General features: G+C 50.9%; 3 protein-coding genes and 1 non-coding gene across 8 annotated transcripts; 3 read left to right on the top strand and 1 right to left on the bottom strand.

The window, feature by feature from the left end:
• Positions 1-14,532: 14,532 nt before the first annotated feature.
• Alas1 (5'-aminolevulinate synthase 1) lies at positions 14,533-28,088 on the top strand. Of its 2 annotated transcripts, none has more exons than XM_052719219.1 (11): positions 14,533-14,681; positions 15,516-15,731; positions 18,336-18,563; positions 20,384-20,533; positions 20,887-21,109; positions 21,965-22,149; positions 22,850-23,029; positions 23,586-23,750; positions 25,203-25,471; positions 26,125-26,287; positions 27,828-28,088. In XM_052719219.1, exons 2-11 carry the CDS (start codon positions 15,533-15,535, stop codon positions 27,986-27,988), a joined length of 1,923 nt encoding a protein of 640 aa, XP_052575179.1. In that variant the 5' UTR covers positions 14,533-14,681; positions 15,516-15,532; the 3' UTR covers positions 27,989-28,088. The 2 variants fall into 2 exon arrangements, with proteins under 2 accessions (XP_052575179.1, XP_052575169.1); XM_052719209.1 differs by having other exon boundaries at positions 14,534-14,681; positions 15,513-15,731.
• An 8,166-nt stretch (positions 28,089-36,254) lies between these two features.
• Positions 36,255-59,670, bottom strand: LOC128098259 (twinfilin-2). 3 transcript variants are annotated; one of them, XM_052719164.1, is made up of 9 exons: positions 58,630-59,670; positions 55,283-55,360; positions 50,126-50,304; positions 49,693-49,788; positions 49,193-49,297; positions 48,972-49,097; positions 47,885-48,035; positions 47,628-47,749; positions 37,831-41,158 (listed from the first exon to the last, which is right to left on the bottom strand). In XM_052719164.1, the coding sequence occupies exons 1-9, from the start codon at positions 58,652-58,654 to the stop codon at positions 38,063-38,065; spliced, it is 3,978 nt and encodes a 1,325-aa protein (XP_052575124.1). In that variant the 5' UTR covers positions 58,655-59,670; the 3' UTR covers positions 37,831-38,062. The 3 variants fall into 3 exon arrangements, with proteins under 3 accessions (XP_052575108.1, XP_052575124.1, XP_052575116.1); XM_052719156.1 differs by lacking the exon at positions 37,831-41,158 and adding an exon at positions 46,709-47,301 and having other exon boundaries at positions 58,630-58,817; XM_052719148.1 differs by lacking the exons at positions 47,628-47,749; positions 47,885-48,035; positions 48,972-49,097; ... (3 more) ...; positions 55,283-55,360; positions 58,630-59,670 and adding an exon at positions 41,983-47,133 and having other exon boundaries at positions 36,255-41,158.
• Positions 59,671-60,492: 822 nt separating this feature from the next.
• On the top strand, positions 60,493-60,565 carry Trnaa-agc (transfer RNA alanine (anticodon AGC)). Its single transcript has one exon. It is a non-coding gene; the product is annotated as a tRNA-Ala (tRNA).
• A 2,619-nt stretch (positions 60,566-63,184) lies between these two features.
• On the top strand, positions 63,185-68,206 carry Ppm1m (protein phosphatase, Mg2+/Mn2+ dependent 1M). Of its 2 annotated transcripts, none has more exons than XM_052719179.1 (10): positions 63,185-63,483; positions 64,332-64,455; positions 64,537-64,791; positions 65,214-65,326; positions 65,683-65,767; positions 65,866-65,984; positions 66,157-66,220; positions 66,436-66,543; positions 66,655-66,800; positions 67,080-68,206. In XM_052719179.1, the coding sequence occupies exons 1-10, from the start codon at positions 63,260-63,262 to the stop codon at positions 67,219-67,221; spliced, it is 1,380 nt and encodes a 459-aa protein (XP_052575139.1). In that variant the 5' UTR covers positions 63,185-63,259; the 3' UTR covers positions 67,222-68,206. The 2 variants fall into 2 exon arrangements, with proteins under 2 accessions (XP_052575139.1, XP_052575149.1); XM_052719189.1 differs by lacking the exon at positions 63,185-63,483 and adding an exon at positions 63,526-63,776.
• The last annotated feature ends 533 nt before the right edge of the window (positions 68,207-68,739 follow it).

Raw genomic sequence — 68,739 nt, 5'->3', positions numbered from 1 at the left:
ATTGCCGGGTCACAAGGCAGCTTCTCATGAAGGCTTTTTTTCCTTGTTTCCAGAGACCAATCCTCTGAGCTCAGATGACATTATTTACAGAGGCTTTAGATGGGTACCTGGAGGTCATCCCCGCAAGCCGGAGAGTCGCTCTTCCAGCCCTGTAGACAACCGAACAGCAGACCTGCCTCAGGGAGCCTCTCCCAGGCTTCAGGAATGGCTGGATTCACTTTGCTTCCAAGAATACCTTGCAGGGATCTTCATTAGCAATAGGCTTTGGGCAATGTGGTTGGAATAGAGACTTAGAGAACACCAGAGGAGCCAAAGGATTGGAGGTGTCCCTGTCACGAGAGCTAGAAGAGACTAGAACTGCCTCTTCCATTCACATTCCCACTGGCAGGTGGAGAAATTGAGACCCAGAAAGAAAGGGGCTGTTAGAGTCGCCCAACGTGATCATACTATCCCAGAGTCCACATTCTGGTCAGTTTATACTTTTTCAGGAGTGTTGAGGGCCATCAGGACAGCTCTGAGCAGCTCTGAGGAGGTAACGGGGGATGACAGACAAGCCTCATGATTCCCCTGGATTCATTGGGAGTGCAGGTGACAACATATCCCAGCAGCCCTTGGTAGGGGGTCAACAAAGTAGAGGTGAAGTAATGCAAGGCTACAATATGACCCTGTTGAACTCAGCCCACGAGTGTATGATGAAGTCCCAACCGTGGCACACTATGGCTATCAATCCTGACAATTGGTTATATTGTCACTTGTAACAATGTGACATTGTGGCTATCTAAAGCAGCTGGTATTTGTAGTGTTGTCCCTGTAACCAGGGGCTTCGGGAACATGGCCATTTGTGATAAGTGTTTGTGTCTGTGAGGACTTGTGGCCTGAGATTGTGTATGTATTCAGGAGCTGTCCAGTATTGGGCCTGTGGATGTAATCAGCAGGTTATCCTACAAGGAAATTGGCCATAAGATCTTTCACACCTGAATTGTTACTTTAGAGTTGGCCAGCAATTTTCTGCCTGCTAGGACACAGGCCGACTGTGGGAAACTGTTCTTGAAACACAGTTACCCAATATGAAGGGAATTATATAATACACCAACTTATCTGACCACAGAACACTTGAGAACAGCCTTCTAGTCCTAGGGGGAAATGCCAGCTCAGAGTGCTGAGTTTGTGTCCTTTGGCTCCCATACTGCACCTGGTGCTGGGTGACCACTCAGCTGCCCTTTGAAAAATGCCTCAGCTGTTCCATGGTGACCCCGCATAGCCATAGTCATCTTCTAATGAACTGGCCAGAAAAGGGTGTGGAAGAAGGGCCTAGAGAGAGTCCTGGGATCTGAGATGAAGATTTGCCACGTGAAAATAAATAATAAGTAAGTAAGTAAGTAAATAAATAAATAAATAAATAAAGGAAACAGGGTGGTGGTGAGGCAGGAGGATCTCTGTGAGTTGGAGGCCAGCCTGGTCTACAGGATAGTTCCAGGACAGCCAGGGCTACACAGAGAAACCATGAAAAAAAAATTAAAAAAAAAAAGATTCTACACATGTGCTGTGATCAGTCTCTATCCTAAGCCAGTTCCAAAGGGGTTCCACTGACTTCATATTCACAGTTTGCTGAACAGGCTGAGAATCAGAGCAGGCCTTCCCACGGTCAGTGTAGCAAAAGGTGCTGCTGTGGACACACTGGAGGGCTTGTATGACCTTATTATATATATGCCTGGGTGGCATGTGGTGGCAGGGTATCCAGACCTGGTCACTTACAGAGCCTACCAGGGCAGGCTCTCGAGGGTGTCCAAGCAACTGGGTGCCCTAAGATGATCTTAATGTTCCCCAGCCTCTCTTCAGGCTCCTTGCTGACCAGCCATCAGCTTCTAGCTTTCCACATCGACTTCTTTGCTGACACAATGTGCCCAAAGACTAACAGACTACCTCTTTTCTGGGGCCTAGGGACCCACGCCAAACTCATTCACACACAGTCCACATATAACCCTCATTCATGTATGTACTGCTATCATTCGTCAACAAGTACTCATTGCATATCCTGGGACGGGATGCGGGGACCAGCTTGTTGCCCTCCAAACCTCCAGGTCAGGTTAATGAAAGCACAGCTCAGCAGACCTCTCTGTGGGAAGCTAAGCAAAGAGGAACCTGGGGCTTAGTGGGCTTGTGGCAGTTAGCTGGGGGAAGCACAGAACTGGTGTCACAACCAGTCACTGCATCCAGCCCGATGGACTCTGGAGGTTAGGTAATATATGTGGTGTGGCAGTCCCCTCCTGCCAGCAGGGCCCCCCAGGCTGGGTCTAACGTAGTTACCCTGCTGGGCCCCAAGGCCTTCTCTGCCTGAAGTTGAACCCCAAGGCTACAGAACTGTTTTCTCACCCCACAGAACAAGACCCTCTCTTGACTGGACCCTGCAAGTCAAACCAAGTTGATGGAGTTACTGCTGTGGCATGCTAGAAGCTGAAAGGGCCTCAGCCCATTCCACGAGACCCTTTTCCTAACCTTCCCCCATTGTCTTGTCTTTTTTGAATAGCTTTTAACTCCTGAGGTGACCTCAGGCCTTCTCACCCTTTCCCTCCCCTGTCCTACCCCCCAGGGCTGTTGTCACCACCAGGGCTCTGAAAAGAACCTACAGGAATAGAATGGCCAGGGTGGGATCCCCTCCCTACAGTTTTCAGAAGGTCTCACAGAGATAGCTTCCGTGAGCAAGCTCTAACTGAGAGACCACAGCACAGTCCCTAGCAGGGTGGAGTTATTTTCTTGACAATTCATTTCCAAACAGATCATCACTGCAAACCACGCAAGGGTGTCTTCACAATGAGAAATTGTCATCCAGGAGCTGGTGAGGTGGCTTAATGGTTAAGAACACTTGCTGCTCTTTCAGAGGACCTGGATTTGGTTCCCAGAACCCACATGAAGGCTTACAACTATGGTTCCAGGGCATCTAACACCTTCTTCCAGCCTCCAAGGGCACCAGGCATACACAAGGTGCGTATACATGCGGGCAGGCATTCATCTATACACATAAGATAAAATAAACTAAAAAAAAGCATTGATCATCATTCTGGGAATGTAGCTCAGTTGATAGCCTGATTATCCTGTATAAGGCCTGAGTTCAATCCTGGCACTGCATAAATCAGCATTTAGGTAGAGGCAGGAAGACCAGGAGTTCAAGGTCATCTTTAGCTACCTAGGGAACTAGAGGCCAGCTTTGACTAGAAATCTTGTCTCAAAAAAAGAAAATTAGCATCCAAATGTTAACAGTAATAGGGTTTGTCTTGATAATATATGGTCATAGGGTCTCAATCACTGTTTCTTATAGTTTTTCATGCTATTATTGTGTGTGTGTGTGTGCATGATATAGGTGTGTAGACACATGTGTGAGAGTCAAAAGACAACATTGGGAGTTGGTTCTCTCCTTCCACCTTGACATGGGTTCTGAGGATCAGGTCATTAGGTTTTCATGGCAAGTGCTCTTACCCACTGAGCTGTGGGGCCCTCCCTCTACACTATTCCAGAAGTACTTGTGCCTGACATCTGTTCTCGGTGTGTGTGCCCAAGCCCCATGATCCCTTAGTGCCTGAAATTGCTCAGATCTACAAAACAGATATAGTAGAAAGGAGGAGCCGGGAGAAGGACTGAGGATAAGGGATGAAGGTAGAAGAACTGGGTAAAGAAGTGCCTCGCTATACCTCAGGAGCACCAGACTCCCGAACCGCTGAAGGCTTGGCGAACTAGAGCCTTCCGGCTCCCTCACTGCCCTCACCTCTATGGGTCCCGAAGGCTTCTGGGATGCAGATCCCAGGTCTGTCTTTCAAAGACCTTTGCTCCCTAGGGCTGCAGAGACATAGGCAAGGCCTTCCAGCTGTCGCTGCTCCTCTGTTGACCCCACTATCTCAAAGCCACAAGACAGTTGTGGAGCAATTGAGTGTTGGCATGCCACAACCCCCTGCTGCTCTTGCACAAGAATCTGTTAATTCAGTACCAGGAGTCCTAATACGGTTCTGGTCTTACTTCCCCCACCAGTGCCTGAGGGAACCCAGAGGGAACTTCTGGAAAGACAGAGCCCACAGTGAGCCCCTTGGCTAGCTGGTGAGTGGGTGAGCGGCAAGGGAGAGGCAGGTCTGGCTGGAATCTGACTTGAGCTCTCTGAGGCTTTAGACACGTCACTTTCCGAGCGCTCCATTTTCTCATCTGCAGCCAACAACTGACACTTCCTGCCTTCTGCCCCCAGGTATAGTTGCTCCAGAAAGGCGTTGTCCCTTCCACTGAGCCTTCACCCCAATCTTATGTAAAGAAAGTACCAGTCGGGGTTCTCCTGACAAATGGAACTGATGGGATGAGAATGATCCCAGTGATGGCAGAGACTGACAAGTATGAAATCTGTAGAAGAGTGGGTGGACTGGACACTCTGGTGAGATGTCTGCATCCCAGCTGTGACACAAGGCCTACTCCAGGAAGTCTATGTTTGCTCCGGAAGCCTTCAGCTGACTGATGGAGGCCCATCCTCCTTATCCAGAACAATCTCCTTCATTGGAAATCAGCTTTTCACAGGTGTTAGTCACAGTAACATCTAGACTAGCGTTTAAACAGTGAGCCCCCCGTGGCCAAGCTAAGGTCACATGTGACATTTGATCATCACAGAAGTATCACTCACTTTTTGTGTATGAGGAAAGTGAAACTCAGGGCCTGTCCTGACTGCTTGAGGCTGGAGGAAGGAATATAAGACAGGGACACTGGATAGGTGCTTGTAAGAATCAGGCTTAAAATACACATGCTGCCCGGGTGGTGGTGGCGCACGCCTTTAATCCCAGCACTTGGGAGGCAGAGGCAGATGGATCTCAGTGAGTTCGAGGCCAGCCTTGTCTACAAAGTGAGTTCCAGGACAGCCAGGACTGTTACACAGAGAAACCCTGTCTTGAAAGACCAAACACGCACATACTGAGCGGGATGAGACACACCTTTAATCCCAGCACTTGTAAGGCAGAGGCAGGCGGATCTCTGTGAGTTGAAGGCTAGCCTGGGCTACAGAGTGAGTTCCAGGACAGGCTTCAAAGCTACACAGAGAAACGCTGTCTGGAAAAACAAAAAGAAAGAACAGAAAAACTGGTCTTGAAGGCAGAGGCCAACAGTCAGCCATACTTCCTTCTTGCTGGCTGTATACAAGTTACCTATCCTGGGCTCTGTCCCATATAGGGACTAATTGTGGCACCATCCTGTACAGTTGCTTCAAAAGGAACCTGAAGTTGACAACAGCCACAGCATCTGGCCAAACACTTGAACATATTTGCTAACTGCATTTTTAGCAACTGTCCCCCAACTGTCCGCCCTGACCATACACACCCAGATCTGCTTCCCCCTGAGTCTCTAATCTCTCCCTCCCTCTCCCTGTCTCTCTCTCTCTCTCTCCCTATCTCTCTCTCTCTCTCTCTCTCTCTCTCTCTCTCTCTCTCTCTCTCTCTCTCTCTCTCTCTCTCTCTCTGTGTGTGTGTGTGTGTGTGTGTGTGTGTGTGTGTGTGTGTGTGTGTGTCTTTGAGACAGGGTCTCAGATAGCCCTGACTGGTCTGAACTCACAGAGTTCTGTCAACCTCTGTCTCCTGAGTGCCGGGATTAAAGGCATGCGCCACCACACTGCAGCCTTTGCTCACTCTCTTGGCTTCCCCTCCCTATAGTTCCAGGGTCCCTCTCTCTCGGCAGAAAGAATGCAGAGTAGGCCTTGAAATGCCTATGGGATCATAGACCAAGGCCCCTGTTGTGGGTGACAGTCACATTGCTTAGGCTAGAAAGACGAGGGGAAATGAGGGGACATGGGAAGGGAATGGAGGGGCTAGCCCCAGAGTCTGTCAAAGCCTTCAGTTCTAGCACAGGGCTGATGAAATGGCTCAGCAGGTAAGGGTGCTTGCCACCAAACCTGATGATCTGAGTTCAATCCCCAGAATCCACATGGTGGAAGGAGAGAACCGACTTCTTTCTGAAAGTCATCCTCTCATAGCCTCGATATGTGCGCTGTGGTATGTGTATGCCTCCCCCTAAGATAAAGAAATGTTTAAAAAAAAATCCCAGTACAACTGACAGCGTTTGCTATGAAGGTTGTCCACACAGAGACAAGATTCCTTTTTTTTTTTTTTTTGGTTTTTTGAGACAGGGTTTCTCTGTGTAGCTTTGCGCCTTTCCTGGAACTCACTTGGTAGCCCAGGCTGGCCTCGAACTCACAGAGATCCGCCTGGCTCTGCCTCCCGAGTGCTGGGATTAAAGGCGTGCGCCACTACCGCCCGGCAAAGATTTATTTGTTTATTATGTATACAGAAGAGGGCGCCAGATCTCATTACAGATGGTTGTGAGCCACCATGTGGGTGCTGGGAATTGAACTCAGGTCCTCTGGAAGAGCAGTCGGTGCTCTTAACCTCTGAGCCATCTCTCCAGCGCAAGATTCCTTTTATACAAAGATATTTAAAAGATAAGAATGCTGAGCTAGCAGTGAATCATGCTAAGGTCGGGGGGTGTGTGTATCTATGGTCTTTCTCCTTTGCCAGCTGTAATCTGCTGTTTTCTAGACATCCCACAAGAAATGCCCATTTATAGTGAAAGATGGGTCCTAACACCCTTGTGAAACTCTTGTCGCCCGCTCCTTTTACCTTACCAGGTTGTTGTCCTGCCCTAGGCACCTCTAGATCCACCCTATACTTACATTTATCAAAGGAGAGGACAGTTTCTGGTGTGATGCTGTACTCCTTGGAACTTAGAACTCGGCAGAGGCAGATGGATCTTGGTGAGTTCGAGACCAGCCTAATCTATATAGTGAGTTCTAGGCCAGCCAGGGCTACACAATGAGACCCTGTCTCAAAAAAAAAAAAGGAAGAAAGCCCAATGTAGTGGCACACATCTTTAATCCCAGCATTTGGGAGGTAGAGGCAGGCAGATCTCTGTGAGTTCAAGGCTAACCTGAAAGCTACACAGAAAGACCCTGTCTTGAAAACAAAAACAAAAACCAAGGGTGGGGGGGAGAAGAGGAGGAGGAAGAGAAGAAGGAGGAGGAGGAGAAGTAGTAGAGAAGAAGAAGAAGAAGAAGAAGAAGAAGAAGAAGAAGAAGAAGAAGAAGAAGTTAATAATAAAAAGAAGACGGCAAAGAAAGAAAAGCAGAGGTTTCTTAGCAACCATTTGGGAGGGACCTTTAAGAGCTTCCAAGTCATGTATGTGGCTTCTACTAAGAGGGTTAGACATTACTCCTAAGAGGTCCACATCCAGCTGGGGTGTCTCTTGTCTTTCCCTGAGGACTTCTTTTTCTACCAACTCTCTACTTAAAGCTATGTTAAAACAACAAAGAAAACAACATTAAACTTTCTCCCTAATCTAATTTTGCTTCACACTGGTTTGTAGGCGAAAGTTTCTGTCTTGCCTGGTCCTGCAGCCAGTCAGTCCCAAATAAATACACAGAGGCTTATATTAATTATAAAACTGTTTGGTCTGTTGCTCAGGCTTATAACTAACTAGCTCTTACGCCTAAATTAGCCCATAATTCTTGTCTATGTTTAATCACACAGCCTGGTACCTTTTCTCAGTCCAACATTTTCATCTTACTTCCTCTTCCTCTGGCTGAGGACCCCGGCCCTCCTTTCCTCTTCCCACAATTCTTCTAGTCTGGTTGCCCCACCTAGACTTCCTGCCTGGCTACTGGCCAATCATCGTTTTATTAAACCAATACGAGTGACAAATCTTTACAGTGTACAAGAGCATTATCCCACAGCACTGGCTCATCCTAAAATTCTTTTCTTCAGCAAAGTCAAGAGTCTCTCTTTAGGGAGTCGAGGTCTCTAAAAGAACTCAGGCTGCTGCAGGCAACGGCATGAGGCTGACTAACAGTGGAAATCTGGCTATAGCTGGTTATAATCTTCCTTCCGTGACATACATCTATCTTCTTCCTTTGTCTGACTGACTCAAGCTTCTCTGGTATCCTTCATGAGGCTTCCCAGACTTCACTGAATCCTTGGCTCCATTACTCTGTCTTAGTTTGCCTCTCCTTGACATCGGTCTTGGCTCTAACAAGAATTCACCTTCTACCTCCTCTCCCCCAGCATCCTGGCTCACACCAGGTCTTTTCCTGGAATCTGTCTCCCCAACAGCTCAGGAGGCCATCAGCTAAGGTGAGAAGAGAGATCGAAGATGGTCTGCGCCTGGACACTGAGGGGAAGGTGGTCAATAGGACAGAGGCTTGGCCCGAGGACCTGCCATCAGTGAAATGCCTTCACTTAAATCCCTGATTGATGTTGTCATAAATCATGACAGGAAGCAGCTTCACAAAAGAAGCCTACAAGGGGTTGGAGAAATGACTCATTAGATAAAGGCACTTACTGCCAAGTCAGAGGACAAATCACACACACACACACACACACACCCTATAGCAAGATCTTGTCTCAAGAAAACCAGCCATGGTGCTGTATCCCGGCACTTGGGAAGCAGAGGCAGAGGCAGGCAGATTTCTGTGACTTTGAGGTCAGCCTGGTCTACATAGCAAGTTCCAGGTCAGCCAAGGCTACATAGCAAAACCTTGTCTCAAAAAAAAAGAAATTACTTCTTTAATTGGTGAAAACATGAATCACTTTTTGGATTACTTTGAGGATAGTATGACCCCCTATATTTCTTTCAAGGATGATTTAGAAATGGAAACAATGTTAATAAAGTTGACAGTTTCTTTGGCTAACTGGCACCTCTACACCCTGACAAACAGAACTGATGTCATCTTGAAGTCATCTATTTTGACCTAGATTTGTTTGCAGTAGAGACATCGGTTTGTAATGTACTTTTTTTCCCCCCTGAGATAGGGTTTCTCTGTGTAACCCTGGCTGTCCTAGAACTCACTCTGTAGACCAGGATGGCCTAGAATTTACAGAGATCCGCCTGCCTCTGCTTCCCAAGTGCTGGGATTAAAGTCATACGCCGCCACCGCCCAGCTGTAAGTGATATTTTTATTAATTTACCGTGTGTTTGAATGCATGTGTGTGGAGATCAGAGGACAACTTGCAGGAGTTGGTTCTCTCCTACCATGTGGAGCCTAGGGATTGAGATTGTCAGGCTTGGCGGCAAGTAAGTGCCTTAACCCACTGAGCCATCTGGTTAGCCTGGCATTGCTTTTTAAGCAAAAACAAACAAACAAACCAAAAAGCATGTTATGTTGGTTCTCTGAAAATAAACTAAAAACAAAACATAAAAACAAAAACAAAACAATGAAAACAAAACATGACCCGAGCCAAGCAGATCTCTAGGCCATAATTGGTTGTGTGTGGCTGGAGGCCTAGGTTCTGGGGATCTCTGGGACCTTCTGGACATCTCCTGATCTCTAGAACGGGGTTGGAGGTGGGCTGTCATGTGAGAGCCCTAATGAAGACCTGCCTCTAGAGCATTAAAAGCCCTGTTCTGTTGTGGGATAGCCACCAGAGAGGACTGCTCAGACATGTGTTTAAGCCAATAGAAAGTCTCTGTTAGCTGGCCCACAACTACACTAGGTGTTTGGGATCCCAGTGTAACCCCGAGTCTTTCTCAGGGAGAGCTTTTAGGCACAAAAACCATATTCTTGGTTGACATACTTCAGTTAACAAGAACAGTAGCTAGAAGAGGAACTACAGAAGCCAAAAAGCAAGTTTAGTCCATTTAGAGATTTCCCCATAAGCATGGACTTTGATGGATTAGGCCTTTGTTTTAGTTTCCACAGGCGGTTCTCTCTGTGTGCTGAGTTTTACAGCCTGAATGGTACTTCAATCATGGCGTCAGTTATGCTAAGGCCTGGGGGCCCTGTTACAGCTTCCCTCCAGCCAGAGCCCCCAATCCTACCCTCAGCTTCGTGAACAGAAGTCGGGGCCTACACTGCTCCCCCTGCCCCAGGTTAACCAGCACCGGAAGTCATTCCAAAGGCAGGGACACGGCAAAGCAGGTACTCAATCTCTCTCCTCCGTCCCTACATCCCATCTCACACAGTGGCTCCTGAGCCCTGTCACTGTAAACCTGGAGTTCACGTTTCCAGCCCTCCAGGGCAGAGCTGGGCTGCCAGGAAGCCCTCACCTACTTGCACATGTGGGTACTAGTACAAGATGTCCCTCTGGTCCAAAGCTACAGCAGCAGGCAGCAGCAGCCTGGGCTGGAAGGCTTTCTTTTTTTTTTCTACGTTAGCTTTGCTTTCCTGAAATTGATCCAGGACAGTGAGCATGCTAGGCAGCACTGTCTGCTGCTACCAGGGTCTCCTTGAGGGGAAACTGAGTGGTCATCAGTAAGACTGGCTGGTGAGCTTGTCATGGAAGGGCGCTGCTGAAAACAGCTTGTGGGGCCCAGAGTAAGGAGTGGGGATTCTGGGGCAAGGGTTGACATTTTCCTTCTGCCTTGACTGTGGGCCGGGTGCTGTGTGCGGCAGTCCCTGACCGTGACAGTGACGCAGACTGGCTGAGAAAGAGTAAGGTCTCCGCGTCATTGCTAGAATGAGGGCTGACCTTGCTGGAACCCCACCGGTTTGGGCACCCATGCTCAGGGTCAGAGCAGCGGATAAGAGGAGTTTGTCCTGCAGCTCAAGAGGGATGGTGGGAGGACAAATGGGGGGGGGGGGGAGAGAGGGAAGGGAAGGATCCTTGGAGAAGGGAGGACTTGAGTGGAAGCAGCAACCCAGGAGAGGATGGCTGCTGGACCAGCACAGGGCTCACGTAGGCACAAACCAAGGCAGGTTGGGTCGCTCCGACTTCACGAAGATGGAAGCTGAGGACATGGAGGATCTGCTCAAGAAGTTGAATACAGAAGCACTAGGATCAGAATTCTTGGACTCAGCTTTGTCCTTCGAGATCTTAAACACAAACCATTGGAGTGGCATATCCCAACATGTGGCCCTAAGAGACCCAACACCCACAGCACCAGAAGGGTGGTCTATTTAAAATACAGATTCCTGGTTCAAAACATCAAGGAGCGTAGCCTAGAGACCTGCATTTTGGGCAGAACCTTGGTAGTGACTCTTTGGGTTCTGACACTGTGGCTCATTGAAAGCCTCTCTGGTCTAAGCTCCTGCCCCAGCTCCTGGCTGTTGTATACAAGTGACCAAGCTTTCAGGCTGACTCACACACCACGCTCCTCTCCCACAGGCCTGGGACTCTCCACTCCTGTTTTTACCCAGCATTCTCCTAGCACCACACAGACCCACCCTTCCAGCCAGCGCCTACTTCTCTTCAGGACGCCTTCCTGGTGGCAGGAGTCTCCCTCCTTCCTGTTGAAGTAATAGTTCCTCTACTTCGGATTGTTTACAACATCCTATTTCGCTTTCCTTGTGGGTGGGCCTCCTGGCCCCCTAACCCCCGCCCCTTCATTAAACAGGAAATTCCCAGAGAGCTGCCATGAGTTTAAACAATAAATAAGCCTCTGCAGATATGACTTCACCCTGACACTCCTGCCGATGACAAGTGGTGGGGCTGGGAAAGCTTTGCAGATGAGGAAATCAAGCCTTGGCTGTGAAGGCCAAAGCCAACTGAGATTCAGAGCTGAATTTAGAGCTCAGGTTTGCTCCATATTCAGTTTGCTCTGCTTCACCCCCAACAGCTTGCAAGACAGCCAGGCAGCAGGCATTGTGATCCCATTGCCCAGATAAGGAAAGGGAGGCCCAAAGCAAACACAATCACTCAGCACCAGGTCTTAGCTCTGAGTTCAAGTGCTGGCCTTCTCTCTTCTCTCTGACTGAGAGGTGCTATCCCTTAGCAAGATGGTAGCCAGGTCTCAGACAAGGAGACCAGAGCCCTCATCCCGGCATTCTCACAGTGCCACTCTGGGCTCAAGTGCCTCCTCTGCAGCCACAGACTCACCATGCCAGTCTTACAGCTAACTGGGGATTCAGAGGGAATCAGGAAGTACCTGGGCACACCTCCACCTTTATCATTCTGGACTTTGTTCTGCTTATTGATGTCCAGCTGAGAAAAAAGCAACCAGAATGGTTCTTTCTCCAGCTGCAGGAGGGCAGCTCTTGGCCTGGCACAAGTCCAACCTAACCCAGTCTGGGGCAAGCTGAGAAGGGTGTGGAATAAGGAGTCCAGGTTGGCGTTCCTGAGAGACTGCCAAGCCCTACCCCTCAGGTGAGGTCTCAGAAGCCTCAAAGGAGGCAGGACTCAGCTCTGAACTCTAGGTGAAGAACCAGCCTGCCTCCATCTTAGGCTTAAAAGCCATCTTTTAGCAAAGACAAACTAAATCCATTCTTGTTTATGATTAAACCTGTTTCTCAAGGATTGGGCTCTGCCCCACCTGTAACCTTACCAATAGATGGTTCTGCTCTGCCTATTCCAGGAAATGGCAACCATATCATTGGTTCAAAAAGTTATAACCATCCTGCAACTCTATTTGTAATCTAAGAAATAAAGCTTGCTTGAAGATCAGAGGACAGCCATAGAGTTAGACATAGAGGTCAGGCAGCGGTGGCACACACCTTTAATCCTAGCACTCGGGAGGCAGAGGCAGAGATCTATCTGGATTTCTGTGAGTTCAATGCCACACTGGACTACACCAGATTAATCCAGTTTAAAAAAAAAGAAACAGAGCCAAGCAGTGGTAGCATGCATCTTTAATTCCAGCACTTGGGATCACACACCTTTAATCCCAGCAGTAGGAAGGTTGAAACAGGAACCTCACCTGCCAGGGCCCCACAAGCTGTTTTCAGCAGCGCCCTTCCATGACAAGCTCACCAGCCAGTCTTACTGATGACCACTCAGTTTCCCCTCAAGGAGACCCTGGTAGCAGGAGACAGTGCTGCCTAGCATGCTCACTGTCCTGGATCAATTCCAGGAAAGCAAAGCTAACGTAGAAAAAAAAAAGAAAGCCTTCCAGCCCAGGCTGCTGCTGCCTGCTGCTGTAGCTTTGGACCAGAGGGACATCTTGTACTAGTACCCACATGTGCAAGTAGGTGAGGGCTTCCTGGCAGAGAAAGGAATATAAGGTGGGGGGAGACAGGAATTCACTCTCTTGCAGAGGCTCTGTCAGGCGGAGGAGTTGGTGAGGTAATAGGTGGTAGCTGTGGCTTGCTCTGTTTCTCTGATCTTCAACTTTTACCCTGATATCTGGCTCCAGATTTTTATTATAAGACCATTTAGGATTTTATTATAGGACCATTTAGGTCATGAGACACAACCCTTTGTTTCAAAAGTCTGTTATGACTACCTGTTGTTATAACCACCTTAGGACCACCTTGCAATCATGTCCTTGTTTCAGTAGGTCATTATGACTACTTGTTAGGCTTATGTTCTGCTCCTGTAACCCCACCTATTTTGTCTGCCAAATTCCCCATTTGGAAACCCCCTACCCCTGAGCTATAAAAACCTTGTCTTCCTCAAGTCCAATGCTGACCTCTCAAACCTCGATTTGAGGGGAGGCAGACCATGCACACGAATAAAAAAAAAAAGCTTGCTTTAATTAATTGCTTGCTTTAATTCATTTGGCCATGATGATTTGGGATTAACACAGGATGGAGGACTAAGCCATTCGATTGGTGTGCATCACGGCCAGTGAGGACTTTGGACAATGTTCAATGTAGAATAAAAACAAGAACTAGTTCAGTGTTGCCGCACATTATGTAACCCCAGCATTTGAGACAGAAGCAGGAGAATCTGGGAAAGTTTGAGGCCAGCCTGGTCCACAAAGCAAGACCACGACTCACGAAAACAACAACAACAACAAAAACCAGGGTCTGGATGTAGTTCAATTAGCAGAGTTTTTGCCACAAGACCCTGGGTTCAATCCTCGGTGCTATATACTCCAGGCATGGCGGCTCATACCTGTAATTCCAGTACTGGATGGGGAGGTGGGGCGGATGGGGAGGTGGGGCGGTGGAGGTGAGGGCGGGGTGGTAGACGCAGGAGTTCAAGGTCATCTTTGACTAACAATTTTGAGGCCAGCCATGGATGACTACAGGAGACCTTGTCTCAAAAACAAAAACAGTAACTTACAGCTGTTACACCCCGTATCTGTGTGTTATGTCACTCTCACATCTGGATGGCTAGAGCTGCGGAGCCATCCAGATGTGAGAGGATGCTATGGGCCCCATCTAGCCAGTTCCTCAGTTCCCTCTTCTCTTCAATTCAGACCAGAATGTGCCACCACTGGGCTCCCTTCTGCTGCTGCTGCTGCTTCAATCCAAGACACCTCAGCATATCCTCACCAGGGCCATCCATCCAGTAGGAAAGGCCTGTCATTGCCACAAACAAAACTAAGCCCCTAGTTGATCAGATTTTTAAGATCCGTAACGCCTTCCTCTAAGTCCAAGAAACCCTTTTACTAGCAGGTAGGTTCCTGCGTGGTTGGTTTCCGCCCAACACAGTGGGGCGCAGGGGTCTGACGCACAGGGCTGTTCGTGGAAGATGACAGAGGGCCGAAGGATCAGGTCCAAAAAGGGACTTGCCCGCCCACCGCCTTGCCCTTCTGATCCTGGAAGCGTAGGCCTAAGTCACAGCCCACCAGCTGGAGCAGAGCCCACAAGGAGAGACGCGCCAGCCTGTCCTGCGGACGACGGCGCGCATGCGCCCGACAGGCCGGGCCCACGGCGCATGCGCAGCGGTCACTCTGGCTCTATATTAGGGCCAAAGCGGTTGTGTCCCTAGGCTGCTATAGTGGGCAAGGGCATTGGTCCGTCCGCTTAGCGCCCTCCTCTCGAGTGCCCGTCGCTGCCCCGTCGAGAGCCCGCGCAGGTAAGAGCCCGCTCGGTGGTCGCGGGAGGCCGGCGCGCCCCGCCACCGCGGCCACACGCCACATCCCCCTCCGGCCCCCACCTTGGCTCTGCGTCCACCACCGCCGCCCTCTTCACCTCTTAAGCGACCCCAGAGGCCCCGTTCCGTCCCCTCCTGACATTCGGCATTTGACAGGCGGCTTCAGAATCCCCTTCCTACCCTTGCCATTCTCGAGCTTGCGACCCCGGGGAACCTCTGACTCACCGCTGACCTCCTTCCACCAGCCCGACTCTCTGGACTGGCTAGCCCTGCCCCTGTCCGAGTCAGCCCCGACCCTACCCTTCTTTCTGCCCCCTTTCCGGATTCCAGCTGTAGGGGCATGACCTTGTCTTGGGAACTCGGGGCTGGTCTAGACTCTTACCCCTTCACCGGGTTGGTAGGATCCCCATGGGCCCTCCCTACCTGGATAGGTGACAGTGACAGCTTCCCGAGCCTCGCTGTTGCCGCTGGATGTGTGCTACGGTGTCTTACCTACATTGGGCACCCTTCGAGGAGCCTCTGGCCTCCCACACCTATTCTGCTTTGTCCTTCGTCTCTTCCATCCCCTTGGTTATTAATCGCCCCTATTTACTTTGTGAAGTTGCTTTGCGCGGGGACGGGGGCGCGGGGGGGGGGGTGCTTTTACGTAGAGGTGGAGGATGAAGTTGGTGACCTGGGTTGAGTATGGCCACCACTCTTTCACTGAATCCTGTGCCGTGCTGTCTGTCCTTAGTTTTGTTTCTTTGTTTTTGTTTTGAGTGAGATGTATATCTGGGGCACCCTTGACATCACTCACCATGGGTTCTTCTACAGGAGCCAACACCTTTTCAGACATGGAGACTGTGGTTCGACGATGCCCATTCTTATCTCGAGTTCCTCAGGCCTTTCTGCAGAAGGCAGGAAAATCTCTCTTGTTCTATGCTCAAAACTGCCCCAAGATGATGGAAGTTGGAGCCAAGCCAGCCCCTCGAACCCTGTCCACTTCAGCAGTACACTGCCAGCAGATCAAAGAAACCCCTCCAGCCAATGAGAGTAAGTAGGGTCAGCAGTGAGGAGCACCTCCTTGGTGTTCGGGCCACTCTGAGGGGAGGAATCAGCACTGTGTAGGGGGGGGGGGTCATCTTGTGTAACTGTCCCTCTGACTCAAGGATTAGGATTTAAAAGTGAAACAATACAGGTTTCTGGATTGCTGGGTTCTAGTGTTTCCTCATTGTTTGGTACGAGCAGTCACTAGCAACCTTTTCCTCCATAAAGATTTGGCCTTTGACTCGAAAAGTAGTGATTTTAAAATCTGTTTAGTATTTTGAGGCAGGGTCTCACTTTGTATCATAGGCAAGCCTGGAACTCACTATGTAGCCTGGGCTGGCCACAGAGATCATGACCCTGCCTCTGCCTGCCCAGTGCTGACATCACAGACCTGAGCTACCGCTGTCAGGTTTTGTTTTTATTTTTTAAAAGATTTATTCATTTTGGCCGGGCGGTGGTGGCGCACGCCTTTAATCCCAGCACTCGGGAGGCAGAGCCAGGCGGATATCTGTGAGTTCGAGGCCAGCCTGGACTACCAAGTGAGTTCCAGGAAAGGCGCAAAGCTACACAGAGAAACCCTGTCTCAAAAAACCAAAAAAAAAAAAAAAAAAAAAAAAGATTTATTCATTTTGTTTGTTTTATGTGTATGAATGTTCGGCCACACCACATGCGTGCCTGGTGCCCAAGGAGGCCAGAAGAGGGGGTCCATCTTGTCACAGATGATTGTGAGCCACCTTCTCAGTGCTGGAAATTGACCCTGAGTCCTCTGGAAGAGCAACAAGTGCTCTTAACCACTGAGCCGTCTTTTTTTTTCCTTTTAAGCAAAAAAAGAAAAAAATTATTTTTGTAGAATGCATATACCATAAACCACTTTAGCTTTTAATTTTTTCCCAGATGTCCCTCCAACTTGTGGCAGTCCTCCTGCCTCAGCCTTTTAAGTGTTAGTATTATGAGCATGCACCACTACAGTGTCCATTTTAATCATTCAAGTGTGTGACGCTGTAGTATTACATACATTCATTTTGTTCTGCCACCATCCAGTTCCAGAACATTCTTCATCTTCCCAAACTAAATTAACTCCCATACTCCTTCCCCCAGTGCCTGGCAGCTGCCCCTCTACTGTCTGTTCAGCCTCACTGCTCTAGGTGTGTTATGTAAGTGAAGCTTGGTGTAAGTGATTGTAATGCATGGATCCGACCCAGACAGCTAAGTTTTAATGAGCAGACCAGCATGGTCTTGGTCAGGTTCTGTCAGGAGAGGGGCTTTTCAGAGTCCACCTAATCCTCGTGAGCCTTTCCCTCCCAGGCTTCCCTTGGGCATGATCCTGTAGGAAAGGAACACTTGTTATGTAAGTGGGCAGGACTTAGTCCTTTAGGAGTTCCTGTCCAGAGTTAGTTGTCTTTTCTCACAGTGTCAGTAGTGGCCATGTTTTGAGTTAGAAGGCTCCGTTGTCTAGACTTTCCATAACAGATCTGCATTACTTATAAAATTAATTTCAAAATAACATCTCTCGACATCCCTTTATGGAAAATGTTATGGAAACTGTATTGAGACACCTTATCCAAGTTGTAGAAAGAGCAGCCCTGACTCATGGGGTATTCTAAAATGATGAAGGAAGACTTTTCTAGAAGGCAGGTGATGAGCATGTTGCTCAAGGGATGGAGGAGTGACTGTAACCTAGAGCACAGAGCCAGTCAGTTGTGTTACGTCAGCAGCTTTCCTTGATGATTTTCCCCAGGAAAGTAGGTGAGCTGTGTGACGGTAACCTGGGTCTTTTCCAGGCACACCAAGAGTTGGAACCCGAGGGGACAGTGTGAAGGTCTAAGTGATAGCCATTTGTTTGTTTGTGTTTGTTTGTTTTGCAGAAGTATTTTTAAAACGGATTGAGCTTTATTAGGAATCTATTTAGAAAATATCAAGAGAAGGCTGCAGAGATGGCTCAGAGGTTAAGAGCACTGGCTGCTCTTCCAGAGGTCCTGAGTTCAATTCCCAGCAATCACATGGTGGCTCACAACCATCAATAATGAGATCTGGTGCCCTCTTCTGGCGTGCAGGCATACATGCAGACAGAACACTGTGTACATAATAAACGAATAAATAAATAAATCCTTTTAAAAAAATACGAAGAGAAAATAACTGTGTGACTGCTTCCAGATGCCTTAGAGAATATTACTCTCCTGAAATATGCTAAGTGTACATGAGGTAGAAATTACTGACAGTGATCTAAGTCAAGAGCTTTGGGGGCTAAGCGCACACATAATCCCAGCACTTAGGAGGCTAAGGCAGGAGGATTGCCAAGTCAAGCATCCTGGGCTGCATAGCAAGACCCTGTCTTAATAAATGAAAAAAGTATGTTGGATTGTCTGAAAGTATAAAATAGTGATATTGGGTTTATAAGGAGAACGCCTGTGAGTTTGAGAGGTAACTGGGATGGGCCAACAAACCCTTCAGAGGACCTCCGTTATGGTGAGGCAGGTGAGAACAGGTATTAGCAGAGTCTAGCAAAGGTAAGCTTGAGCATGGGTTATGGACTGGAGTGAGTATAAAGTTTGAGGTGAGAAGACTCAGTGACTTGGTCTGATGCCTCATTCTTTCCATTTCCTTCCACAGAAGAGAAAACTGCCAAAGCCGCAGTCCAGCAGGCTCCTGATGAATCCCAGCAGACTCCAGATGGCACACAGCTCCCGTCTGGACACCTGTCACCCGCTACAAGCCAGGGCTCTGGGAGCAAGTGCCCTTTCCTGGCCGCACAGCTGAGCCAGACAGGCAGCAGTGTCTTCCGCAAGGCCAGCCTGGAGCTTCAGGAGGATGTGCAGGAAATGCATGCTGTGAGGAAAGGTACCAGAAACAACTCTGGCCAGTGGAAAGGGAGCCTGCCATTTTGCTCCTGGAACCTCCAGTTTATATGTGAGCTATTACTAGGCCAGCAGAGGAATAATGGCAATACCTTCCTCTTTTAGTAACAAAGGGGAAGGAAGCTCCTCAAGCTAGACAGTCAGGACTGTATTGCAAAATGTGGGACTTGCTTTCTGGTGAGGTGTAGGAGGTAACCAGCTTCCCACGTCATGCTTACTTTCTGGAAATAACCTGTAGACTTGAACAGATGCCAGCTTTCCTTTGTCTCTTCAGTCCTTCCTCCCCTTTGGTAGGATAGAAGGTAGAATTACTGGTATTACTGCAGTAAGTGCTAGCCTGGGACTCCCAAGCTGTGTGTCCTACTGACAGTCATGGAAAGGCAACCTTAACTTCATCTGAGCTCCCAACAGCCTCTAAAGGCTTCAGCATGCTGAGCATGGCACACACCTTTAATTCCAGTACCTGGGAGGCAGAGGCAGGAGGGTCAATGTGAGTTTAAGGCCAGCCTGGTCTACATAGCCAGTTCCAGGATAGCCAGGCCTGCATAGAGAGACGCTATCTTTTTTTTTTTTTTTTTTTTTTTTTGGTTTTTTGAGACAGGGTTTCTCAGTGTAGCTTTGCGCCTTTCCTGGAACTCGCTCTGTAGCCCAGGCTGGCCTTGAACTCACAGAGATGCGCCTACCTCTGCCTCCCGAGTGCTGGGATTAAAGGTATGTGCCGCCGCCGCCGCCGCCGCCGCCGCCGCCGCCGCCACCACCACCGCCACCGCCACCACCCAGCTGAGAGATCCTATCTTAAAAAAAAAAAGGAAAGGAAGGAAGACAGGCTGCCTCAGCAAAAGTTACTTTCTATCCAAGAAGTATCAGGAGGGGAGTAGGCTGTGTAGATCCAGGAGACATCCGTCCAGTCAGCTGGGGAGCCTCAGGCTCTAATTCATGTCCGATAAAACTGGCTGGTAACTATGAAAACACAGTAGCACTGAAGCCAGGTAGTGCACTCCTGTAGCTCCAGCACTAGACTAGAGGCAGGAGGGTCTTGAGTTCAAGGTCAGCCTGGGCTACAACAAGACTTCATCTCAGAAAGCCAAAAAGAAGCCCAGGACCAAATGCCACTATAATAAGCACACTGAAGGAAGAGACATTCTGTATACTCCGTTAAAACTAAATTTGGTTATGATTGGCTTTTTTTTCATGAAGTAAGCAATAGGCTATTCTTTTTGTTTTTCATTTTGTTTTGAGACAGGGTCTCACTATGTAGCACAGTCTGGCCTCAGATTTACAGAGATCTGCCCGACTCTGCTTCCTGAGTGCTGGAACTAAAGCCATGTACCAAGATGCCCAGACAATAAGCTATTAAAAAAATTGATTTTAGCCGGGCGGTGGTGGCGCACGCCTTTAATCCCAGCACTTGGGAGGCAGAGCCAGGCGGATCTCTGTGAGTTCGAGGCCAGCCTGGGCTACCAAGTGAGTTCCAGGAAAAGGTGCAAAGCTACACAGAGAAACCCTGTCTTGAAAAACAAAAAAACAAAAAAAAAATTGATTTTAATGTTTTGCCTACATGTACGTCTGCACCAAAATATGCCTAGTTCTCAAGGAGGTCAGAAGAGGGCATCAGATCCCATAACTGTAGTACAGACAGCTGTGAGCTGCCATATGGATGCTGGGAATTGAACTCAGGTCCTCTTAGCTGATGCGCTATCTCCAGCTTTGTCCACCCACCCCATAAGCTATTTCTGACAGTGTGCCTAGAGGGTGTTGTGAACCAAGAGTAAAAGTCTATCTTTTACGCCTCTTTTGCGATAGAGGTTGCTCAAAGCTCAGTGACCCCCAGTGTGATCAACATGAAAGCTGATGGAGAGGACCCGAGCCAGCTTCTGAAGAACTTCCAGGATATCATGCGAAAGCAAAGGCCAGAACGAGTGTCTCATCTTCTTCAGGATAACTTGCCAAAATGTGAGTCTTCTTGTTTGTGAGTTAAATGTGTATCAGAGTAAATGTGAAGTTGCATAGTGAGGTGAGGCCTGGAGCCCTGTGGCCCTTGCTTGAGTACTGTTGGGCATAGTGCAGTGACTGCCACTGATCATTGACCTCTCTCTTCTGTTACCCATCGCCTATGTGCTGGACAGTGTGCCCGACACGTGACAAGTACAGTCTTGTTCACCCCTCACGGTACTAGGGCATCATTCTAGTCCTGAACCTAGTGCCATGAAATGGCCAAACTGAGATTTGAACTCAGGTCTCTCCTTCCCCAAACCCGGATAGTCTTCTTAAAAGGCTATACTGTCTTTTATTTGTTTCCATTTTAGCTGTTGCCACTTTTCAATATGATCGTTTCTTTGAGAAGAAAATTGATGAGAAAAAAAACGACCATACCTACCGAGTTTTTAAAACTGTGAACCGGAGAGCACAAATCTTCCCCATGGCAGATGACTACACGGATTCCCTCATCACCAAAAAGCAGGTGTCGGTCTGGTGCAGTAACGACTACCTGGGCATGAGTCGCCACCCGCGCGTGTGCGGGGCAGTCCTGTAAGTCCTTGTCAGCTTTCGGACACCACTAGCATTGTTGGGAAGACATAGACGGTTTATACAGCTAGACGTTTTTTGGAGAATGTTTAGTCACTGAAAGCGTGCCACGGTGATACACTACCGTTGTCTGTAGAGCCAGCTCTCTCCTTCCACCTTTACAGGAGTTCTGGGATTGAGCGCAGCTCACCAGGCTTTACAGCAAATCCCCTTTGCCTGCTGAACGAACCATCTCACTGGCACAATATTCTTAGCCTTTGACTTTTTTAGAGAATATTGTGAAGATATGGATAAGGCTATTTCAGTAGGACGTGTTTAAAAGGATGAAGGTCTCATCTTTGTCCTTCAGGGGGACCATCCTGAAGAAAGAGTTGTTCATCAAATTATCTAAGAGGCTTGCTACAGAGAGCCCCACGTGAGGTTGAGCAATAGCATACAGTGTGTATGTGTCCTAAAGTGTAACTGCTTTGCGGCCTTCTAGAGTGGGCTTTCTCTTAACGTATTACTGGGCAATGATTATTCTCAGAAAAAAGAAGCCTTAGTTTAAGTTACTCTGCTCCAGTGCTGGGGTTGTAGGAATGTAAGCCCCCTGGATTTTAAATGAGTTCTGGGGCTAGAGAGATGGCTCAGAGGTTAAGAGCACTGGCTGCTCTTCCAGAGGTCCTGAGTTCAATTCCCAGCAACGGCATGGTGGCTCACAGCCATCTACAATGAGATCTGGTGCCCTCTTCTGGCCTACAGGCATACACGCAGATAGAATACTATATAAATAATAAATAATAAACAAGTAAATCTTAAATAAATGAATGAGTTCTGGAGATCCGAACCCTGGAGTTACTGGTATTTTATTTTTAACAGGGAGACTGTGAAACAGCACGGGGCTGGAGCTGGTGGAACCAGGAATATTTCTGGCACCAGCAAGTTCCATGTGGACCTGGAGCAGGAGCTGGCCGACCTCCATGGCAAAGATGCAGCACTCTTGTTTTCCTCCTGCTTTGTAGCCAACGACTCCACCCTCTTCACCCTGGCTAAGATGATGCCAGGTAAGGAAGCCCAGTGGCAATGCCCTGGCACATTTGAGGGTTCTGCATGGTGACGAGAACATTGGCTACACAGAAGGCCCACTCCAGGTCAGCCTGGCAGCCCTGTCTCAGTGCACAGGTCGCTGGCTGCATGCTCGGGGTTCCAGCAGAACGTGATCGGTGATGACCGAAACACGGTCCTGACTCAAGTGTCCTTCGTACTCTGGGAAGTCCCTAAAGCACACGCTCCATTGCGTAGTCATAGCCTCGCTGAGTTTGAAATGAGGTACCCATTTTTTTTTTTTTTTTTTGAGACAGTTTTTGTTTTTGGACATAGTCTCACTGTATAACCCAGGCTGCCCTCAAACTCTTGGTTCTCCCACCTCAGAATGCTGGGCTTCTGAGTATGTGGCATTGTGGCTTTAAGGGTTGCTCTCCGTGGTTTTTGTGTTTTGTGTTTCATGGTGCTGGGATGGAGCCCAGAGTGTCAGTTCATGTGACTCTTGTGCTTAGCTGCTGAACTCCATCCTAGCAGCCATGGGGATCTCTGCCTCTGCATTTCCCCAGAAGAGAAGCCGTAGCTAGCTCTGTGTCAGGACAAATACTGGCTCCCCGGTGCTTTCCATAGTGAACATTTTCAAGGCATTGTCAGCAGGAAAAGGTCTGTTGTATCTGTCCAGGATGTTGCCTCTGCCACTAAGTAGCATTTTTCTCATGTCAGGCTGTGAAATTTACTCTGATTCTGGAAACCATGCCTCCATGATCCAAGGGATTCGCAACAGTCGAGTGCCAAAGTATATCTTCCGCCACAATGATGTCAATCATCTCAGAGAGCTGCTGCAAAGATCTGATCCCTCAGTCCCCAAGATTGTAGCATTTGAAACTGTTCATTCAATGGATGGTAAGCCTATGCTGAGACTAACCTGAAGCCTGAGATGCAGAACCAGACTTGAACTGTTTCAAAAGTATGGTGTGTGGGCCCTGGGGATATATGGCTGGTTGTCAAGCTTCTGCTTAACTGTGTATAAGGTCCTGCACTTCACTCCAGAAACAAACAAAAATGTAATGTTTCCTTTGGGTTTTGCATTTTTCCCCACTGGGATTCTGTAATTGGAAGGCATTATATGGATGGGGTAACTGGGTTTTCTGCTCTGACTGTTGCTAGACTCTGACCTCAAGGCCAACGGGAACTGGGGGAAGCTCATTTTCCCTCCAGTACTAAAAATGACCCCACAGAATGTAAGGTTTGCTGCACGGTAGTGGCGCACACCTTTAATCCCAGCACTCGGGAGGCAGAGACAGATGGAGCTGAATTCAAAGCCAGCCTGGTCTACAGATCAAGTTCCAGGGCAGCCAGAATTACACAGAGAAACCCTGTCTCAAAAAACCAAAAAAACAATGTAAGTGCTTTCCTTTGGCTTTAACCACGATTTCTAACATTTTCCTTGACTCTTTAGGAGCAGTATGCCCACTGGAAGAGCTGTGTGATGTGGCCCATGAGTTTGGAGCAATCACGTTTGTGGATGAGGTCCATGCGGTGGGGCTGTACGGGGCTCGAGGTGGAGGGATTGGTGATCGGGATGGAGTCATGGCAAAAATGGACATCATTTCTGGGACACTTGGTATGTGTGCTTTGTAAATTCGGCCCTTTTGCACTGAACTTAGGATATATAGCAAGGCCAATGCCTGGCTGGTCTGACTGGCACTGGGATAGGAAGCAGGTGGTAACATGTAAAGCCTGGCCTGTTTCTCTTTGGGGTGAATTTTGTTGTCATGGACAGGGTCTCAGTCTATAGCCCAGGCTGGCCTCAGGGCAGCCTTCCTGTTTCTGGTTCTCGGGTGCTGGGTTTGCAGGGGTGCTACCATTCCCATCTTGCAGTGAATTTTCTCATCCTGGTGAATGCTAGCGCAGCTTCGAAGCAGCCCTGGGGACATGGAGGGTCACAGACTCCCACAGCTAACTATGACAGAAATTACATTTCTTGCCATCTGAGCTCATTCCAGCCATACTTGTGGTTCTCACTACATGCTGTGAGGAAAGCCTTCATTCTGTGCTGCTGAATTCAAAAGGAGAGAGTGCTCCCATGCTTTTCTCTGAGGTGTGGGAAATGCTCTGCTCTGTGCCTAGCACAGGGAGTGAGCGGTCCAGCTGTCCCAGCCAGTCCTCTCCTCATGCTGGCACCCTGAAGTCTGGCCTGCAGTCCTGGCTGTGGAGCTCCCTACCTATGTGACCTTGGCTTAGGAGCTGACTTTTCCATACCTGTTGTTCTTTCCCCATGGATCTGATGGAAATAGCAATAGGCTCCACATCAGGATTCCTGTAGAGAAGACAAATGAGCTGTTTATAGATCATTACTATAGATGTTGCCTTTGCCTGTGAGAACCATTGAGAGGCTATAGAAATTTGAGAGGATTTTTTTTTTGTTTTTTTTTTTCTTTTTCCTTAAACATTCCGATTTTGTTAAGGGCAGTGAGAAACCCACGTAGCAATCAGTGAATGCCAAGTTAAAGCCTACACTTAGTCAAGGACCAGCAAGCAAAACCCAGCATCCTCCAGGCCTGTCAAGGGAGTGAGAGCGTCCCAGACCTGGAGATGCCAGAGGAAAGCCACCTATTCAAGTGCCCAATCCCAGTTTGTGGTGTAGGCTTGTTGGAGGTATGGTACAGTGAGGTGGGAAGTGCTAGGTGGAGAAATTTTCCACTATAGGAGTTTGAACCTACTTAATCCTCTTGTGGTTCAGCAAAAATGTTCACTTCGGAACAGAGAGTTAAGGCTCCTGAGAACCCTCTGGGGCTCTTAATCCTGAAATTTGAGATACAGATTATACAAGGGCGTTGGCCAGAATTGAAAAATAAGCCTGGCCCTGAGTCAGCCCTAACAGGTCTGAGTGTTTGTATTTATCCAGCAAATGCTGATTGTCAAGAGTCCCCCGTTTGCTTGAGTAGCATGTAAGGTCTCGGTACTGCAGCAGATGCCTTAGCCAGGTGACTGCTGCCCAGTCAGTGCCTGGAGGCTCTCTGGTGCCTCGGTGTACCTACTGCTGTTGCCAAGCTAACAGAGCTCCTCCTTCCAGGGAAGGCGTTCGGCTGTGTCGGAGGGTACATCGCCAGCACAAGTTTGCTCATCGACACCGTGCGCTCCTATGCTGCTGGCTTTATTTTTACCACCTCCCTGCCTCCCATGCTGCTGGCTGGAGCCCTGGAGTCTGTTCGGATCCTGAAGAGTGCTGAGGGCCGTGCCCTTCGCCGCCAGCACCAGCGCAATGTCAAGCTTATGAGACAGATGCTAATGGACGCTGGCCTCCCGGTCATCCACTGCCCCAGCCATATCATCCCTGTGCGGGTAATGGCCTGTCTATGATTGGACTCCACATGATGTGACAGTTCTGGTTCCAACTTCCTAAAGTTGGGCCTGGGCAGGGTAATTGCTAGGGCTGGGACCGCAGCCAGTGGCCCTCTGCCATGTCTGTCTTCAGCAGGCTGGAGCACAGCTTCCCTCTCCAGAGCACTAACCTTAATGGGGTAGACACAGAACGTGTGTCTGGAAAGCTTTAGAAGCCTAAGCACGGGCAGCTTTGAAGTGTGACTTTCCACTTAGTGAATTTCAAAGTAGATCTTGCATTCCTCTACAAATCATGTCTCTGTTGATGTCACTGTTAATGTAAGTAAATAGTATAACCAGAGCAGGGCAGTCCCTCCTGGGAACAGGGTTTGCTTGTGTGAAAAAAAAAAAAAAAAAAAAAAAAAAGCACCTCCTTGACCATGCATGGCCTGAGAGGACAGGCATGTGACATTTCAGTGTTGAGGTCCACCCTGCAGATGCCAGCTCCCTTAAATTACAGGTGTGCAGGCGGGGCTGCCTGTCTCCCCTAGGCTTGCACACCTAACTTCAGTTTGGCCCTGAGCCTAAGCCTCATTCCTGAACACATGTCTTGACTGTCTCTGCCATATTAGCACGTCTCACTCTGACCCTGCTCTTGCTGTGATGGAACTTAGGTCGCCGATGCTGCTAAAAACACAGAAATCTGTGACGAACTGATGAGCAGGCATAACATCTACGTCCAAGCCATCAACTACCCAACGGTGCCGCGTGGGGAGGAGCTCCTACGGATTGCCCCCACCCCGCACCACACACCGCAGATGATGAACTTCTTCCTCGGTGAGTCGTCGGTGCAGGGCTTCAGGGGAATCTCTACCTCACTGTACCGCACCTCTAGTGAGCCGCGTGAAGCCTGCACAAGGCTCTGGCATATTTATCCCAGTGCTTCAGGCGCACATTGGTTTCTTCCTGTCCCGAGTAGCTAAGCATGTCCTCAGCTGGCACATGACACAACTCTAAAATTAGACAGTAGTGACTCACTTGACAGTGTGCACGATCCTTGGGAAGCTCTCAGGAACCCTGCCCCACCCCGCATGCCCTCTCTCCATCATGTGGATGCAGGGGTGTGGCTGTTGAGGGGACTAGAGGCCTTTGACAGCACAAGTCTGCCCTGGCCTCTAGAATCCAGCTCATATTTCTTTGCACTCTCCCCTTCCTGACATCAGGTCCTTGAACTAACTCATTCTGGTGACTCTGGGCTGCTCCCCACCCGCCTTGTCCACTCCAAAGGTGGAGATTGAAGGGGCTTTTAGCTCTAGGTTATCATTGCCTCCCAAGTCGGCGTAACTTCCAAGGACAGACTTTCTGTTCAAGGTGCTCGGAGGACTTTTGTATGGTTTTGGTGCTGGGGTTGAACTCAGGGTCTTGGCGTGCTTGAGCAGGCACTCCACCCCTGAGAACCGCTTCCCCAGACCCCTGAGGTACTCAGGTTAGTGTACTAACATTGCAGCAGCTTCCTGAAGCTGGTTTGTGAAGAAAGACCCAACTCTGGATTGTGTTTTCTGTTTTTAGTCTTAGAACTGTGTCATTGAGATTAATTCACATACCATAAGTTTTACCTTCTTTTTTTTTTTTTTTTTTTTCTGAGATAGGGTTTCTCTGTGTAGCTTTGTGCCTTTCCTGGAACTCACTTTGTAGACCAGGCTAGCCTCGAACTCACAGAGATCCGCCTGCCTCTGTCTCCCAGTGCTGGGATTAAAGGCGTGTGCCACCACCACCCGGCTTAAATTTTACCTTCTTAAAATACAGTATTAAAGGTTTTTAGATACATTCACAGTGTTGAGAAGCCTTTACCTCTGCCTCTAGAACATTTTCATCACTCAAGGATGAAGCTACACACTCACTAGCATTTGCTTCCCTTCTACCCAGTCTCGCCCACCCCTGGCTGCTCCTTCTCTCTGGACATTGGGTGTAAGTGGGACCATGTGAATTATACATGGTCCTTTAGGCTGACTGCCCACAGCCAGTAGCCAGTGTTTAGAGTTTTGTTCATGTTGTAGCATTAATCAGTACTGCTTAGTTTATGTACTTACTTATTTCTAAGACAGAGTCTAGTTGTGTCTGCAGCCTGGGCTGGCCCCGAGCTCACAGATCTCCTCTCTCACTCCTGTGAGTGCCGGCTCTGTTCTTGTCATTGCCCTGTATTGGTCCATGTGTGGGTTTGCCTCATTGACGTATGCATCAGTGCATGAACACCGGAATGCTCCCACTGTTGAAGTCTTAGGAATGGGGCTGCTGTGAACACTGGGGTGCAGGTTTCTGTGTGGATTCTTTTGAGCAGAAGGTTCCTATGGTGCTCAAAAACTGTCTTTTCCCACAGAGAAGCTGCTGGTCACGTGGAAGCGAGTAGGGCTGGAACTGAAGCCACATTCGTCAGCAGAATGCAACTTCTGCAGGAGGCCCTTGCACTTTGAAGTGATGAGTGAAAGAGAAAAAGCCTATTTCTCAGGCATGAGCAAGATGGTGTCTGCCCAGGCCTGACTGTGACTCCAGTTACTCACCTAACCCCAGGCCATTACCATATCCAAATAGTAGCCAGAATTGTCTTTATATGTGAAATAAATTATATATTAAATCTTAATCTATAGTAAAATCATAGTCCAGAAAATAAATTCCTGTGTGCTAGGTGTTTCTGCTGCTGACTACTAGATGGAGAAATAACTGTCATCTGGCCTGTTCTGTAGCTGTATAAACTGATGTCTGCAGGGCCTTCTGCTCTGCTCGGATCTGACCAGCACGGGCCTAAGCCTGGAGGTAGACCAGATGGCACCCTAGTAACTGCAAGCAGTGATACCACCTGCTGCCGCTTTCCCTTGAAACTTCCTGCCTCAGACCTAGAAGGGGGTCAGTGTTCCCACAGCCCTGTCACAGCTCTGTCCTTCCTGCTTCCCTCAGCCACTGCCTCAACCTCACACTTCCCCTGAAAGTCAAGCCTGAGGGAGGGCCCATCTGTGCTTACCGAGTCTTGCAGCCTGCCAGCTCCCCACCCCTAGTGGTGTCCTTTGCAGAGAATGTGGGGGGCTTTGTGCCCCTCCTCCACCCTCTGCATTTGGGTTTGGGTCTTGCTGCTTCCTGCACATTCTGAAGTCCCCTCTCTTGTCACAAGTTTCTCCTGCTCTGCTGACCCCTTATCCCACAGACCTGCAGCAGGCCTCACCTATCTGAGCAATAGCCACGTCACCCAGGCTTGACCCCCCACAGCTGCAACCCTCTTTGTCCTGTCTTCTTTGCACAGCCCCTGCCACCCCTGTTCCCTGTGGGGGTTGCTTTCTGCTTGCCACATACTGCCCGTCTCGCCAACCCCAGCCACTGGCTCTGCTGCCTCTCATTAGATCCCTCAGTGGTGTCGAGTGGTCGGCCTCAGGTTTTTTACAGCTTTCCCATCCGAGTCTAAGCTGTGCCATTCACCGCTCTCAGTGGTGCTCCCCCTCAGCTGGGTGCTCCTATGACTGTAGATGGTCCTGCTTCACTCAGTGCTCCACCTCGCAGGGTGTGGAAAGCACCCTGTCCCCGCACCCCCACCCCTCCTTCTGCACATGGTCCTCACATCATTGGCTCAGATGATCCTCTCATCTGGAGTCAACTATGTTCTTTTTTTTTTTTTTTTCCTAAGATTTATTATATATACAGTGTTCTGCCTGAATGCCCGCAGGCCAGAAGAGAGAACCAGATGTCACCAGATCTCATTGTGAGCCAACATGTGGTTGCTGGGAATTGAACTCAGGACCTCTGGAAGAACAGCCAGTGCTCTTAACTGCTGAGCCATCTCTCCAGCCCCTATGTTCTCTTACATAACAGCAGCAAAACACATCTCAGGCCAGGCCACTACTGCCCTCATCCTCCTTGGCCTCCGCCCCAAAGGCAGTCGGAGAGGTCTTATAAAAACACAGACCCGGGCTGTGAATGAAGCTCAGTTGGCAGAGTGCTTTCCTAGTATACACAAAGCCCCTGGATTTGATCACCAACATCCCATAAATCGGGCATCACCAGTGTCACGTTCCTGTGATCCCAACACCGAGGAGGTAGAGCAGCTGCATAGCAAGTTCAAACCCAACCTGTCCCAAAAACCCAACACCCTGTTCCTCTTGTACAGAAACCTCCTGAGTCTTCTAATTGTAGTGAGAGTCCTAGACTCCGGTGCATGGATTGGGTTCCTGACAAACGCACCCCACTAATCATCCCACCCTTGCTTGTTCACTCTGCTTGTAGCTGGGCTTCACTTCTGTGGCCAAGTTCTCTCCACTCTAGGTCTTTTCTCTGCTTAGACTTTCCTGCTCTGGGTCACAGTAGAGTCACTCTTGACTCAAGACGAGGCTTTCATGCCAGGTGTAGTGACACAAGCCTTTGATCCCAGTACTCAGAGGCAGGGCAGACAGATCTCTGTGAGTTCGAGGGCAGCCTGGTCTACAGAGTGAGTTCCAGGACAGCCAGGACTACACAGAGAAACCCTCTCTCAAATTAGAAAAAAAAAAAAAAATCGAGCCGGGCGGTGGTGGCGCACGCCTTTAATCCCAGCACTCGGGAGGCAGAGCCAGGCGGATCTCTGTGAGTTCGAGGCCAGCCTGGTCTCCAAAGCGAGTTCCAGGAAAGGCGCAAAGCTACACAGAGAAACCCTGTCTCGAAAAACCAAAAAAAAAAAAAAAAAAAAAATCGGGTCTGGAGAGATGGCTCAGCATTTAAGAGCATCAGCTGCTCTTCCAGAGGCCCTGAGTTCAATTCCCAGAAACCACATGGTGGCTCACAACCATCTCTAGTAGAATCTGATGCCCTCTTCTGGCATAAATTCATACACGCAGATAGAGCACTCATATACATAAAATAAATAAATCTTGAAAAAAAATTTCTAAGGACACCTTCCCAGGCATGCTAGCCCAGGCACCCCCTCTGTTGCTAAAATTCCTTCCCTTGGAGAAATGTAAACAGCATCCAACCCCTCCTCCTACAGTCCCAATGACAAACCAAGGTGTCTGTTCACCGGAATTCACTATGGGGAAATAATGATTTCATCAGACTTCCTTACAGGGCAACTGTCTTAGTTAAGGTTTTTATTGCTGTGAAGAGACACCATGATGACCACGGCAACTCTTATAAAGAAAACATTTAATTGAGGTGACTCACAGTTCCAGAGGTTCAGTCCATTATCATGACGGGAGCATGAGGGTGTGCAGGCAGACATGGTGCTGGAGCGGAGAGTGCTCAATCTTGACCAGAAGGCAGCAGCAGGAAGTCGACTAACAGTCACACTGAGGGAAGCTTGAGTAAAAGAGACCTCAGAGCCCGCCCCCACAGTGACACACTTCCTCCAACAAGGCCACACCTCCTAATAGTGCCACTCCCTTTAGAGGCCATTTTCTTTCAAACCACCACAGCAATGGATGAAAGTTTATGGCCAGCCACACTGGGAGGACTCCACCCAGCAAGGATGACTATTCCAGGCCTGTGAAGATGGAGCCCCCTCCCCTCATCCTTCACCTCTATCCTTCAGCTCTTCCCAAAGACCCCCAGGCCATGTGCGATTAGGGCAGAATTACATACAACAAGTTAGGAGGTGTCTTAATTAGGGTTTCTATTTCTGTGAAGAAACACCATGACCATGGCAACTCTTATAAAGGAAAACATTTAACTGGGGTGGCTTACAGTTCAGAGGTTTAGTCCATTATCATCATGGTAGGAAACATGGTGGTATGCAGGCAGACATGGTGCTGGAGGAGGAGCTGAGAATCCTACATCTTTTTTTTAAACCTTTTTAAAAAAATTATTTACTTTTATTTCATTTGCATTGGTCTTTTGCCTGCATGTATGTCCGTGTGAGGGTGTCAGATCTTGGAGTTAGAGACAGCTGTGAGCTGCCATGTAGGTGCTGGGAATTTAACCCAGGTCCTCTGGAAGAGCATCTTAACCACTGAGCCATCTCTCCAGCCTCTGAGACTCCTACATCAGGCATCAGGAAGTGAACTGAGACATGGCGTGGCTTGAGCACATATGAGACCTCAAAGCTCACCCCCACAGTGACACACTTCTTCCAACAAGGCCACACCCACTCCAACAACGCCACTCCTCCTAATAGTGCCACTCCCTGTGAGCTTATGGGGGCCAATTACATTCAAACCACCACAGAAGGGGTGGCTGGATTCTTGGGTAAGGGTCTTATGAGACCCCTACACCTTTTCGAAGAGTCAACAAGCCCAGCTCTAATGCTCTCCGGCCAGCAAGTCCAGCTCAATTCCTGCAGATGGCAGCCATTTGACTCAGAGAACAGTCCTGTAAATAGCCTCTGGAACCTCCACACTTTTCTTGGCCTCCTGCCTTGGTGCCCTTCAACACCCTGGTCTCCACACATGGTTGCTCTCTCCCTGTTGCAATATTCCTTTCCCCACCCCCACCCCCGAGACAGGGTTTCTCTGTATAGCTCTGGCTGTCCTGGAACTCTCTAGGTCGACCAGGCTGACCTAGAACTCTGAGATCCACCTGCCTCTGTCTCCCGAGTGCTGGGATTAAAGGTATGTGTCACCACCGCCTGGCTGTAATATTGCTTTGAGGACAGGTGTCTTGTCTTCTCCATTCTGCCTCTCCAGGTCCAGCACAGAGCCTAATATTCAGTAGGTGCTGAGAAAATATGTATTGATTGAATGAAAGGGGGCCCTAGTGACGTCCCAATCACGTAGACAGAACAAGTGAGTGGAGGAAAGGCCAGGCATCTGGAAATGAAAATCCTGTCTGTCTCACAGCTGTAGATGGGACACCTGCATGTTCTCACTGGGCAAGGTTATGCTGAGACCTACAGGTCACGTCCTTTGTTTGACCGCATCGTGTGGAGCTTGGCTGCGGCATGGTCCCATCAGATAAAGGCGTCATACCCAGACAGACCACTGGGTATGAGGGAAGTCACATCACCTCAGAACCACAATATATTTCCTTCCTGACTTCCCAGCTTTGCTGCCTCACCAGCTTCCAGAGCTACCCATTGTCCCTCACATTCACACGCCTAGAACGCCCGCCACTACCTTTCCTTCAAGTGGAATTGTTTGCCTGTGGCAGGGGGAATGTCTGAATGCTTGGGAGGACCCACTCTTCCTTCAAAAGATGGAGCCAGCAGGGTTAACAAGGTCTGTGGGTCTGTTTTCCCTTCCTGCTTCTTGAGGTTATGAAAACACAGGATGGAATAGTCTGCAAGTAGCAGATGGGACATGTGACTGTCTAAAATTGACAATTAATAGCTTTTCTAAGCCAATCTAATGTGAAACTGTATGATGCCATGAAAGTTTTGTTGGCAAGGATGTTTAGATGCTTAGGACACAAAGTGAGTTGTTTGTTAAAATCTCAGTAGACCAAGCTCAGTAAAATGCATGTCTTGTGAGCATGAGGCCATGACTTGACCCCTGACCCACTTAAAAATGCCACTCTTGATGGTGCATTCCCAGAATCCCAGTGCTGCGGAAGCAGAGACAGGAGGACCCGTGAGGCTCCCTGGCCAGTCAGTCTAGCTTAATTGGTGAGCTTCAGGCCAAGAAGAGACTCTGATTCAAAGGAGGCCAACAGCATTCCTGCAGACAACACCTGGGGTTGTCCACTAGCCTCTGTGCACACCCCCATGTATACCCACACATGCCCACATACACAACATACAAGCGTGTATAAAAACTCCTAGTATGCAGACTTTCCTCAGGTTCACCTTTTCCTCCTGTCAGCCTTTCCTGTCTTGTGCCTGTTGTTCAACTTGTTTGGTCCTCACTGCTCCCCAACATGAGGAGGCAACGCAAAGGCCCACAGATTCTCTCACAGAGAACTTCCCATACCTCCAATGACCACCTTGAGACCTTGTCAGTGACCTGGGCAGGGACTCTTGGCCAGGAGTGTCATTCTCTGGGAGGAAAGAGAAATGCTGTAGCCCTATCAGTTGATGGTTCCAAGCATCCATCCCCATACCCAACAATGACAGCTGAGGCTGTATAAAACACATCATCAACACAATAGCTCTGGCCAATCTCTTCAGAGATGAGCAAACTTCCAATAGGATGGTTGCCTGCCCAAGACAACCCAAACGGCTAGAATGTAGTCCCTGGTAACCTGACCAGCGTCCTAACTCTTTTCCCGATGTGGCTGAGTCAATAACAGTGTGGAGGAGAGGGCCAGAAGCCATCCAGAAACTCTGCTTTTAACCACAGAGCAGCAGAGTTGGTCCCACCTAACCTCACTTGGTGGAGCTCTGCTCAAAGCTTCCTGTGAGGTGAGTGGGCAATTGAGTAGACACACATTCTACCCGGAACTGCCGGAGAGCAGCCTTGCTGTCCTGGGAGATAAACTGGCCAAACATTAGCCCTAGGCTGGAGCCTGCTTCCTACTTTTGCTTTGGGCTGTGGTTGAAACAATCAGAGCCACTCAACGGGGACTTTCCCAGGCTTTCAGGCTGCAGAGGAAAGCTCTTGTTTTGTTTTCTTTTCCCTCAGGCCACCCAGGACAGAGCCTGCATGGGACTCCGTAGGTCAGGGAGTGTCCTGTCTTTCGTTTGAGTTAGCTAAGAGGGGACATCACGGCAGAAGGCCCTATGCTTGAGTCAGAAAGAAGTTGTAGCTCAATGGTAAAGTACCAACATCTACAAGGCCTTGAGTTCAGACACCAGTAACACACACACACACACACACACACACACACACACACACACACACACACACACACATGCACACTCACACGCACACGTAAAAGAGGAAGATGGCCTGTACTTCCTTCATGGCTATGCCTGGAGATGCCCGGGAAAGGAACAGAGCAGCTGACAAACAGGTTGCAAAATCAGCAGTTCATCTGTGGCTAGCTCCAATACTCTCCCCCACCCCCAAGTAGGAGGCTCTGAGTGGCCTTTGGCCTGAGCCTGCCAAACTGGCTCAGTTCTCCTCCACCCCTCCAGACCCCAGCTCTGTGAGGCTGTGTGTTTTCTGCTGCTTCTCAAAGACTGTGTTTGGGTGTGGTGCTGAAGACAGCAGTCTCAGGATCGGGTTCCTGAAGGTTCCAGGTACGACACTACCCACAAGCTCAATGGACTTGTTGAGTACGGACCCTATCCACCGATACCAACTGTGTTCTGAAGTCTACACTGTACCTAAAAAATTAGAAACACAGATCTGGGAGTGATGGTCTACACCTTTAATCCCAGGACTCAGGAAGCAGAGGCAGGGGATATCCGTGAGTTAGAGGCCAGTCTGGTCTACAGAGTGAGTTCTAGTACAGCCAGGACTATGTAGTGAGATCCTGTCTGAAAAAGACAGATAGGAAGGAAAAAAAGAAAGAAAGAAAGAAAGAAAGAAAGAAAGAAAGAAAGAAAGAAAGAAAGAGAGGGGGAGGGACGGAGGGAGGGAGGAAGGAAGGGAGAGAGAGGGGGAGGGAAGGAGGGAGGGAGGGAGGAAGGAAGGAAGGAAGGCAGGCAGGCAATGAGACAGCCCAGTGGGTAAGGCTCCCACAATAAACAAATACACAGTAAAAACGTTTAGGGGCAGTAAGAAGACCCATCTGGTTAAGGCCCTTGTCTCTGTTGACACAAAAACACAGCTCTGGACTTGAAGAGGATTAGAGAGTTTATTCTGGAGCCAAATGCCAGTGACCATGGCCTGGGAACACAGATTTAGGTTACTTCAAATTCCATGTTCCAAAGTGGTAGCAGTTTGATGACGTTCTTATAGTAACAGAACAGAGAAAATCACAAGTAGAAACCAGGCATAATGGCCCACACCTTTAATCCCAGCACTTGGGAGGCAGAGGCAGGTGGATCTCTGTTGCGTATGGAGTGTGGGTTCACACACCTTAAGGAAGAGATCTTTTGCCTTTCCAGCTGCAAGGGGATCAGTCTCTCCGGACTGACTGACTCACTTGTAGCTTAGCAAAGGGCTTTTCTTATTGTTCTCCAATTTACACCTTTAGCAAGTTAATTTTGTATCCCAAAACCTCTTATCTAAGCTCCCCAAGGGGACAATGCCAAATGCAAATTGCCAGTTAAGGACTATCACAGCTTCCCCGGCTTGTTCCCCAACCAAGCTTTGCATAGGCTTTGCACCTTTAGACAAGATTCACATAGAAGGTACTGGAGACAAAAGGTAACAATCACAAAAGACAGATCAAAGCTAGGTGCGTTATAACACCCCAGAATCAAACCAGCTGCAGCTCTGCAGGAACTCCCAACAGATCTCTGTGAGTTGGAGACTAGCCTGGTCTACAGAGTGAATTCCAGGGCAGCCAGGGCTACACAGAGAAACCCTGTCTCAGGGAAAACAACAACAACAACAACAAAATCCCACAAAAACACTGCAAGTCGGGGCACCTTTCAAATACACTGGTTGAAACATTAAGTAGGTAGTTCAAGCAAAGTAGAGGGCGGGTGAACCTCAACTATAGACCTCAGTTGCTATCTGATAACATTCTTAGCCTTTTGGTTGGTGGGGGGAAAAAAAAACCTATGTTTTTGTTAAGTGAACACATTTATCTGTTCGGTTAGACAGAGAGACAGGTAAGGAATGGCCAGTCAGAAGGCTAAGGTAAGTTATAATTTATTAGAATTGTAGCTCAAGATAAATTGTAATTAGTTTCTGGGCCCGCAACAGTCCAACCTCCACACCATGACTGACGTTTTAATCAGCCTCTCAGAAGGCTCAGTGGGAGGTGCAGCTTCTTTCCTGGAACTGACTTACATCTCAAAAAAAAAAAAAAAAAAAAAAAAAAAAAAACAACCCAAAAAACTGAGTATAGTCTCTGGACCGCGCATGGTGAAAGGAGAGAACTGACTCCTTTGTCCTCTGACCTCCACAAGCCCGTCATGGCCCTCGCACACACACCCACATTCATATGAAATAAATGCAAATTTATTTAAAATTAAAAAAATAAATTCTGAGCAGGGTAGCACACACCTTTAATCCCAGCACTTGGGAGGCAGAAGCAAGAGGATCTCTGTGGGTCCCAGGCCAGCCTGGTCTACACAGAGTTCCAGGTTAGCCAGGGCTAGGTAGTGAGACCCTGCCTGGCTTTAAAAAAAGAAAGAGCTGGGCAGTGGTGGTGCATGCCTTTAATCCCAGTGCTCGTAAGGCAGAGGCAGGCATATAGAGCTCTGAGTTCAAGGCCAGCCTGGTCTACAAAGTAAGTTCGAGGCTAGCTGGGGCTGCACAGAGAAACCCCGTCTTGAAAAAAAAGAAAGGAAGAAAGAAACATATGTACATAGTCATCTTGATCAGATGTGACTAGGCCTCAGCCTGAATGTAAGCAGGTCTGAGAGACAAGCGCACGGAAGAGGACCCCTTCCCTTTGTAGCCAGGCGGTAGCTCACCAGGTGTCTTTTGATGTCTGTACAGTGTGACCTGGCATGACCCTCTAGATGCAAGTGGGAAGGGGCGGATTATGAGTTCATCTTAATAGGTGTGTTCAATCTGTGGCGCAAAGACTGATGGACCCATGGACAGCTGTGATGCAGCCTGACACAAAACCGTCCGCTGAATCTTTTTGTTAGGTTGTTGTTGGTTTTTGTTTTTTTTTTGGTCGTGATTTGTTCTGTGTTTTAACTCATCGCACAGATCTCAAATGTGACAATGTAGGTGACAATGTTTGTCATGATGTCCAAAGGGTGGACACAGGGCTGGGAAGATAGCTTGTTTGCAAGCATGGTGACCTGAATTTGATCCCCCAAACCCACGTGACAAGGCTAGGTGTGGTGAGTGCCTTTAGAATCCTGGGGCTGGGAAGCTGGAGGAGGTGAATAGTTGGGGGCTCTCTGGCCGGCCAACATAGACTAATTGGTGAGTTCTGGGTCAATGAGAGACTGTCTCAAAAACCAAACGTATAGCACTAGAAGAATGATGTGTGAGGTTGACCTCTGGCCTCCAAATGCACATGTACAAGTGTACACACACACACACACACACACACACACACACACACACACACCCCGAGGTTGAATACACCTTTGATCTTCTGTGGCTCTCAGCTCCTTGCTGCTGCCGCTGCTGGCACTGGTGGGGCTCTAATCAAGGCTGGCCTTCTTTCTCCAGCTTAGGCATGGCCACCCGAGCGTGCAATCATCCCTCTTTTCCTACACACCTAGTAGTGAGCACATCCCTGCTTGGGAGTTTTCTCAGGACCTTGCTGAGGGCAAGACAGACAGAGAGGTGCTGACACAGGCCAGCACAGAGGGCAGGGCATTCAGAGAATAGCTTTAAAAAAATAAAATAAAATGAAGTCAGACCAGGTCCTATTTTCTGGGAAGGATCAAGTCCACATTTGGTGATTCTCTTCAGACCCTCCTGGAAGATGCCTGCGAAGAAAACTGCCCTTCACAACCAACCTTTGTTCTGTGGGTCCCATTTTTAATCTATCTTCTCTCTCTTTACTCTGCGGAGATATGGAGAATTTTCCCATCTCTTCCCCCACCCACACCGCCCAGGAGCCCAGGGGTGGTGGTTTGGCAGCATGTATTGAACACCTGCTGGATACTCGTGGAGTAAAGCAGAAGGACAGAGCAAGGCAGGCGGAGCACCCCGGGTGGCCAGGCGTGAAGGTGCCGCTGTTCCCATTTGTTGCTCCGGGCTATTCTGCTGTGGGTCCCCGGCAGAAGTTCCGGTTATAGAAGTGGCGGTTGTCTCTAGTCAGGGCTGTGCTCAGTTGGGCCCAGAAGCTGCCCTGCCCGTTGGGCTGCTGGGGCCAGAAGAGCACACTCTGGCGGCAGAGGCGCTGGCGCAGGCGCACGTAGCGGGAGCGGTGGGCATCGGGGCGCAGGATCACCAACACCACCACATCCTTGCGGTCCTCCAGCAGACGCTGTTGAGCCAGCAGGAAGCTGGTGCGCAGGAGGCCACTGACCCTGTCCGTGTGGGCCAGCACAAACAGCGTCTTGCGGCTGCCATAGATGGAGGCCCAGAGATTCTCGAAGAGCGTCTGGCCCGGCAGCCAATCGCGGTCCTCCAGGCACAGGCGCAGTGCTCGACGCCCGCGCCGCTCCTCCAGCCGCACCCGCAGCTCGTTATACACCCAGTCGGCAACCGCGCTCTGCGCCTTATCGAACACTACGAAGGCATCGTAGGGCAGGGCTTGGGCGCCGCGCCGACCCCGGGCCAGCAAAGGTATCCATGCCAGGCACAGGTGGAAACAGTACCAGACGTCCCAGCCGCAGAGATGCTGCAGTAATGGCACCGCCATGCCCACAGCCACAGCCAACAGGGAAAGGCCAAAGCAGTCCCAGGAGAGGACCTCATCCAGGCACAGCCGCAGGTCCTGCGCGAAGATGCTACGGCCCTGCAGCTGGCTGGGACTGCCACACCTCACCTGGTTGGGCAGGCCGGGCACCTTAGTCTGCACCTCCAGCAGGAAGTCCACAAAGGCCGCCCCACAGGCACAGTGCAGAGGGTTGCTTCTCACGTCCAGCATTGTCAGGTTCGGCACTATGGGCCCAAACCAGGAGCGATCCACTGTCTTGAGGTAGTTGTCGCTGAGGTTGACCTCTTTCAGCTCCACAGCCAGAACAAAGAAGGCTGGGGCCACAGAGATAATACTGTTGCTACTCACATCCAGCTTCTGGAGCAGGGTGCCATTAGGCAAGGTGCCGTTGGTCAGGGCCTTTAACTGATTTCCTGCCAGGTCCAGGACTTTCAGGTTGGGCAGGAAGGTGAGACTGCTCCAGTTAAAGAAAGACAGGTAATTGTCGCGGAGATTCAGAATCCTCAGGCTCTTGGGGAGGTTGTCGAGGTACTGGGGCAGGAGGATATGCAGGCGATTCTGAGACAGGTCCAGCTGGTTCAGGCAACGCAGATCCTGGAAGAATTGGAGGTAAAGGTTCCCCTCACCCCACATGAGGCCTACAGCATTGCCACTGAAGTCCAGGGACCTCAGTGAGTTACTGCGAAGATGTGAGGACACACGGCTGTGAATGTCATTGTGTGCCAGGCTAAGGTACTGCAGCCTGGACAGACGGGACACAAAACTAAAGTTGTGGCCGATACCCTGCATGCTGAAGGGCTGGTTGTTGTAGCTCAGGTCCAGGGCCTGCAATTGTGGGAGTTCAGTGAACGAGTGCCCGTGGTACAAGTCCAGCTTGTTATGGGAGAGGTCTAGCACCTGCAGATTGGTCAGCAGCAGGAACTGAGAGCCATTGACAGCCTGTGCAATACTGTTGTGGCTCAGGCTTAGGCACTGGAGGTGGGAGAGGTTGATGAACATCTCTGGCTTGACTACCACCAGATTGTTCCGAGAGAGATCCAAGGTAAACTTGAGGTTCCTGCACCTGACCATGAAGTTCTTAGAGGCAGGGGTGCTCAGTAGAGTTGGGGCAGGAACCCCAGACCACAGACTCTCCTGCTCCGCACCATCTGCTTCTTCAGGGGGGGCTGCTGACATTACCAAAGACTCACTGATGCGGTTCTCTGACAGGTCCACAAAACGAAGGTTTGGGAAGGTACCGAAGATGCTGAGCTGGGCCTGGTTGATGAAGTTCATCTGAAGATGCAGAGTGTGGAGGTGGGACAGATTGGTGAGCGGCCTGAGTGTGTTCTTGTTGAGCAATCGGAAGAAGATGCCGTTCAAGTTCAGCTCTTGCAGTGACACCAGACTCTCGAAGGACTTTGTCAGGTGGCGCTTGGCAAATGATATCTTCTTGCAGTAATTGAAGGACAGGTCCAGCTTTCGAAGTCTTGTCAAGTTCTGGAAGGCCATAGTTTGGGTAATGCTGTCATAGAGAAAGTTCTCACTCAGGTCCAGCACCGAGAGGTTGACGAGGCCTTGGAACCAGGAGGAGTTCAGCGTGTGGAGAGAACTGTCCTTCAGCACCAGGCCTTCAAGGTGGCTCAGATGATGGAAGGTCTCAGGGTGCAGCTGGAGGGACTCTTGTCCACATTCTGTACAGGGGTTGAAGGCATGGTCACAGCGGCGACAGTTCCCACCCACATCAAGTACTCGCAGGGAGGTCAGATTGGCGAGGTCTTCAGGTGCCAGCTTGACAATGTGGTTATAGGACACCAGTAGGTACTCCAGGCTGGGGGGCAGTTGGCGGGGCACCTTCTCGAGTTTGTTATACTTGAGTGACAAATGGGTGAGATTGCTCAGGCCCAGGAGAGCACCTGGGGCCACCTCCACTGACTCATTGCAGGGATTCTTGTAGTAGCAGTTCCCATCCATGAAGAGAAAGCGCAGGTTGTGCAGGCCGGCGAGGCTGGTAGAATCCAGTACCAGGATGCTGGTGTGGCTCAGGCTCAGGTTCGTTAGGGAGCTGGGCAGTGGGGGTACAGTGGTGATGCCATTGTAGCTCAGATTCAGCTCTTCCAGTGTACGCACAACCACGAAGGTGTTGCGCTCAATGGTCATGTGGCAGGGGAAGTGCATGGGGCTGAGGCCAGCGGGTGGGCAGTTCCATTTGAGGTTCAGGTGCCGCAGGTTGGACAGGTGGATGAAGTCGGAATTATGCAGGTGGTGGATGCGGTTGGAGATCAAGGAAAGGCTGGTGACATTGGAACGGGCAGCTGCTGCAGAGAAGCGAGGCACAGACTTCAGGAATAGCCAGTTGCAGTCTACCAGGCCACGAGGCTTCAGCTCACAGGGCAGGAAGGCAGGCAGGGTGCCCAGAGCCAGAACCCCGGCCAGCACTGCAGCTTGCACCAGGAGAGACAAGGGGTGAAGGGTCCTGTGACAGAGAACCTGTGAGAGCCAGGACTGGGTGAGTGTCTAGTGTTATCCTGTCCTCCCTCTCCTACCCTCTCTTCCTCACTGGGGCGTTCTTCAGGGCTTCCAAATCCTCTCCAAGTGCCCCACCCTCCAGCCTCCTTCCGGCCCGCTCAGAACCGCTCCTTGGTTTTAGGCTCAGCCTCTGACTGACTCAGGGCTAGGGCACAGAACCAGGATTGGGCCTGAAATCCAGACCCCAGACTTGGAGCTTTTCGCTGGGAACACAACCCACAGCAGGGCCAGGACAGACCCCAGTGGGGCCCACTGGGCCTCTCGCACTTTCTCTTCCTCTCCTCTGGGGCCTCGGCTCTTTCTCCTGAACGCAGCAGCTGCCGGGACTCTGTTCCTCCAGCCTCCCTGAAGCTGTGCTCCACTCACTTCCTGGCCTCTCCTTGGACAAAGTGTGGGAAGCTCTGAAGCCCCCTGAGGTGTAGCCGGCTCCTCGCCGGTACAAACTGGCTTTTTTAGCCTCCATCCGCTTCCCCAGTCTGACCTGAGAACCCTCAACCTGCTGAGAATCAGCAGGCCCAGAGGGAGCAGCGGGCAGCGGGTCTTCGGCATGCAGGTCAGCAGCCACCGCTGACTGAGGTCCCAGGCTTCAGCCTCCCTACCCACCTAGCAGGTTCATCCCTCCCTGCTCAGAGAACGACTTTGGCTCCAATTTCCTTAGGGGTCCATGAACATCCTGAGGGCACCGAGTGGACTGTCCTTTCCACTGTGACCATTCTAACATCATCCCCCTCCCATGATACCCACCCCGGGGGGGGGGGGGGGCGCGCTAAGAACTGCGGTCCTACCATGTTGGGGAATGGAGTCTTCTCTAGAGGCTCCGTCTGACAAGCTGGGCGGCAGAGAAGGATGTTCCACCAGGGTCCCTTAGAGAACTGAGGAAGTGACACTTTCACTGCAGCCTGATAGATACTTTATCCCTACCCGGGGAGGGCAGGTGGTACCATGAGTCACAGGTCATTTGCATAGTCAGATGGCAGGCAGGCAGGCCTTTTCACCCCTTCCTCTTTCCATTCTCTTCCTCACCCCACAGTCAGCCATGAGGGCCTCACATCTGTCCCCTGGGAGGTATGGGAAGGAACCAAAGCCCAGAGTCCTGCCCAAGGTCAATGAGAAACCAGGGTCTAAAGTAGCCTGGCAGAGCTAAGCCGAGCATTGACACCCACGTGGAGGGTGTCACCTCACCCTCATGCCTCAGTGTTTGCTCCGTGGGTACGCCCAGGGCAGGCTCCCCAACCTGCTCCTTCCCCAGAACTCTGGGGAGCCTCTGCGAGCCAGAGGCTGGAGCCAAAATCTGCCTTCACCACTGCAGCAGCCTCGACATCTCTCCTGCTCTGCATTCCCAGTTCCCCCAGTAGCCCATCAGACCCCAGTGGCTGGTCCAACTGGAACTCTGGGTAATCTTGCTGTTGTGCGACACGATTCCTGGGGAGATGTGTGCAGATGTGTACTCACCCGAGGAAGGCAACCAATGACAGACCAAAGCTGAGGACATCACCCAAGTCCAAGTTGGCTAGCCAGTGAGCTTTACTGGAGTTACGGGCACAAGTATGAGTGAGGGCTCACTTAGAGGAGCAGACATGACACAGAGACAGTTGCACCACCAAGAGCCCACCCCAGCATGGATTCCACAAAGGCTGGACACCTGCAGCTTCATGGCACAACTTGGTGGCAGCTCAAAATGTTGGAGAGGTAATTTTCTAGGCAACTCAGTTGGTCGGAGCCTTTTCCAGGCAGCTCAACTGGCTTCTGCTTCTTCCAGGCAGCACTCCGCCCACCCCACCCCCCACCCCCGCTGGTCTGAGAGTGCCTCTCAGCAGTCTTCACTGTCATACAAGCTTGGGGAGGGAGGGCCTGATCACTTTCAGGGACTTCCTGAAGCTTTTCAGTTTTTACTTCCTGAGTTTTAAGGAGCTTCCCTGAAGGATGGGACGGTCCGCCTCCCTGCACATCTATCGGCCTGCCTGAGCTGACATCATCGCTAACATCACCCTGGTTCTGCTCTCTCTCGTCTCCTGCGGCCTATTCACTGTAGCTGTAAGTTTCTAGGGTCCTGCCTGGCCCCCTGCAGTCCAGAACAATCTCACTAAAGGTCCTGCAGCCACTTGGACCCAAGTAAACACATAGAGGCTTATATTATTTACAAACTGTATGGGCTATGGCAAGCTTCTTGCTAGCTAGCTCTTATAACTTAACCCATTTCTATTTTCTGTAAGTTGCCACGTGGCCGTGGCTTACTGTGGCTTACTGGTACTTTCACATCTTGCTTCTCCTGGCGGTGCTGGTGTCTCCCTCAACTCCACCTTTCTCTTTCTGTCTCTCTCCTTGGATTTCCCGCCTGCCTCTAAGCTGCCTTGCCATAGGCCAAAGCAGCTTATTTATTAACCGATGGGAACAACATATATTCACAGCGTACAGAAAGATATCCCCCAGCAATTCACATTGAGCCCCTGGAAAGGCCTTGTGTATACGTGTGTGTGTGTGTGTGTGTGTGTGTGTGTGTGTGTGTGTGTGTATGCACCTGTATGTGTTACCTGCACCACTTGCAAGCCTAGTGTCTGAGGAGGTCAGAAGAGCATGTCAGATCTCCTGCAACTGGTGCTACACACAGCTGTGAGCTGCCATGTGGGTGCTGGGAACTGAACCTAGGTCATCTGGAAAAGCAACCAATGCTCTTAACTGCTGAGCCATCTCTCCATCCCTTCTGTTCAAAACTTCCATTCTGGGCCCCTCCTCTACCCAGATCCCTCCATAACTGTCTGAAGCCCTAGTCACTGTCCAAACAGTAGCCCAGGTACTATGCTCCCTGTCATTCCATTTCTCCCGATCTGCTGACAGCCACCCTGGCTTCTTGTTGTTTGGATGTATCTGTGCATTTTCTAGCTTCGAGGCCTTTGAACATACTCTTCCCTCTGCCTGGACACTCTCTTCCCCAGATTCCCCACATGGTCCATTTTATTTTCTGCCTTTACACACTGCTCATATCATCCTCTCTTTCCATGGGGCCGGCCTTCCCTGACCTTCTCATGAACCTCTCAGCTCAGCTACACACCCATTCTTCCGGCACCACGAGGGTGATGCAGGAGAATGAGAGTTCAAGGCCTGCCTGGGCTACATAGTGAAACCCTGATTCAAAAGAAATACGGACATAAGTAACCCTGCCAGCCCAGGTCTGGCTCGCCTGAGCACTGTGGCCTGCTCGTTCTCTCTTTGCAAAACCTTTTTCAAATGCTGCCACACCATGCCACCCACCCTTCATGCTCTGCTGGGTACCGCCTTACTCTCCTGTTGGAATGTTGACTTCTTGAGGGTAAGAACTTCCATCTGTGTCTGTGGCATTGCTCAGTATCTGCTGAAGCTGTGTCCTGCCCACAGCACTCAGCCTTGGTAGTCAGGGTATCTTTGAGTGAAGTTGGAATAAATGAATGAATGAATGAGAGAATGAATGATGGGCCATTCTCCCGAAAGGAGCGGGGTTCTACATCAGTTTCCTGGCTCTGCCCAGACCCTCATCAGAGTGGATCTCATAGCAGGCAGGGTCCGCGGTGCCAATGGTCTGGCTGCCTTGGCAGCTTGAGCGCCATCTGTGTTATATTCTTGCCTGCCTGAGAACCAACCGGTATGTGGCCCGAGTCTCCTGTGGCTCCTTGCCAGGGTCCCAGCTTTCCTATCCATAATCCTAGGGGCTTTAAGAGGGGTTCAAAAGGGCCCCTGCAATGGGACAATGCCCTGATCCAGGAGAAAGGACAGTGTCCACTTAGCAGCTGCATGTTTCTCCAGCCCTCCTCTCCTGGACCAGGAGGTGTCTACCCATTCTTCAGAGGCATAGACTGACCCCTGGCTTCTGCTGAGTATCAAACTTGGGCACTTTCCCAGAGGCCAAGTGACTCCTCATGGACCACAGAGTCAGGTGCCCACTTCCACTCACCACTCTGCATTCCTTGGGGATAGGAAAGCAGGCCTGAAGAGGGGCACAGGGATGCTGACAACATGGTCAAGGACACACAGGACTGGAGACTCCAAGATACAGGTCTCTAGAATACCCACTATAGCCTTGGTGCTGTGAAAACCCAACCAGAGAGCCCTCACCCAGGCTGGTACGATCAACAGTGCCTTCTTAGGATCCAAATGCAGTGGCACACACCTTTAATCCAGGCACTCAAGAGGCAAGAGGCAGGTGGATCTCTGTGATTTATGAGGCCAGCCTGGTTTACATAACAAAGCTCCAGGCTAGCCTGGGCTACATAGTAAAATTCTGTCTCAAAAAACAAACAGTGTAGCCGGGCCGTGGTGGCACTCGCCTTTAATCCCAGCACTTAGGATCTCCGAGTTCAAGGCCAGTCTGGTCTACAGAGCTAGTTCCCGGACATCTAGGGCTGTTACACAGAGAAACCCTGTCTTGAAAAACCAAAAACCAAAAATGAACAGTGCCTTCTTAGGAATCCATCTCCTCATTCCCCCAATCCTACATTATTGTAGGGGAAGTGTGGACAGGAAGCTAAGAGTGAGTGTCTGTTATAAAGCACTGGGGACTGTGGATGTAGCTTAGCTGCCACACTGCTTGCTTAGCATTCACAAGGCCTTGGGTTTGATCTCCGATACCCCATAAGCCAGGCAGTGGTGCATGCCTCTAGAGGTTCAAGATCAGCCTCAGCTACAGAGCCCACTGGAGGCCAGCCTGGGGTACATGAGATTCTGTCTCAAAAATCCACCCAACACAGGCAGTGGTGGCACACGCCTTTAATCCCAGCACTCGGGAGGCAGAGGCAGGTGGATCTCTGTGAGTTTGAGGCCAGCCTGGTCTACAGAGTGAGTTCCCAGACAGGCTCCAAAGCTACACAGAGAAACCCTGTCTTGAAAAACAAAAACAAAACAATAACAACAACAAAATCCACCCAACAAATGAATGAAACAGAGACAGAGGCAGTATGGTGAAGCATGCTGGTAACGCCAGCATCAGGGAGGCTAAGGCAGGATGATTGTCTCAGTCACTACACAAGGCCCTGTCACAAAACACAACACTAAAATGTAAAGATGGAAACGTGTGACTGCAGACGGGGGCACAGGGCCATGGAAGCAGAGAAGCAGGATCTGGGTCTTCAAATTCGGAGCTAAGAACACAGCCAACCCTGCCAAAGGCCAGCTGTCTGTACCATGGTGTCAGCCTTGTCCGGCCTCCAGATCTGTACAAATAAATGTGCAAGGTTTTCTTTTCCTTTTTTAAACAGAGTTTTGCTCAGATTGGGCTCAAACTACCTCTTTTTTAAGCCACCGAGTTTGTGGTAACTTGTCACAGCACCCACAGGAAACAGAGACACCCAGATGTCCATAAACTCGTGGAAGTGTGTGGGCCTCATGGGCAGGGCTTCTTCCCTCACTCTCAAAGCATCTCCCATACATCTGAGGCCAGGAGCGCTTGGGTTTCACCCTAGCAGGCCAGCAAAGCCCCTTCTGAACAGGGAAAAAGACAGCTATGCAAACAAAGGCACCCAATTCACAGAGTCAGGCTCAGTATTGATTTAAAAATATTTTATTCTTTAGAAAATACAGCGTTCAACCGTCCCTTCCTGTGACATCTGGCCCCTGCCAACCGTCCCCACCCTCTGTGGCCAAAGGCTTCTGGACTGAGCTGGGACCACAGCATCAGATCTGGAGGCTAGGTTCATGCCAGGCCCCCCACGCAGACCCCTTGAAAGAGCCAGGTAGGGTTCCCCAGCCACCCTGTGCACACAGATGAGAGAAAAGGACAGCTCCAGGGCAGGGTCACAAAGTGCTGCTGGTCCAATGGCCCTTGAAAGTAGCAAACGTGTTCAGCCACCTGCCCTCCTGTCCCACAGGAACCGATTCCTTAGAGCCCAGGCTAGGGAGGAAGGAGGTGCAGGAGCGGTAGGGCAGCAAGCCGGCAGTCCACATGCCCGGCCTGTTTCCAGTCCAGACACCTAGCTGTCATCTCCATTCTCGCCGGGGCCCCGGATGAGGCGCTTATGGCCCCGCTTGCCGCCAGGGCCTTTGGGCTTGGCGAATGCCTGCTTGAAGGCATGCTGCTTGGGATGTACCTCATCGTAGAGGAAGTCGGCTGTCAGCTCTGCCCCATCACCAATCTCAATCTGCATGGATCAAGACAGAAGCCATCACTACGCTGAGGCTCCAACACATACCACTCTTGGTACGCCTCACTCACAGAGTCACCCCTGACATCTATCTTCTCTTAGGTCACCACGGGATATGTAACACAGGGCCGCTACCCTGCTGGCCAGAGTCACCTTCTCCCAGTCACCCAAGACCTAAGGAAAGGAGGCTGGGCTTGTGTGTGTCTTGGGCTGTCCCACATCTTCGGCTCCCCACCCATCCAATACTGCAGCAATGAATCCCACATGGACTTAGGACTCCAGGGTCTCACACGGAGAGTGGGGTGATGGGGAACAGGCTATACCTTCTTAGCTATCTCCAGCTGGAAGTCTTGCTCTACAGAGTCGAGGAGGCGGCTCTTGCAGCTGGAGTAGAGCATGCGCTCCTTAATGCTGCACTTGTACCCCGGCATGGAGTAGATGAACACTGTGGAGGACGAGGAGGTGAGCCCACGCAGGCTGGGGCACCTGCACACCTCCCCCCCACAGCAGGACCAAGCAGTGGCTTGTCATCGCTGCTCCTGGCCAGCACAGAATTGAGGTCCCTGTCATTGCTACTCACCCACAGATTCAAGGGAGTCACCCTCATGGGTATGCTTGTACAGGAAGAAGTGGTAGCGGGCAGCATCTCGGGGAACCCGTGAGGGCAGCTGGGTCACATTTGTGGGCTCTGTGTGTACCAGCTCAATGGTCTCCCGTTCCAGGTCCAGCTTCTGAGGAGGAGAAGGGGCGGTGTGAGGGCACCACTGTACCCACTAAGAAACAGGGCTGGAGTGTTTGGGGGGTCCTTCTCCCTCGGGTCCCCTTCCCAAGGCTGGACCTCAGGCTGCAGGAGTTATTCTAAAGAGACCTTCCAGGCCTGGCCCTAACTCTGCCCCTTTGAAGGTTCAGCTAAGGATGTAGCCCCCCCCAACCCAGATCCCCATTTGGGGTGGTGTGGAGGACTGTGACCTCAACAAGACATTGCAATGGTTCCATCCTCAGAGGCAAAGCCCCAGGAAAGTGGAAGGGAGAGCCAGCCTGTGTGGTCAGAGGATGCAGAAGAGCTGTGCCTGGGAAAGAGGTAGTCAAGGGAGTTACAGAGGAACTGTCTACAGGGTGTCTGTTGTGGCCAGGGCTTGGGGGCAGGGAGAGGAGAGGAAAACAGTATGCTCTTTAAAAAAAGAAACAAGGAAAAAAAAAAAAAGGCAGAGGCAGGTGGATCCCTGTGAGTTCAAGGCCAACTTGGTCTACAAATTGAGTTCCAGGACAGGCACCAAAGCCACACAGAGAAACCCTAACTATCTCAAAACAACAACAACAACAACAACAACAAAAGAAACAGTCTTGTGCAGATTAGGTTGATCTCCAACTCCCTATGTGGCCAAGGATGATGACCTTGAGCTCTGATGCTCCTGCCTCTCTCTGCCTCCTGAGGGCTGAGATTCCAGGTGTGTGCCATCACACCCAGTTCTATGTGCTGCTGCCGAGGATCAAATCCCAGTGTATGGCAGGCAAGCGCTCTACCAGCTGAGCTACACCCCCAGTCCAGGAACCGCTCAGGAGATGGGGATCGGGCTCTGTGCCCATTTGCAAACATAACCAGGAGTAGGGGAAGCCCACGGTGCCTGGCCGTGTGTCGTGGACACGTGGCACGCCTGTGCACCCACCAGCTGGATGTAGTTGACGGTCCTCTGCTTGAGTTGCTGGAGGGCCCGCTGGGCCTCAGGCTGCAGGGGGAAGGCCAGGCCCTGCAGGGTCTGGTGCTTGCTTTCCACGCTGATCTCGGTCTTCACCTGGGGATGGGGCGACCATGAAGGAAGCAAGCCTTACTACCCAGCTGCAGCCTACCGAGTTCAGCGACTCCCAGCACACACCCCTGCACACCCACCTCGTTGATTCGGATCTGCTGGAGCTCTCTCTCTGCGGAAGTAAGTGGGGCAGGTGCCGCACAGGATGACAGGTGTTTCTGGTACCCAGCCAAAGTGAGGTCGTCCTGTGGGGCAGGCTCAGAGGTAGAAATGGATACCCCAGGCAGGCAGGCAGGCAGAAGCCCACTGTGTATCTCAGCTTGTGGCTCCCGGACTCCCCATCCCTCCATTTCTTTTGTTTGAGACAGCATCTTATGTAGCGCCAAAGCCAGCCTCAAACTCACTACACAGTCAACAATGATCTTGAACTTCTGATCCCCCTGTCTCCACTTCCTAAGAGCTGGGAATCAAACCCAGGATTTCATGCATGCTAGGCAAACACTGTGTCACTGTGTCAACTATGGTGAGTCCCGGTCCCCAGTCCTATTTTTCACCCTGAGCCTGGCACTGAGTTGCTGTGACCCTCACATAATGCCTCACCCTCTGGTCCCCATCCTGCATTCTGCCTTGGGTAACTAACCTTTACTGTCCCGAAGAGCTCATCCTTGATGTGGCCGCCTCCAAACTCCTTCTTCACTGTGGCTCGCGTGGCCGCATACAACATCTTCAGCCGCACCTGAGATGGGGCAAACTGTGAGGCCCCCGTGGGCCAAGCTGCCAACTGGAGCCAACTGGAGCCCCAGAAGAGGGAGGCAGGGCACGGAATCAGGTCATCTCACTGTTCCCACATACCCAGCAGGGGGCGCAGCAGGGCTGTATCAGGCAGCTTTCGCCAGCAGGGGGCGCCTCCACCCAGCTCAAACAGCCCTGAGTCAGGCTGACAGGCTGATCGAACAGACAGGGTTTGGGGCAGACATTCCTTCCGTTAGCCTCCTTGGGCCAATCTCTCATCTGTTCTCCCCTCTTCCCACTGGCCCCAAGCAGGGAGATGGGCCGTGGTGCCCAGGACTCACAGGTGAATTATCAGGTGACCAGGCCAGGAAGAGCCACTCGAAACCCTGGGCATTCTGCGAGTCAAGGCGGAAGAGTAGGTAGCAGGGCTCCTGGGCGTCTAGCAGCGGCAGCACAGCCCTGTCGTAGTCCTGGTCCCAGCGTCCCACTGGCTCCTGCGAGGCACCGAGCACGAGCTGCTCTGGGGGCAGAGGCCGGGTGAGCCGAAGTGGCACATCCTACCTCCCCTCTGCCGGTGGACCTCTGTCCTCTGGACGTAGCTTTCTGAACGATCTCAGACCTACTTGGCCACTTCACCCCACTCTCCCAGGAGCCCTCAAATCCCCAAAGTATGAAGTTGGTTTCTGAGTGATGAATAGGAGTGAATGACCGAGGTCACGTGTGCCAGCTGCAGGTGGCTTCCTCTGCACACACCCCACACTTGCAAACGCTTGTATTCATGTACACTGATGCATTTGTGCACACACAAACACACACACACAAAGGAACACAGCTGTGTGCCCACTGCCAGCCACAGTGTGGTCCCCTCAAGGCACTCCTACACTGGGGCTGCCCAGCGCATGCTTAACTGTGCATGACTTCTTGCTCTCAGCTCCCTCAGCCCCTGGCTCTGATACGCCCCTCAGGACAAAGTGGTAGGGGAGAGGTTACCACCCCTGGCTTCAACCCTCTCCCTCAGTAGCAGCCAACTATTTTTTTTTAAGGCAGGGTTTTACGACGCAGCCCCATTTGACCCTGAACTCATGATCCTCCTGCAGCGGTCATCAGCCTCTTGAAGGCTTGGGATTATATGTGTGCATCACCACGCCCGGCTTCTGCTTGTGGTTGTGTTTGATACGAAGTCCTGCTATACAGCCTACACTAGCCTCAAACTTCCAATCCTCCTGCCTCAGCTTTCCAAGTGCTGGGATTGCAGGAGTGTCTCACCCAGATTAGCTAACAACTAACTTATTTTTATTTATTATTATTATTATTATTATTATTATTATTATTATTATTGTATATGCATGGCATATATGAGTATGGGTGTGTGCCTCTCACAGTGTGAATGCAGAAGTCAGAAGACAACTTTCAGGACTCAGTCCACTGCAAGTTCCAGGGACTGAACTCAGGTTGTTGAGCTTGCACACTAAATTTTTACCCACTGAGCCATCTTGCTGGCCACCTGGACCTGACCGGCCTACCATCTCTCTCGCCAAGTAGGTCATCCAACCACAGTTTCAGGCTGAGACCTCCTTGGAACACCATACATGTACTTGGTCACACAGGCCAACCCAGAGGAAGAACTGGGCAAAATCGTGATCATAGCTGGTCCACGGTTGATCGGAGCTGGTCCCAGCCAGCACGTCACCAGATCCCACCAGGTCTTTTTGATAGGGTCAAGAATCCAGCTGCCTAAGAATCCAACATGCGAGGCCACCAGTCTAACCGCCTCTGCAGGCCCTGGCCTCTTTCCCTGACCACCCAGAACTCAGATGGGAATCAGGGTTGAAAGTTAGCAGCTAAAGCTGGGCGGTGGCGGCACATGCCTTTAATCCCAGCACTTGGGAGACAAAGGCAGGCGGATCTCTGTGAGTTCCAGGACAGAGAAAAACAAAAAACAAATAAAACAACCAAAAACCAAACCAAAACAAAAAAAAAAAACCAAAACAAAACAAAAAGAAAGTTAGCAGCTATAGGCTGGTGAGGTTGGGGAAGGGGACCAAACACAGTATTGTTTACTTTATTGTTCATATTTTTTTAAGGTTTTACTTATTTTATGAGTGTTTTGCATAGACTTATGTATGTGCATCATGTGTGTGCCTGGTACCCACGGATGCTGTGGATATCGCTCTGTGTAAACAAAATGCTGATTGGCTAGTAGCCAGGCAGGAAGTATAGGTGGGACGAGAAGAGAGGAGAATTCTGGGAAGTGGAAGGCTAAGGCAGGGAGACGCTGCCAGCCACTGCCATGAAAAGCGAGATGTAAGCTACCGGTAAGCCACGAGCCACATGGCAACTTACAGATTAATAGAAATGGGTTAATTTAAGACAGAAGAACTAGATAACAAGAAGCCTGCCACGGCCACATAGTTTATAAGCAATTTAAGTTTCTGTGTGTTTACTCGGTTGGGTCTGAGCGGCTGCAGGACTGGCGGGTCAGAGAGATTTGTCCTGACCGTGGGCCAGGCAGGCCTGGAGAAGACTTCAGCTACACACGGAAGTCAGAAGAAGGTGCTTGATCCCCTGAACTGAACCGACAGAGGGTTGTGAGCCACCATGTCGAAGCTGGGCTGAATCTGGGTCATGAATGCTCCTGACTGCTGGACCATCTCTTCAGCCACTTGTTCTCATTTGTAAGCCAGAATGTGTGAACAGGTGAGGTAACTCAGAGGTAAAGGTACTTACCACCAAGCCTCCTGATGACCTGAGTTCAAACCCAGGGATACACACAGGCACGCACCCATGCACACTAAATATAAATTTACAAATAAACCAGAATTTGGGGGCTGGAGAGATGGCCCAGCGGTTACGAGCACTGGCTGCTCTTCCAGAGGTCCTGAGTTCAATTCCCAGCAAACACATAGTGGCTCACAACCATCTATAATGAGATCTGGTGCCCTCTTCTGGCCTGCACGGATACACGCCTGGAGGATACTGTATACATAATAATTAAAAAAAAAAAAACTTTAAAAAATCTAGAATTTTATATATATATATAAGATACGTATATGTATACGTATATATATATAGGTATTTTTAGATCAGGGCTCATGCAGCCCAGGCTGGCTTCCAACTCACTATATAGCCAAGAATGACCATGAACTCCTGATTCTCACAACTCTACCTCCCAAGGCTTCATTTTTCTGTTTGGAGACAAATCTACATAGTCTAGGCTGGCTTCAAACTTGAGTTCCTCCAGTCTCAGCCCTCTCAAGTGCTGGGATTATAGGCCTATCCCACCATTGTGGTGACATTTAATTTGTGAGGAAATGTGATATTTTATTTGTATGTTAATAAATAAAGTTTGCCTGGAGATCAGAGGTCAGTGAGCCATAAGCAGAGTCAGGTGGTGGTAGCACACACTCTTAATCCGATCACATGGCAGGCAGAGTCTCTGTGGTCAAGGACACAGCCAAGCTTGGTGACACGAGACTTTAATCCCAGTACCAACCATAGAAACCTGGAGGTCTGTATAGACAGGCAGTGACGAGGAAGTCATGTGGCTGGGCTTAGAGCCAATGAGAAGGCAGAACAGAAGGGCAATAAAAACACAAGTCAGACAGGAAGTAGCTCTCTCTGGGGAAGCTACTGCTGGTGGTAAACTAGAGCTTGTTATGGCTCTCTGATCTCTTGGCTATTTCCTCTGTATTTGGCTCTGTGTTTCTTATTTACTAAGACTGTTTAGAATTTCATCTGCACATCATGCCAAGCTATCACAGGAATTTTACATATGAAGTGTAATTTAGGGCTGGAGAGATGGTTCAGCTGAAAACACTGGCTGATCCTCCAGAGGCCCTGGCTTTGACGCCCAGAACCCACATCAGGCCGCTCACCACTGCCTCTGACTCCACTACCAGCAGATCTGATGCCCTCTTCTGGCTTCGATGAGCACTGCGTTCATATACACAAATACAGACACAAGACACAGACAGGTTTTTGTTGTTGTTGTTTTGTTTAAAAAAAGAACTAGGGCCGGGCGGTGGTGGCGCACACCTTTAATCCCAGCACTCGGGAGGCAGAGGCAGGTGGATCTCTGTGAGTTCGAGGCCAGCCTGGTCTCCAAAGCGAGTTCCAGGAAAGGCGCAAAGCTACACAGAGAAACCCTGTCTCGAAAAACCAAAAAAAAAAAAGAACTAAGGCAGTGGCACACACTTTTAATCCTAGCACCCAGAAGGCAGAGGCAGACGAATCTCTGTGAGTTCAAGGCCAGCCTGGTCTATACAGAGAGTTCCAGGAGAGCCAAAGCAACACAGAGAAACCCTGTTTTGGAAAAAACAAACAAAAAACAAAAACCCAAACAAACAAAAAACCCAAACCAAAAATGAACGATAATTTAGTTTTTATAGAAAAATCAGGTGCTCCAGTCATGCTCAACTTGGATGTGAAGCCCCTACCCCAGGCATTCCCGGGTGCCCCAACACCTGGAATGCAGAATTAGGGTAAGACTCTACCTAGAGGTTCCTTATGCGTATGGGGACCATCTACAAGTGTCATCTTACCTGGGAGGTTAAGGCACAGAGTCAGAGATCTCAAGCATCTCTTTAAGGGGGGGAAGCCCCAGGAGGCCTCATTCGTCACCTACCATAACAACCCTGACCCCGTCTCTGAGGGCATCTGGACGAAGCCCAGCCTAGCTATGGCCCTAAAGCCTGAGGTGAATTCTGGGTCTGGCAGGCCCTGCTAAAGTCAATGGACACTAGGCTCATTCAGGGTGCCCAGTGTCAAAGGGCTCACGACAGCACGACTCCTGAGAATGCCAGGATCACACCTCCTCCCCTCATCTACACCCCTCCCTGCCGAGGCAGCCGCTGGGCACAGAAGGGAGAGGGGTTCCTTGTCTCCCCACCTCTATTTCAGCCAGACAGACCCTCTGTCTTCTTGAATACTTCTACTCCAGGCCTTGTCTCAGGCCCCACACCCTCATACCTCTAGTACTGCCTGGTAAAAACCTTGGGTCCCACAGTCAGATCAAGGCCCCGTCAAGTACAGAATTACTCTACCCTGTTTTCAGAATGAGCAAGACATACGTTCTTGCCTCCCGTTAGGGAAAATGTCCTTGGCATCTTAGCCCTCCCACAGCCAGCAGCCTAGCCAGGTCCAGCCTGCTGACCATACACACATAAGCATGCACGCACACATGCAACATACATACAGTAGGTGTCACTGGGCCCCTGCCATCTATCTGGTCTAGCACCCTGACGAGGCCCATCTCAAAAGCCACACAGCCTCTCGGTACTGAAGCTGGCCACGACCACAGGACAGAGCTCTGCACAAGAGAGTGACTACCATCCCCACCTGTAGGACTCCCATGAGGCTCCTGTGAGTGGCCCCATCCCATTCTCAGATGGAGAAAATGAGGTCTAAAGGGGGCCGGAAGCTAACACCCATTGTTCCTATGCCCAGAAGCAACTGGGTTCAGCCTCCATCCCATGCCCCAGCGTGTGGGGGACACTCACCGTCCTCAATGACGACTTTGATGAGTCGGATGGAGCCAGCCCGGGCCTTGGCAAAGAATTCCTTTAGCTCTTCAGTGGCTACAAGCACAAGAAACATAGTTATTGGTGGTGAGCAGGCAGAGTGGGTAAGGATGAGTTTGGGTCTGCTGGTGTCCCGTGGGGTCTGATGGCTGGGCTGGGAAGTGGGTTAAATATGGTTCCCCCATGTGACTGGGAACCTGAGACGGCTACTGAACACAAGCTCCCAAATTTAGCTAGCAGGAGTGGCAGGCAGATGGCCTGCTGGCTGGGATCGCTCTGCTGACAGGAAGGGCAGGCAGGAATGGGGCAGTCCACTTGAAGAGGGAGCAAGTTCTAAGACAAGTCAAGCTGGTCAGAATGAAGGGCACCCACCTGTCCCCTGACCACAGGGTGATCCAGCAGTAGATGAATCCCACTCAGCGGGTCAATGTAAGTGGACACGCTCATTTAGACGTTCAAACACACGCACGCACGCATGCAATGCAACAGACACAGCTGCAGTGTGTCTACACCATACGTACAGGCAACATAAGACAATTTATACAGACATGGGTGTAAATGACACAGGAATGCATTTGGACTCCAAGCCCCCAGCCAGTTTGTACCAAAAGAGGGGCCCACCAGACCCAACATAGCCCTATCAAGGGGCAATAAAGCCTCAGCTCCCAGGCAGTTAGGAAGGCTTCCTGGAGGAGGAGTGGTACCTAGAAAGGAGACTCCATCTTGGAAACTGGGCAGCAGACCCGGAAGGTCACTAATGACTAAGGACACAGTGCCAAGGTGAGGACCATGGTCAGGGCTAGAGGACCATGAATCATCTCAGCTCCACTAGTGGTAGTAGAGAAGGAAAACACAGTCCAAGTGTGTAAGGGACCTGCTTGGGTCTCTGGGTGAGTGTGACCTTGGGGCTGTCAGGGGTCAGAAGAATCCCGGCAGGAACACAGCTGGAGAGTTGAGATCAGAGAATATTTATAGGCCCTGGATTGGGCAGCTGATGGGCAGCTTAGGGGCGGGGTAGAGGGGCTTTAAGTAAACAAACTCTCAGGCATGTCCTCAGGTGCTCCCTGTTTACCCTGCAGAGTGACCTTATGCCTGAATCTCAGGTTGTACACCACCATGAAGGTCACTGTGTGGCCAGGGGCCTAACAAAGTCTAAGAAGCCCCGGGGACAGAGAAGCATGGCTCGGTACTAGACACAAGGAGACACAGACCCACGGGGCATGCACAGCTAATAACCGTCAGTAGATGCTGGAAGCTTCAAGTCTGATCTTTGGGGCCCCAGCTCCCTCTGAGCTGTGTGACCTCTGACCTCTCTGAACCTCAACCTCATCTATAACACAGAGCGAATTCCCTCAAACTCAAAAGTTTGTGGTAAGGAGTCCATGGGAGAAGGTGCTAAGGAATGGGACTTCTGCTAATAATTCTTTTCTTGATCTAAGGGTGACTTGTGTTTTACTCCTCCTACCTGCCTGGACTGGGCAAGGGAGGCCAAGAAGCTCCCCAGAGGGAGGCTGACAAGCCCCTTCTACTGTTACCAGAGCAAACTGAAAAGCCAGCAGGGAAAGTGACATCCCTTCCTACCCCACCCCAGTCACCATCAATAATCTAGAGGCCAGACCTGGGACATCTGAGCCCCTGTCATCAAAGATTCATGCCTCCCTGCCCCCACCGTGCCCACCTCCAACTCCAGCAAGCCTCAGGTTACGGTCCTCCTCGGGCCTCACTCTTGAGGTCACCAGGCCTTCTCCTATGGCCTGGCCAAGGCTGGCACCTGATCCTCCAGGGTGGTCTTTCCTGCTATCTCCAGCAGGCCCCAGAGAGACGAAGGTGCACACCCTCACAGGCAGGACAGCGGGAAGCTCCCCTAGCAGGCCTGTCTCTCAGCACGGGGAACGAGGGGATAGGACAGAGGGTCTGTCGGCAGTGTATGTGTGGGTGCCTACTTCTTAGCACCTCCTCCCAGTTGGAGGCAGCAGCTCAGACCAAAGAGGAAGGAAGGGGCAGGCCAGGCAGCAGGCCAGGAAACCTGGCCCCCCATCTCCAGGAGAGGATGGCCCACCTGTGGGAGGCCATCCAGGTCCCTGCATGCTCAGGACAAGCAGGATGGGGATGGGGCGGGGGCGGGGGCAAGCCTCTGAGGGCTACCCATTCACCAAGTAGCCACAACCGCAAGCAAGGATTCAGGCGGTCAGGCGGGTCGATGGTGGCAGCCCTGGGCAGGGGATCATGATGTGACAGGGGTGGCTGATGGCCAAACCAACAAGCTGTCTAGGCAAGCAGCCTGGCCTTCCCAACTGGCCAGGGAAGCAGCCCTTCCAAGCCAGTAAGAGATGGGGCCAGTGAGACCAGGTAGGGCCAAAACACCTGGCTCCCCAGCTAGTGCTTCCGTTTTAGTCTAAGGAGGAAACTGGGACTCTGGAGCGGAACTGTGGGTGTGACACTCTGGGCTGTAGAAGCTTCCTGTAAATGAGGGTGGAGACAGAAGCTCTCCTAGAAAGTCTGAATCCTGACCCTTTTCTCTGCTTCCAGCTTGAAGTTGGGACTTTTGCAATCCTGGTTGGAGCAGATCAGAGTGGAAAATGGAAGAAGTCAGAGGCCAAGGTCAGATGAGCAACTCTCCCCATTCTACTTAAGAAGGGGGGCTCTGTGCCAGCTTTTGTCCAGCCTAGTGCAAGACTTTGGGGGTCCTGGAAGGAGTAAAGGTCAGGATATCCTTTCCACACTTATACACAAGCTCATGTCAGTCATAAGACACCGTGCAAGCATCCACCGATCACACACACACACTGAGATGTGCCTGAACTGTGCACACACATGCAGACTCCAATAGATGTGTGCACGCTGTCAGGAAACACTGATGATGTCTGAGATGGTCCATGCCACCTACAGTGTCCAAAACCAGCCACTAATGCATGCATACCAAGGAGCCTGGATAGACATAACCAAGTCGCATATGTGCACACGCAGGACTGTATACAGAGAACATGTGCACATGCGTGTACACTTTTCCAGATGTGCACATCCGGGTACACCCCACCTCCAGGAAAGAACAAAAATACCCAGACGGGTACACACAGGCACATCCGCCCCCAGATGAGTACACAAGATACTTCCACCCGTGCTGTGTGCATTCATGTGCACCCACTCTCGGCTATGTACAGCCGTCTGTACTCCCCAAGATGTGTCCATCCCAGGGACTCGCGGCTGCAAAGGAGAACAGGAATTTCCCTGGAGGGTGCGAGGAAGAGGAGGATGAAGGGACCAAGCGCGCAGACCAAGCGCGGCAGAGCCCTTGGGCCCCCTGTCCGCCCTCCATCCGCCCTCACCATGGATGCCGGTCTGGTGCGCCATGGCTCAGCGTTCGGCTCGCTCGTGCCGTCGGAGCGCTCCGCTTGGTCCTGGCCCGGCTCGACTCGGCTCGCCTGGACCCAGAGCTCCGGAGGATGTGGCGGCGGCGCCCAGCTTCGCGCAGCTTCCCGGGCGGTGCCGCAGGACCCGCCCCCAGCGCGCTCCGCCCCCGGAGGGCGAGGCCGGCAGGGGCGGGCACTCGTGCCGCGCGTGCGCGCAGCGGGCACCGGGGTCCGGACGGCCGTGGGCCGCGCCGCTACCACCGCTGTGGCACAGAAGGGGCCTCCGGGTGCCCGAGGGGCGTGTGGGCGGGCGCTGGGAGGCCACAATCCAGGAGGCCTGTGGGCGGATGCGCGCTTGGGCGTGGGAGGGACTGTGCGTTTGCCTCCGAGGAGGTTTGAGAGTGGGGGCCGATGCAGGCGTACCCCAGTTTATGACACGTGAGGGGAGCTCAGTGTAGGCGGGCACGCGCGCGCGTGTGGTCGCGCTCGTGTGTGTGTGTGTGGTCTTGATGCCCGGACTTTTGTTCACAGGTGGAAGCCTAGACTGACCAGTCATCAGGTGCACGGTGAATGTGGTAGCTGGAGCCATACGCTGAGGAAATGAGGGGGTGAATTTTGGATCGAATATGGTAGGAGAGACGGGGTGACCTAGTAGAGTGGTGGGAAGTTTTCCAAAAAGAAGGTGCATGTGCTAAGGCCCTGTGGTTGACCGGAGCTTAGTCTGAGAAACTTCCCAATTCCTAATGAACTTGTCTCCATTATCAGAGACCTTTCCTGCTGCTAATGCTAACAGCCATTTTGCCGCTAGTATTCTTAATTTTTTTTTTTCTTTTGGTTTTCTGACACAAGGTGTCTCTGTATAACAGTCCTGGCCGTCCTGGAACTCGCTCTGTAGACCAGGCTGGCCTGGAACTCACAGAGATCCATCTGCCTTTGCCTCCTGAGTGCTGAGATTAAAGATGTGTACTAACACCGCCCGGCTTAATATTTTAAATAAAGATTTATTTATTTATTTTATGTATATGAGTGCTCTATCTGTGTGTACGACTTTATGCCAGAAGAGGGCATTAGATTCCACTAGAGATGGTTGTGAGCCACCATGTGGTGGCTGGGAATTGAACTCAGGACCTCTGGAAGAGCAGCCAGTGCTCTTAACCACTTAGCTGAGCCATCTCTCCATCCCCAGCAGCTAGTGCTCTTAACCATCTCTCCAGCCCTGAAGCTGGTTATTTAAAAATAAATGGGACTGGACATATGGCTCAGTGGTTAAGAGCACTTGCTGCTGCTCTTGCATAGGACCCATGTTTGGTTCCCAGCACCCACATGACATTTAACAGCTCACAACTGTCTGTAACTCCAGTTCCTTCTGGCCTCCTAGGACTAGGCACAGATGTGGTGCACAGAGATACATTGCTGGCAAAACACTCAGACACACAAAAGATTTGAAAATGAAATAAATACTTTAAAACTCAAAAATAGATAAATGAATAGTCTGGCACTGGAGAGATGGCTCAGTCATATGCAGGCATACGAGTTCAGATTCCTAGCGCCAGAATGAAAAAACTTGGCTTTACCCCCTGGGCCGGGCAGGGAGACCAGGGGGACTTCGAGGAGAGAAGTTCAAGAGACAGGCATTCAATACCTACCTGGAGCTCATTTGCCAGCCAGCTCAGCTAAATGGAGAGCTCCCAAGTTGAATGAGAGAATTAAAAAAAAAAAAAAGATAGAGACAGATGGCCGATGTCCACCACTGGGTTTTACATTACACTGGAACACACATGTGCACACAGCATATGTATGCACCACACACATAAACAAAATAAAAAAGAAAACACGGGGTTGGGGATTTAGCTCAGTGGTAGAGCGCTTGCCTAGCAAGCACAAGGCCCTGGGTTCGATCCTCAGCTCCAAAAAAAAAGAAAAGAAAACACAAGCAATAACTAACTAGTTAAAACAACCTCCTAGAGCTGGGGTACGGCTCAGCTAATGAGTGCTTTTCTAACATGTAGGAAGTCCTAGGTTCGATCCCCAGCATTGTATAAACCAGGTGTGGTGTCAAATAACGGTAATCCCAGCACTAAGGAGGCAAAAGCAGGTGGATCTCTGTGAATTCAAGGCTGTCCTGGTACACACAGTGTGTTCCTGACCAGCCAGGGCTACACGGTTAGATTCTGCCTCAAAAACAAACAAACGGGGCTGGAGAGATGGCTCAGAGGTTAAGAGCACTGACTGCTCTTCCAGAGGTCCTGAGTTCAATTCCCAGCAACCACATGGTGGCTCACAACCATCTATAATGAGATCTGGTGCCCTCTTCTGGCCTGCAGGCATGCATGCAGATAGAACACTGTATACATGAATAAATCTTTAAAAAAAAAAAAAACAAATAAATAGAAAGAAAAAAAGGTTCAAGACTAGCCTGGGCTAGTAGTGAGTTCCTGGCCAGCCTGGGCCACACGGGACTATGTCAACAAACAAGGAATCAGAAAAACAAAGTCAAACAAATGAAAACTGGACTGTATTCGGAATTTTACTTACCTGTAGGCAAAAATTTTAAAACTTTGATAAGAACTGTGATTGTCAAGGATGGGTAAATAGGCTATGGAAGCTTATGTAAAACAGTGTGATGACTGATCTTGAGTATGAAATTAATTTTCTAGGAGCGGAACCTTTGAGCTTTGTCTGTGAGGGTATTTCCAGAAGAGTTTCACTAGGAGGGAAGACCCGCCCTGAATGTGGGCAGCATCCTGTTGGCTGGGGTCTGAATCACTAGGGAAGAGTCACTGGGGTCTGAATAACTAGGGAAGAGTCGCCTCTTCTGGCAGCAGACACACTGTCCTGTTGCCTCTCATTCCTGATTGCCCTGCTTCGGCCCGCCTCCCCCGCATGGACTGAACAAGATCTTCCTCCTTCCGGTAGTTGCTTTTGCAGATACTTTGTTACAGCAAGAACTAAAGAAACTTAGGCAAACGGATCCTATATATCCCTCTCTTTGGTTGGAAGCAGGAGGGTGGGGTGTCTGGCTGTAACTTTCTCAGACTTTGCCCCTTACTCATACCTGGGTCAGGCCTTACCTCCATTATTAGCTCCTCATACCTGGGTCAGGCCTTATCTCCATTAGCTCCGTGCTCCTATGCCCTGAGTGTGACTGTTATTAGGTGGGCCCAGTAGGTTACCCCCCCCCCCAAGTTACTAGGGCAGCTCTGTTCCCTGGGACCCCTCCTCCTTGGGCAGGAGAAAATGCCAGCAGAGGAGGGCTGCCTGACTGAAGGAAGTGAGGCCTACTAAGCACTGACTGGGTTTAGGAGCAGAGGCAAAGGTAGAGAACGCCTCATCCATCCATCCTTGGGCCTTAGAGATTTTAAGTTGGTTTCCTGGAGAAAAGAGGAAGAGAGATCCCTTGAGTGGTGGTCTGACTCAGCTGCACGGTCATACTGCAAACGCTGGGCATCTGATACTTCCCCTCTGAGGGCCTGAGCTCTCCCTTATGAAATGGAAATTGCAGCCTTGCCGACGGGCACCTGGACTTAGGTGACAAAGTGACAAGTCTCTGTTAATGTGCAGACGTGAAGGGAGACACTGCTGCTAGCCCCCAACAGTGACAGCTACCTAGAGGTTAACAGACATTCTGAGCCAGAGTAAGTGTAGTACTCGGGAGGCAGAGGCCGGGGTGCCTAGTTTGAGGCCAGCCTGGTTTACAAAGCAAGTTCTGGGCTACATGGTGAAAGCCTGTCTCAAAACAAAAGAGATGCCAGTGAAATTCTTCTTCTTTTTTTTTTTTTTTTTCTTCCTTTTTTTGGTTTTTCGAGACAGGGTTGCTCTGTGTAGCTTTGGAGCCTTTCCTGGCTCTCTCTCTGTAGCCCAGGCTGGCCTCGAACTCACAGAGATCCACCTGGCTCTGCCTCCCGAGTGCTGGGATTAAAGGCGTGCGCCACCACCGCCTGGCATCAGTGCAATTCTTAACACTTCCCTCAGCAGCTCAAGGTTGTACCTTTGACAAGCTGGAAAAAGGAACTACGCTCCCCTTTAAATTCCCATAGGTTCCTCTTGTCACACGTCGCTCACACTCTAGGGAGGATCTTGTACTGTCCAGAGAAGCCATCTTGACTGTGGGGGCAGCCATTTGAGGATGAAGACCAGGGAGAACAAAACTCTAGAGCACTCTGGACACGCCCTTAGTCTGTGTGTGGTCTCACACCTCCAAGGACGTACTGTCTCTGTCCTCCCCTTTTGTAAGACGGTTGCCAGCAGCGCGAGGCTGAGGCTCTGTGTGGCACTCGCCCAGCACCCACTGGAGATGACTTCATGGTTCCTAGAGTAGAGGAGAGGGTTTCCCTACTCTGAGTCCCACAGGTGCGGGTGAGCCTTCGTGCCTGCTCAGTGCCTCTCTCGCCTGGCCTCGGTTTTCCTGCCTGTAAAGTGGGGTGGGTGAACGCGGTTCCCTTCTTCCGGGGGATGGCTGTGTTCACTGGCCGCACACCCGGGGGCGGGAGAGCCAGGAGGGGGCGTGGCCTCCCAGCCCAGGCCCCACCCCCAGGCCCGCTTCCTCCCTGGGGCGGGCGGGACGCTGGCGTCCTGCTCTGCGCGGGCAGCCCCCGGCCGCCACGCAATGTCCGCCGGCTGGTTCCGGCGCCGCTTCCTACCCGGGGGTCCACTTCCAGAGCCGCAGCCAGCGGGGCCGCGCTCCAGCCCTGTCCCCTATCACCGACCCCGCTTCCTGCGCGGCTCGGGCTCCAGCCCTGGCGCCCCCGACGCCTCGCGCCGCCCGGACTCCCGGCCCGTGCGCAGCCCGGCGCGGGGCCGCACGCTGCCTTGGAACGCAGGCTACGCCGAGTGAGTGTCCTTACCCCCGCGCCCCCTCTCTACCCCCTCCTTGATCTCGTCGGGTTCTGTGCTGACCTAGAAAACTGGCTGAGTGTGGACACTCCCGCTAACCCCCTTCTTGTCCTCACCCCGGGACTGTTGACAACATTCCTCCTTTTCCCACTCTGGCCTTTTCTTTTGGAGAAGGTTGGAGGTCCCGGGAGGGCTATCCCGCGTCTGGACCTTCCTTTATTCCGGCCTTTGGAGATGTGTGTCTCGCCTCGCACCTCACTCTGGATTTGGCCTATGCTCTATGGGATAGGGTTGGGACAGAGATGAGACCTCACAAACCTTGGGCCAGCCCAGTGTCTCTAAAAGGGCCTGGGCTCTGATTTTGACCCTAGTGACAAAGCCACTGAACAGTTAGAAAACTTACATAATTGGGGCTGTGTAAAATAACTGGCTTGCAGAGCAAGCGTGAGGATCAGAGTTCGGATCTCTAACAACCTTGTAAAAAGCTGGGCGTGGCAGTTCGGGCCTGTAATCTCAGCACTGGGGAGGCAGATGCAGGGAGATACAGGACTTGCTGGTCAGGCAGTCTAGTTGAATCAGTGAGCCCCCGGTTTAGTAAGAGACTGACCTGTCTCAAAAAACTAAGATGGAGCACAATAGAGGGAGAATCCCAATGTCCACCCTCTGGTCTGTGCACACACATGCACACTCACACACAAAATAACTTCAGAAAAAAAAAAAAAAGAAGAAAAGAAAAGTTGTCTAGGTGTGGTGTCAGGGACAGCACCCAGAAGCAGTTGTCCCGGGTGGAGTCTCTGTGCCACAGTGACATAGATGAGACATCACTGGTGATTTCATGGCCTCAGGATTATCAACGCAGAGAAATCTGAGTTCAATGAGGATCAGGCTGCTTGTGGAAAGCTGTGCATCCGGCGATGTGAGTTTGGGATTGAAGAAGATCAGGAGTGGCTGACGGTGTGCCCAGAGGAGGTGAGTACAGCCCTGCCAGAACCCCACTTTCAGGCTAGCGCCAGGATGTGCTGGTGGAGCCTCACAGCCCTTCCTATGCAGTTCCTGACAGGTCATTATTGGGCACTGTTTGATGGGCATGGTGGACCTGCAGCAGCCATTTTGGCTGCCAACACCCTGCATTCCTGCCTGCGCCGGCAGCTGGAGGCTGTGGTAGAAGGCATGATGGCCTCTCAGCCCCCTATGCATCTCAGTGGTCGCTGTGTCTGCTCCAGTGACCCCCAGTTTGTGGAGGAAAAGGGCATTCGGGCAGAAGACTTGGTGATTGGGGCCCTGGAGAGCGCCTTCCAGGAATGTGTGAGTGGGGCCTTTGGAGAGAAGGGATGTTTTCCCCTAGGGACTTCAGAAACTGGGGTATAGCTGCATACCATAGTCACCCCATTCTTTGGACTGTGGCGAGAAGGTAGTATGGATTTGTTCTTTCCTAGCCGTAGCTCTGTGGTCTTCAGCTTAATCCTCCATTTATCTGGTTCCCATTGTGTGCTAACTGCTCACCTGTACTGCCCTTGGCCCTCAGAGCAAGCACTGGTTTCTCTTCCTAGTTTGAATTACAGTTCCCTTGTGTGAATTCTCTTTACACAGGAATTCAGGAGCTAATGGCCAAGCTTTAGAGTTGGGGTTTGTAGGCTTGCTTGTGGGAATGCATTGTAAGGGGGTGGGGGAGGCTGGAGATGGCTGCCAGTTTGGGCCACAGCTGTGATACCCTTGGTTTGCTCCAGGATGATGTGATTGGGAGAGAGCTGGAGGCCTCAGGCCAGGTGGGTGGCTGTACAGCCCTGGTGGCTGTGTCCCTGCAGGGGAAGCTGTATGTGGCCAATGCTGGGGATAGCAGGTGAGTGGACCCTTGGAGGGTGGGCAGGGTAGTGGGCAGAGGGTACCAAAAGGGGTTGAGACAGTGGAAGAAGGGTTAGAAATGAGGGGGGACTGGCTGACCAAGATGTATTTGTACTTGGCATAAGCCAAGTGTAAGAGTGGACATGGATGCCAAGGCAGGCAGGGGCTACAGGGGCCATGCTAACGGGCTGCACCTTTACTCCATAGGTCTTAGGCAGTCATGGAGGGATTTGAACAAGGGATCAGCATGGCCGGAAGTGGCCCCTGGTGGTTGGAGAAGGGTGCTAGGAGGGTGGCCACGGGTGAGGATGGAAGTTGTTTCATAGACCTCTCCCCTTCCTCCAACCTGTCTAGAGCCATCTTGGTGCGGAGAGATGAGATACGGGTGCTGAGTTCTGAGTTCACCCCAGAAACAGAGCGGCAGCGGATCCAGCAGCTGGTAGGTGCCTTGGCAGAGGGACCCCCAACTCCCTGTGTCGAGGGCCACACAGGGCCCTGGGAAGGAAGCCCGATCTCAAATCGACCTCCACACCCTAGGCCTTTATCTACCCTGAGCTTCTGGCTGATGAGTTCACCCGACTGGAGTTCCCTCGGCGGCTGAAGGGGGATGATGTAGGGCAGAAGGTTTTGTTCAGGGATCATCACATGAATGGCTGGTGAGCTGCGGGGATGGGGGCAGGGTGGGAAAAGGTCCAGGCTCATCTGTATGGCCTGAGGCAGCCGCACTTGGGCAAGGTGGGCATGTGAAGGTGTGGTAGCCGGGTTTGAGGATGGGAGAAACTGCAGCAGGGTGTGGGCCTTTGGCTGACTCTAGGTCTGCTCCTGCAGGAGCTACAAACAGGTGGAAAAATCTGACCTCAAGTATCCACTGATTCATGGACAGGGTAGGCAGGTCAGTGCCCCCTGCCCAAGAATCCCTCTTTAGTTGCTCCCTGAAGGTGGGAGCTCCTTTGTCCCTTACTAGTGGCTGTGGCTGGTATCCTCCGTTCCCTCAGATGTTTCCCCCTTAGAAGACCCCGTTCACTTCCCGCTTTGTGCTCAGGAGAGCCGGACCCTGGGCATGTGCTTAAGCTCATCACTATCATTGCATCCCTCCCTTTCCTCCAGGCTCGGTTACTAGGAACACTGGCTGTCTCCCGAGGCCTGGGAGACCATCAGCTCACAGTCCTGGACACCAACATCCAGCTCAAGCCCTTCCTGCTCGCCATCCCACAGGTGATAGCGCAATGTAGCCCACCCCAGGTTCCAATGCCCAGGAGGGGCAGAAAATGAGCCTTGTAGGAGCTAGGAAGGGAGCACTGAAGGATCCTCAGGCTTACCTTGCAGGTGACTGTGCTGGATGTGGACCAGCTGGCACTGCAGGAGGATGTGGTTGTCATGGCAACTGATGGGCTCTGGGATGTCCTGTCTAATGAGCAGGTGGCACAGCTTGTGCGGAGCTTCCTCACTAGGAACCGAGAGGACCCACACAGGTACTGTAGCTGAGGGGGACCTGACTGGACGGTTTGGTCCAGGTAGCTACAGCTGTGAAGACAGTACTAACTCAGGGCACGTTGTCCCGAGGGAGAGGGGATACAATTAAAAAAAAAAAAAAATCTAAATCTAGTCTGGTAATCTAGTTTACGGCCCTTAGTTGTACCACATTTAAGGGGTCTCCAGGTGTCTTGTCCTGTGAAGCAAGTTCTGGAGGGAGAGCTAGCTTTGGCCTTCTGCTTTATCTCCGGAGTACATCTTCAGTAATGTCTTTACAGGTTCTCAGAGTTGGCCAAGATGCTGATACACAGCACACAGGGGAAGGATGGTGCTGCTGGAGAAGGGCAGGTGTCCTACGATGACATCTCTGTGTTTGTGATTCCTTTGCACAACCAGGGCCAAGGGAGCTGTGGCCACTGAGGATCCAGATACCTGCACTCTATGACCTCTTCACGACCAGTGCAGTCTGAGCATACGTCCACTGTGGCCAAGAGCAGGCCCTGTCTGGTCTGTCCCCAGCCACAGCTCAATGCTCTTGCTTTCTGCCTTAACTATTTGTTTCAAAGAGAGCAGTGGGTGGACAGCCTAGCCTACCAGGTCCCACCTTCTGCAATGGTAACATCCTTCTGGCAGAGATACTTTACAAAGTATGGTATCTGTTGGCTCCTCAGCAGCCTAAAGGATTTAAGGTACTAAGATGCCTTGGGGAGCAGGCAGCTAGCTCATTTGGTTCCGACCCATGAATGTCAGGTCATTCATTTAACCATCTGCCCACACAAGGTGCCTTCTTGAAACCTCTGGGCAGTTTCACATCTGCTGGATCAGCTATCTTTTTTTTTTTTCCTCTTTAAGGTAGGGTCTCTAGTACGTAGTTCTGGCTGTCCTGGAACTTGCTATGTAGACCAGGCTGGCCTTGAACTCAGAGATCACCTGTCTCTGCCTCCTGAGCACTGGCGTGCACCACTATGCCTGGCTGGACCAGCCATCTTGAAGACAGATCCTGCCCTGCTCTCTGCCCAGGGAGGGCACAGATTCCAAATAAAGTTGCGAGAGCAAAACAGGGTGAGAAGCTTCCAGAGTTGGCTAGGCCAATTGTCACTGCCTGGATCCTGGCTGCCAGTGATTGCTTTTCCCCGGTCCCAGGCCTGCCCTATACCTATTGCCAACAGTGTCTGTTGTTTCCTAGAACTTACTCCAGGGGCATCTACTTCTCAGCTAGCCAGTTCTGGTTTCTAACCCTCCACTTTGCCTAGCATTGTCCCCTCCCCCTCTGCTGCTCTCCTGTCTACTCTACCCTGCCCAGCCTCCAAGGGTTCACTCACCTCTACCTCCAGCACTGGCCATATAGAGCTTTCCCTGTAGGGACTCAGCCAGCCTCTGATATTAAATGTTTGCATATAAAAGAGCCCTTGTGAATTGTGAGTTGCTCACAGCTTGGTCGACATATTTTGCCGCTTCTTGTGGCCTTTCAGTAGATTCCTTAGTTCCACTTTTGAAGCTTGCATATAATCAGGGCTGTTTCCCATGCTCAGCCCCCTCATTGTTGCCAGGGGATGAAAAGACATTTAATACCTGCGAACTCTGGACTGTAGGTACCATAAGGGCGGCCTTTCCACTTCTTAAAATTGTTTTGCAAGAGTTTCACTATGTAGCCTTGTCAGTTCTGAAACTGTATTGTGGTCTCAACTTTGTGATCCTTTGGCTTCTGCCTCTAGAGTGTAGGCCAGGCTGCTCTGAAACTTCCATAGCCTGAGTCGGCCTCAGTCTAAATACTGAGATTACAGGTGTGGCCCACTACCAGACTCCTCATTTACTTCTGAGTGACCTGGTGCTTGGGCTTTATGAAACTTCACTTTTCATCTTCCCCTTAAGACTTGCCAGCCTAGGCCAGGCGGTAGTGGTGGTGGCAGTGGTGGCACACGCCTTTAATCCCAGTGC

Source organism: Peromyscus californicus, unplaced genomic scaffold (assembly GCF_007827085.1).
Source record: "Peromyscus californicus insignis strain IS unplaced genomic scaffold, ASM782708v3 Scaffold_11__1_contigs__length_118956290, whole genome shotgun sequence".
Taxonomy (NCBI): Eukaryota; Metazoa; Chordata; class Mammalia; order Rodentia; family Cricetidae; genus Peromyscus; species Peromyscus californicus.
This window is presented reverse-complemented; position numbering and strand designations above follow the sequence as displayed.

Bases quoted from the DNA above. Each gene is read 5' to 3' on its own strand.
- Alas1 (XM_052719219.1), top strand. From the start codon at position 15,533: ATGGAGACTGTGGTTCGACGATGCCCATTCTTATCTCGAGTTCCTCAG. The intron at 15,732-18,335 runs GTAAGTAGGGTC...TTCCTTCCACAG, and splicing joins AACCCCTCCAGCCAATGAGA to AAGAGAAAACTGCCAAAGCC. The intron at 21,110-21,964 runs GTAAGTCCTTGT...TATTTTTAACAG, and splicing joins CGCGTGTGCGGGGCAGTCCT to GGAGACTGTGAAACAGCACG.
- LOC128098259 (XM_052719164.1), bottom strand. From the start codon at position 58,654: ATGGCGCACCAGACCGGCATCCATG. The intron at 49,098-49,192 runs GTGGGTGTGCAG...CCCCATCCCCAG, and splicing joins AGCAGATCCGAATCAACGAG to GTGAAGACCGAGATCAGCGT. The intron at 48,036-48,971 runs GTGGGTGCACAG...TCTCCTCCTCAG, and splicing joins CCGTCAACTACATCCAGCTG to AAGCTGGACCTGGAACGGGA.
- Ppm1m (XM_052719179.1), top strand. From the start codon at position 63,260: ATGTCCGCCGGCTGGTTCCGGCGCCGCTTCCTACCCGGGGGTCCACTT. The intron at 64,792-65,213 runs GTGAGTGGGGCC...GGTTTGCTCCAG, and splicing joins AGAGCGCCTTCCAGGAATGT to GATGATGTGATTGGGAGAGA. The intron at 66,801-67,079 runs GTACTGTAGCTG...ATGTCTTTACAG, and splicing joins AACCGAGAGGACCCACACAG to GTTCTCAGAGTTGGCCAAGA.